We start from the raw sequence: 70,719 nt of genomic DNA on the forward strand, positions 1-70,719 counted from the left end.
CTAGCTGTCTGTAATTCTGTGTTTTTTAACTTATTCCACTTATCTTTGTGTGTGTTTTTTAATCCAGTACTACATTGTTTTGATTACTATGGCTTTATAGTATAGTTTGGAATTAGAGAGGACATGTTATATGATGTTTTTATAATCATAATTTTCCTGGAAGCAAAACTCACGGGGAAAGCATAGCTTTTCAAATATAGGAGAAATGATGAAAAATTGGGGGGGAACAAGCTGGACAGATAATGCAGTGGGTAGGGCAGCTGGAACACGGCCAGCCCTTGGTGCCCAGCACCACATAGAGTTCCCTGAGTTCCACCAGCATTGATCTCTGAGCACAGAGCCAGGAATAAGCCCCAAGCCCCAGCAGGTATGGTCCAAAAACCCTCCAAAATTTTTATGACAGTTTTTTATTAATAGCATGAGGAATTGTGTGGCCATTAAATGGGCCTTTCCCCTCCCAGGGATTACTCCTGGACCTGTGGTCAGGGATTACTTCTGGCAGGGCTTGGGGGACAGCATGGGGTGTCAGGGGTTGGAGTGGGTCAGCTACACGCCAGGCCAGCACCCTACCTGCTGTACTATCTCTCAGGCCCTGGACCAGTTTTTTGAAACAGGCTTTAATAATACAGAAACATACTCATATAACAAGTTTTAAAAGTATATTCAATTCAGAAAAAAGTAGAACAAAGCAAGGAAACAATGTAAAAATATTATAGCAGTTATATTGGAGTAATATCAGAGTGTATAGGTGAATATGATTTTTTTGCGTGTTAATATGTTTCCAAAGCTTCTTTAATGAGCATGTACTGTTTTTATCAGAAAGAAACTTTTTAAATGAGAGGAGAAATATAGAGAAAAGCAGACGATCATATGCAAGTCAGCAAAACTTGGGCATTTCCATAATGTGTTAATAAAGTTATATCTGTATATTCTCAGATCAATCAATTATGCTGACCTGGTTTATTAGGACCGTCTGGACCATCTCCCCTGTATGACGTCCTTCCTCCTGGTTTCTTTGCTTCTATTTCTAGATTCCGTCTGACAGCTTGTTCTGTTTCCCACACTCCCTTTGTTATAAATATGGGAAATTGCTGGAAAAGGCTCCTGGAAGCCTCCTCTTCTCTGCTGCTCGTGAATCTCCTTCTCTGAGAATCCAGCTCTTGTGCCAGGTTTCTGCCTCTGTCTGGGCACGTCACGAGTCTGAGAGCCTGTCTGGAGAGAGAGACCGTGTCGCGGCCACACAGGCTTCCCCGCGTCTCGGCTTCTGGGTGCTAAATGCATCCCCTCGCTACCACTCCAGGCCTGGAATGATCTATTTCTAACCGCTTCACATTCAAGCCTTTGCAATTTTCAGGGCTTTGCCAACTTAATGCTCGATTAGCTGCACATTCACTCCTGAGCGTCTCCTTGGCACCCCTGAGCAGACCTCCTCCATGCAGACAACACCTTGCCCACCCCCTCCCATGCCCCCTTCCAGTCTCCCTCTTCTCTATCGCGGGGAGACTCTGCCCCTTGCTACTGTTATCAGCCCACCTGCAGGATGGGGGCCCCTAGCCTCTAGCCCTGGTGCCCTCTGGCCTGGCACCCTCTGTCTGACATCACATTAGGCAGAGACCAGAATCTTGGGCTTCAGCAATTGCTGCTGAATTTTCTCAAGTCCTAGGATGATTTTTGAGCTTTGAAGCTGAACCTCACGAGCTCAGATGAATCTCTACGTCAACCATTTATATGGCTGTTACTTTAAAATCAGGTGGCAGATAGCCATGCCACCACCGAACTCCGTGCCAGGCTGTTTCACTCGGGGACCCCCAGGGGGGGCGGGTGAGAGTGCTCCCCGCCCCAAGGGACCCAGCCCCGGCAGCCTCCACAACCCAACCACACTCCAGGCCACACTCCAGGCCGCTCCCCACACGCTCGGGCTGAGTCTCACGCATGTTGGACTGAGCGGCCACATTCGCATGACACACCACAAGACACTCCCTTCCCATTCTCCATAAGTACCACACCACATTTGATGAGGTTCAGGTAGTAGGCGACAAATCATAGAGGGAAATATATATGCATATATACCTATTTTCATATGTATATATGAAAGCTCACATCACTCAACCTTTATCATGTTAGTGATGTCCTAAAGAATGTCTTAATTGCCCCTGCCAAAATAGAATAATCTGGATACTTTTTTGTAAGCATTTTCAGTGGTTCTTCATAACAGACAATACAAAATATATTATTTCGGTTGTGCTTGGGGACAGGGATCAGAGCTTGAGATGGAAACAAATTTGGTGGTGGGAAGGTATAGTGGTAGTGGGATTGGTGTTTGAATATTAAATGTAATCAAATATTGTGAACTACCTTATTTTTTTTTACTTTTTTGGGGGGTCACACCCAGCGATGCACAGGGGTTACTTCTGGCTCTTCACTCAGGAATTACTCCTGGCGGTGCTCAGGGGATCATATGGGATGCCGGGAATCGAACCCAGATCGGCCGCGTGCAAAGCAAACACCCTACCCATTGTGCTTTCACTCCAACCCCATGAACTACCTTATAAAATTAAATTTTTTTAAATAAATAAAATCAGGTGACAAGCATTTGGCAGTTATAGAGAGTGATGTTGGGACATGGATTGCAATGTCATCGTTGTGTCTCAGACATTCAAAGGCAACCTTTTCCTTCCCCATTTTCATCTGGGCTGTGTTACTAGCATTACCCTGTTCTGACACTGAAGCTCATGTCCCATTTGTATGAAGAGAAACACCAGTTCTGAATCTATGTCATCCCTAAAAACCCCACTTCCTTGCCTTTAGACAGTTTGTCATCGGAAGCATAAATAGCTTTACTTCCCTCAGAGTTACGTTTGTTATGTTTTCCTTCAGTCCCCAATACTTTATATTCTCTGCGCATGTCCTGGAGGAATTTCTGCCAATGAAACAGCAATACCCACGAGTGCTACCACTTTCTTAAGTTCAGCTCCCAGCACAGTATCTAATCTTTTGATAATAGGCTGCTTGTTATCAAACTCTGCCAAGTAACTTAGAGCTACTAATTCAGCTATTCTAAGATACCTGGCTGCCCGTTTTCTGATTCCAGCTAGGAAGCAAACACACAACCTTGGCAACATCACAAAAAAGGAGGTCACTGCTCTTCAGTGCAGTAGAGCAATTCTCAGTCCCGCCACCCAGTGATGGGGCTGGAGTGATAGCACAGCAGGTAGGGCGTTTCCCTTGCATGTGGCCGACCCAGATTCGATTCCTTTATCCCTCTCGGAGAGCCGGGCAAGCTACTGAGAATATCCCTCACGGCAGAGCCTGGGAAGTTCCTTATGGCGTATCCGATACGCCAAACACAGTAACAACAAGTCTCACAATGGAGACATTACTGGTGCCCGCTCGAGCAAATCGATGAACAACAGGAGGACTGTGCTACAGTGCTAGCAACCAGTGATGTATTTAACAACTAACTTGTACTTGAATTGGTCCAGCTTCCCTGGCTACCAGTAATCTTTCAAAAAAAAAAAAAAGAAAGAAAGAAAAAACGAATCCTGAATTTTCCCAGATCTCTGAGGACTCTGGTAAGCTCCATGCTGTGAATGGGGCTGGGGCGTCAATCTGGGATGTGGGCTGAAGGGGTAGATGAGCCTGTGCCTGGACAGCGCATTTCCGGGCCAATTGAGGGTGGGGAGCATTTTCCTGCTAGTGCAGAGAGGAGGAAGTCAAGACCCTAGGCTGCGGAAAACCCTAGCCAGAGGTCGGGTCTGAGTGTCAGCCTCCTGGGCCACGTCCCGCTGATGTGCTCTTCTGTGTGTTGAAGACTCTGCAGGACATCACCCTCCGAGACTGGACTCTCTCCTGGTCACCAGGCCCCAGGGCCGAAGTCCCAGCAGTCAGGGACATATCAGCTGCAGCCCGGCTCCCACCCACTTGCTGTATCTGTCCATTCTCGAATGTTCACAGTGACCTCATCCTAGGGTCTAAGCCGTGTCCCCACACAGCCAGTGCCACCCAGGGGTGCAACGTTGGCCTCATTCTGTTTGCGTAAAGAAGTTCCATTTCTCAGAGTGCTGAGTTATTTCATCTGTAGGAGGGGATGGCAGGCCAACGTGCTCGGTGCACCCTGGGGGTCTCCTTCAAGTGAGCAGGCAGGAAGCTTAGGTTCACCCACCGCTGCTGTCTCAGACCGACCTGGGCCCCAGGGACACTAATCTGGAATCAGGTGTTGGAAACTGTGTCACCGGCTCCGGTGAAGCTGCTCGGCTTTCCTGCGTGATTGGGAGCCACACCTGGTGGTGCTCAGAGTTCTGTGCTCAGGGATCACTCCTGGCGGGCTCGGGGAGTCAGAGAGGGAGCCAGGGATAGAATCTGCATCTCACCCATGCAAGGCCCCGTCCACTCTACTGCTGCTCAATCCCTGGTCAGAAGGCAAGAAGGACCATGAGGAAAAGCAGCATCAGCCATCCTGACCTCGCCACAGCACCGGCCCTGGCTGTGGCCGTGGGAATCATAGTGACCAGAAGATACTGCCTCGGCCAGGCTCTGGGGAACAGAACGTCACCCCTACTCCCGCTCCCAGGGACCCTCTGACTTCTGTGGGCATGTTGGGAAAAGGCCTCCCCGGGGGGAGGAGGGTCCCGCTTGGGCGGGAGAATCTTTCTAGGTGGCAGGAGGGTAATTGAGAGCCTCAGTCTTCACCTTCCTGCCCAAAAGGTTCTGGACATGCCCAAGAGAGTGAGAAAAAAAAAGACAAAGAAATTTCATAGGAAGAAGAACCGACTGGAACACGGTTTCTTTAAGGTCAGCTCGGACACAGTGACCCGACAACTGGCTGGCAAGTGGTGGCTGTGGCGGGCGGCTCTGGGTGACCGGGAAAGCACTGCACAGTGTAGGGAGAGAGAGAAAGCTGCAGTGAGCTCCTGAAACAGTCTACGGCAGGGGCTGCACTTCAGATGGCGGCAGAACCTTGAGAGGACTTGTTAAAAAATAGCAATCACTGAAGTTCAAGGTCTCGTCAGCAGACGGCAGGGACTGGTTTCCTAAAGTGATGGATTATGTGCAGTGCAGCTCACCTGATGGTCCGCCCCAGCCCTGCCCAGCCCGGCCCAGCCCCAGCCTCACCCCTGCCCTCTGGGTGCCCACCCTCCAGCCCTCCAGCTTGCGTATTCCTGTGGAAATCTCTGTTGTCTTTCCAAAATGTTGCCTGCTTCCTGCTTTCTGATCTTGGGTCTATAAAATGCCTCTCTTGGCAGGAAGGCCTCTGGAATTCTTGGTGATGAAAACATGGCCATGGGGAGGGACCCACGGTGATGCACCAATGAGAAGATGGGAGAGGAGGCCGGGCAGGTGGGAGCCAGATGGGCTGAGTGAGGGTGAGCAGCCAGTTGCACCCACCCAGCATGCATCTGTGAGTGACGTGGGTGGGAGATAGAGTCAGAGATAGCACCAGCTACTGTTATGGGCCAAAATTTTCAGAAATAAAATTCTACCACTTGACTTTAGATTACGTGAATGACAACACTTTTCAAAACATAAATTGCTGTACTAGGAGTCTTCAAAACAATGTGTTTCTATCTCAAAAGATACCTTGGATTTCATAATTTTTATTTGAGTTTTCACCAACAACCTGATAACTGGAATATTCCAACTGGAGTCAACTTGGAATGGTCTCAGCACTTTGGTTGGATTATCCCCAGAGCTATTCTTCCCAATCAATTTTCTCAGTGTTCATTTGCCAGGAATGATCTAGATTGTTTTATTTTAATAATAGTTGCATGCGGCCAACTCAACCTCACAGTACTCCACGGCCCCAACCCCCCTCCCCTACCCCACCCAGACTGGGTCCACACAGGAGACCAGAAATGTTTTGAGCCTGTTGGGTGGAAAAGATACTGGGATCCTTGGCCATCCCACCCCCACAATGAACCTGAAATGAAAGAACAGCCCAGAGGGTGCCCCATTCCCTTTGCATGTAATTTAGGCTGAATCTGTCCCAAGAACGCACGTCTTGGTTCTGCCTTCTTTAGAGCCAGCCCTGCGTGGTCACTGTCTCAGGAACTCAGGGTGGGGGCAGTTCATCCCGGGGTCCATCCATACCTGAAACCCGCTCTCTCCCGGGCTGCTGCTGGGTCCCGTGAGCCCCTTGCTGGCAAAGCAGAAGTAACTGTGTCTGGAGCATCGAGTCCTGCTGTGTCCCCAAAGATTGCAGGAATAAGGCCCAATAAGCTCCTGTGCTGCCTGAGGTTATGGGCAGGAGCCCTGACCCTGCGTAGATCACAGGCTTCCTGATGCTGCCATTCTTGCCCTCTACCTTGGCATTGGCGTCTGACCAGCCCTCGGGCTCTCCCCTCCCCTCCGCCCCTCTGGCTCCCATCCCCAGAGGGGCTGGTCCGCCCAGTGGGGAGCGGTGTCCCTTCCCAGCCTGTGGCCTCACCTAGCTCTCCCAGGCCCTCTCGGGTTCCTTCCCCAGGGACACGCAGATCTGAACACTCATGATGCATGTTTTATTATCTTCTTGCTTCTCAAATATGTCTTAGCACTGTCTTTTGAATTGTGTTGTTTTCTCCTAGATAGATACTATGCTTTCCCTTGGTACTTTTTTTCCACTTGAAGGTTCCCTTGCATGCTATTCATGACATTCGGCCTAGAGAGTTTTATCCAGGGGGTTAAATCTATCAATGTCTCTTTGGTTTCATTTTCCACGTGAACTTCTGCTGAAAGCTCAGGAAAATGAGTTTCTTTCAGTTCTGCGGGATTGTGGAACTCGAAGCCATCATTTTGCCAGGATAAACTTCACTGAGGAAGATGAGGGTGGGGGGGGGGAGTTGGTGGACACTAACTCAACAAGAGGGATGCCCCAGGCCCTCAAGCTGTGTCTGCTATTGGTGGGGGGATTCTGGTACCTGCCCCCACTTCCTCTCTCTCTCTTTTAAGTTTTTTTTAACTTGGACTCACCCCAGGGGTGCTCAGGGACTGCTCCTGGCTCAGTACTCAGGGGTGACTCCAAGTTGTCCTTGGGGACCTGCAGTACTTTTCACTGGACCTCAGAGCTATCTCTTCAGCTCACCTCTCCTCCTCCCCAGGAGGAGCCCCGCCCTCCTTTCAATAGACTCCGTGGGGACAGGCAGAGGCTTTGTTCTGGCAGCCTATGCTTCCCCAGGTGCACAGGGCTGACTTCCCTCCCCATGGCCATGGCCGCCACAAAACTCTCTCTTGGGGGGTATGGTGCTGACAGCAGGTCAATATGTAAATGTGAGGCGAGTGCATCAGCAACCTGATGGCACTGTCAGACTTTCAGATACCCCAAAATTGCTGCTGTGCCTTTGGCCAGACCCCAAAAAATTGGGGGCAAAGTTTACCAAGAAAGTAAACGGCCAAAAGTTAGGTATGTGGGAGACACACCCACAAACCACCTCTGGCTCAGGTATATAATTGGAGGCATGGCCTCTCTGGTTCCTAATCAAACTGCTTAACGGCCATGATCCCAGAGACTCAGAAACAAATCTCGGAACCCAAAGGTTTTTGGCAGAAATACGTCCTGTTCCTGCAGTAGGTTAATGGCACTGGGCCACTCCAGGTGGGAATAGGTTTCGTGCCTTGGCCTGTTCCCCCTGGTGGCTTGGTGACCACCATCCTCCAGAGGTAACTGGACAGTCTGGTTTGGGCCTGCAGTGACGAGACACGCAGGGCCTCAACAGATGGGGTGGAACCAGCCCTTTCCTCCCCATCCCAACGAGACCCCAAGTCGCTGCCTACAAACAGCCTCTCTTGGCTCCTGATCAAACTGATTAACGGCCAAGATCCCAGAGACACAGAAGCAAATCTCAAAACCCAGGGGCTTTTGGCAGAAATGCATCTGGACCACATACAAGATGGCCACCACCTCAGAGCTTATTGGAAAGCCAGGTATGAGCCGGCGGCAACGAGGCAACTGCAGTCTCATGAGAAGGGGGGCAGTACCGGCTCGTCCTTCACACCCTACCAAGGTCATGAGTTGCCCCTCACAAGTTGCTTTCTGGCATGGCCATGGCTCCAGAGGCAAAAGGACTTAATCCAGAGCCCGACAGCTTGCGGCAGAAAAGTGAATGGACCATGCATTAAACTACAGCACCATGCCTCCCTGGGAGGGAAAGGGTGTTGCTCCCATCCGCCTTTTTCCCCCCAGCAGCAAAGTGGCCTCAGCCTCAGAGCTTATAGGAAAGCCAGGTATGAGCCAGCGGTGAAGGGGCAACTGCAGTCTCATGGGAAGGGGGGCGGTACCGGCTCATCCTTCACGCCCTACCAAGGTCACGAGTTTCCCCCCCATGAGTGGCTCTCTGGCACAGCCATGGCTCCAGAGGCAAAAGAATGTAGTCCAGAGCCTGGCAGCTTGTGGCAGAAAAGTGAATGGTCCATACATTAAAATATGGCACCATGCCTCCCCAGGAGGGAAAGGGTGTTGCTCCCTTCTGCCTTCCCCTCCCCCCCACCCCCAGCAGCAAGGTAGGAAAGCCAGGTATGAGCCAGCGGTGACGGGGCAACTGCAGTCTCATGGGAAGGGAGGGCGGTACCGGCTTATCCTTCACACTCTACCAAGGTCACGAGGTGCCCCCCACAGTGGCTCTGCGGCACACCCATGACACCAGATGCACAGAAACCAATCTCATAATTATCTGGCTCTTTGCAGAAATCCAAAATTGCATGGCCGCTATTGCGGCCACGTGACATTATATGATTCTCATAACCAGCTATAGAAAACAAAGTATTTCACAATGCCCTTTCGGCAATTCTGATTGGGGGGGGGGGAATTCTAAACAATAATGGTGCAACTTTTGTCAAAATAATGAATGTAATCAATGTAGAGAAGAGTTAAATAGAAATCATCTGCCTTACAGGCATTGGGAGGGGTGGGGGGTATATTGGGGTTCTTGGTGGTGAAAAATGAGTACTGATGAAGGGAAAGGTGTTTGAATCATTGCATGACCGAGACTTAAACCTGAAAGTTTTGTAACTTTTCCCACAATGATTCAATAAATCAATATCACGGTCACAGTCACGGTCTTCTCGTTGTTCATTGATTTGCTCTAGCGGGCCCAGTAATGTCTCCGTTGTGAGACTTTGTTGTTACTGTGTTTGGCATATGGAACACATCACGGGTAGCTTGCCAGGCTTTGCTGTACAAGCGAGATACTCTCGGTAGCTTGCTGGGCTCTCCGAGAGGGGCGGAGGAATCGAACTCGGGTCGGGCATGTTGGCTGGGTGCAAGGCAAACACCCTACCCGCTGTGCTATCGCTCCAGCCCATAAATAAATATAAGAGAAAAAAATAAACAAAATTATGAAAAAAAAGTTAGGTAGAGTTCATGCCCAATTCAATCAGCTAATCAGTGGCTGAATAAACAGCAGTACGCCTACATAAAAAAAAAAACTCTCTCGTGGGGTCTGTGGTGAACTTCATGATGGACCCCAGACATTAAACTTCATTACCACATGAAGAGGCAGAATCTAAAGCTCATTGGAAATAGAAAACATACCACGAGGACATTTTCTGCTGTGAGCCTGGGGTGCAGTTAGGACTTTTGTGGGGTGTAATCTCCCACACTTAACAGGTTTTTTTGTCCAGTTATTATGAAAAATAATTCATTGCAGAGAAACTAGCACAAAGAAGATAAAAGTAGATCCTAAGCATCAAATGGGCACTTTTATGTTTATGATTTCAAAATTAGAATTGGTCCTCAAAACATGTCCGTGATGAAAATTTCACTCTCCAGTGAGTCCCTTTGCAGGGCAGTGTAAGACAGCCACTGTCTTAGATACTGCGAAGACCTGAACCCCCCTCTCCTCTGCACAGCCCCAAACCCAGAGAGCCCGATCCTCAGTGCTCTGGGCCTTGTCCCCAATGCCAGCCCCGGCAGCCAGGCTGTGGCACCTCCAGAGCAGGAGTCAGAAGCTTTTGAGCCTCCACCCCACCACCCAGGCCCAGAGCGCGTGCTCTCAGCAGCCTGGGGCTTGCAGCATTCCAGTTGCTCAGAGTCTACATCTCCCCGTCAACAGCATCTGTATCTCGGGGGTGTCCAGTGACCTTCCTAGGATCACCAGTTACATTCTATTAAACTTCTCCTTCTCAGAAAATTTTGGTAACAGTGAACACAGCTTCTTGGTCTTTGCTAATTTGCATAGTGAGCTGTGGGCATCAAGGTGTGTGTGTGTGTGTGCGCGCGTGCGCATGCACACGCATGCACACACATATGTCCCTGGGGTCTTCTAGATGTCTGCCCTGGGTGAACTTTGTCCTTGGCATCAGGACCACTTGTGTCCTCATTGTATATATTTCCCAGGAAACTAGTCTCCAGGTGCTGAGAAATATCTCTAGAAAGGACTGTGACACTCATCCCTCAGGTTTTCCATGGTGGCTGACCAGTTGGATTTCTCTCCCGGTTGTAGACTCGCTGGCCAGGCTCCTGCCAGTATGTCTGGGGAGTGGAGTGATAACGCAGCTCTGTGCCCCTGAGTCCCGCCCGGTAACTGAGAGCAGGTGCTTCCTGCCCGCTCAGAGCACACAGGCCCCAGCCTTGCACTCAGCTCCTCAGAGAAGCGGGGCGAATCAGAAAACCAGAGTCCTGGCAGAAAGGCCACAGCCTGCCCGGAACACCCTCAGCCATCGGGGAACTCCGGATGCCCCCGGCATCTCCAGAGGCTTCCTGGGGGGTGGACAGCTCAAGTGTGAAGCATGAGGAGATGTCAGGTGCTGCATCCAAGTTCCCAGAGGGCCTCGTCTCTAGCAGTGGGGCTCAGGCCCCACCTCTTCTCTTGCTGCTCCATCCTGAATTCACTCTCTGCTCTGGCAAACTCTGAGTAAAAATTAGACGCATCTTCTGGGTGGGTTCCTAATCCCTGGGGAGAAATATCCCAGTGCATACTGGGAGGCTCGGTACCCAGCTCTGCCCACTGACCCCGACTCATTCCTGCAGCATCTGTTCTGCACAGGGGAGGGTCTGGAGCTTGGCTGAATCCCTCTCACCCGAGAAAGAAATTAAATCTCAGGAGGAATGTTTCAGCCTGCCTGAATTAGTGGGTATTTGCAGATAGGATGGAAGAATCCAGAAAGAAAGCTAAGTCCCAGGGTCCCAGGTCCCAGGTCACTGAATGGTGCCTTGTGGCAGGGCCCCATAAGGGTGATCTGTTCTCTGCACCTGGTGGGAGGAGAAGGGATAGGGCCTGACTCAGTGGGCACTGCTGAGATCTGGCGACCTGGAAGGGGCTGTTTTCCTTATTCGCTTACAGTGGAAAGTCCAGCTAGACTTATAAAGTTCGTAAACTTGTTCTATCCACTTCTGCTGTTCAAGTGTACAAAGTGCTATACTGTGATGACTTGGGAAATACAGTGAATCTGAAACTTCAAAAGGAGGTAAATGTGTCTAATTAGATATCACAAAGGCTGAGACTCATTCTTTAGTTCCATAAAGAAAAACAAATAAGGAAACAACTTTTAGAAAAAAATGTGAACATACTCTCTACACAAACCCTGCATACAAATCCAAGAATATAAAGAAAGTCACTTCAGTTATTTATAGATCATCTTCTCTGTGCCAATCCCTTTGTCAATGTGCCTATTGAATTGTTGGTTCTGTAAAGATTACAGCTTACCATAACCCAGTAAGGTAGGTATGATTCATAATTGAGAATCTGAATATGGGTTTGAATATCTTGAAATTTGAGTTACACACACGCGCGCACGCACACACACACACACACACACATTATAATACTTTCTCTAACCAGGATTTCAAAGTAGTCTATGATTTCAAACTTATAGACCTGGGGTTGGTTTGTTTGAGTGCATATGGATTAGATGGAGTTGAGAGCATTATTATATTTTATGGTAGTGATTTACTCTAGCTAAAAAAGAATGTTGACAATACCATGCATTTCACAAGCAAGAAAGGAAGAACGACTAAGAATTTGTGGAGGCCCTTTACCTTGCGAGATTCTGGCCTTGCCTTTCTCGCTCTTGACTGTGGTGACATCAGCACACTCGGTATGCAGCCAGGACAGAAGCTGGCCACTGCGGCTGCTGTGTGAAAATGAGAAATGATTAGTGGCCAAAAGTAATAGGGACTTTGCCAGGAATCACAGCGTTCGAGTTTGATTGATCTGACAGGAACTTCTTTATTTCAGAACTTTACCTAGGGTTAAAAATAAAATTTGGAAAGTACTAGAATGTTCCCTTTTATGAGAAGTTGAACAAATTGTGGTCCATGAAAACCCTGGGAAATTACAGTCATTCCAAGGAAATCACTGCTCCGTGACCACTGCGTGGAGCAGAGCCCCGGACCTGAAGAGGGTGTGATGCTGTGTCACGTGAGCCTACTCACGCTGAGCAGGCCCAGGCTGATCCAGTGGGCAGCAGAGTGAGGCCAAGGAGTCACTGTCGGATTTACTGGGGTCGCTGACCAGGTATGCTCAGGGAAGGCTCGGCAGAAACTCTGCCAGAGCATCTCACGTCCTGCTACAGTATCCCGGGCTCTGTCTGTCCAAGCTCTGTCAGCAGACGAGGCCCTTTCATACTCAGAAGCGTGGCCTTGGGGACTGCACGTGCAAGGGGACATGTAGAGGATCTGCCCTGGCGAAGGGCAGGGCAGCTGAGCGGGAGGAAGTGTTCATTGTCACAGTAAAAGGTAAACGTCTGTTACGTCTGTTTGGGTGAAACTATTCTAAGGTAACTTTGGTGGGAAGCAGGCAGGACAGCAGCAAGGGCACGTGTCAGCTGGTGAACTTCTGCATGTCGTACTGTTTGAGAAAAAATATCTATGTGGACCACTCTATCATTTGAAAGACACACACTGGTCTCAAACGTGAGAGCGAATCAGCTGAGCTCTAAGGACCCCTGTGGCAGGGATGTGCGTCTGTTGTGAAGTTGGGCTTGTCCAGCCAGATGTTCCCAAGGGCCAAAGGGGTTTTCAGCCATGATGGTTCCTGAGCTGTGATGGTCTCCAACAGTGGACAAATGGATAAGGTGCTGGCATGTGGCCTCCTGGTGGAGACCTGCCTATTTCCAGGAGGCCATGGGTTCCTTCCTCAGCTCTGCCTGCACTGTTGAGTGAGATCCTCAGTGCCATAGAAGGTGCCACCTGTGAAATGCTGAGACCAAGTGTGTGACCCCGGAGCACTGCAACAATAAAGGAGAAGCAGAGCACGTCATCAAGGTAGCACTGCAACAATAAGGGAGAAGCGGAGCATGTCATCACGGTCTAAAAAAGCATCATGATTGAAAAAGTTCATCGATTCAGACTTCAGATGCAACATCCATATACTAAAAATATCTGGATGCCTCAAATGAGCCAGAACCTGCCGTCGGATGTTGCATTACACCTGGAAAGCAAGCACAGCCTTCTGACCCTGGACTGCACATCCCACAAGTAGGAGAGAGAGTAGGGCCTGGGCTTGGAGAACCTAACTGTGAGGCGTCTGTCTTGATGCAGACCAGGAGTGAACGGCAGCTGCATGGAGAGGGAATGGACACTGCTGTCCCAGGGGGTGAGGGCAGAGGCTGAGGGGGGAGGAGAGGAGTGTCTGGCCAGGTCACTGTAGGGTCAGCTGAGTATGGCAATGCAGCTCTGGGCACGCTACCAAGGAGCCTCCTCTCTAACTCTCCTAGGGGGTCCCTGGACCCAGCTCCTACTGAGGTATAGACACCAGCTGATGGGTGGGTCAGAGCTCACACCGGGTCCCGGACACTCTCACTCGCCTTGGCTTTCAGTATCAGTACCCAGATGCCACCATGCATCACAAGTTGCAGAGACTTCCCCATTCTTTACCCCAGCATGACACACTTAGCCTACAAGCCAAGCAGTCAATGGGATCTTTTATAATAGCCCTGTCCTGTAGCACTGTCCTCCCGTTGTTCATTGATTTGCTTGTGTGGGCACCAGTAACATCTCCATTGTGAGACTTGTTGTTACTGTTTTTGGCATATCAAATACGCCACAGGGAGCTTGCCAGGCGGGCGGGATACTCTCGGTAGCTTGCCCGGCTCTCTGAGAGTTTCTTCAGTATATATTTAATCACTGTATCACTGTATCACTGTCATCCTGTTGTTCATCGATTTCCTCAAGCAGGCACCAGTAACAACTCCATTTGTCCTAGCCCTGAGATTTTAGCAAGTGCCACAGTGGAGGCTCCTTCAGGGTCAGGGGACTGAGACCCATCATTGTCACTGGGTTTTGGCATATCAAATACACCATGGGGAGCTTGCCAGACTCTTGCTGTGCAGGCAGGACACACTCGGTAGCCTGTCAGGTTCTCCAAGAGTGAGAAGTAGACAATATGAGGTCGCACAGCCACGAATGTGGATGTGCGCTTCCAGGAGCTGAATTTTATAGTCCCTGGGTCTTGGCCGTTGATGTGATAACACGGCGCCAGGGGCAGTTGGTGACTGTAACGCCCAGCTACTGGAAAATGGGGGATCTGGGTGGAGGAGGCCCAGTCCTGATCTGAGCAGGCTTGGAGATCTCAGTATATATTTAAAAATGATAAAATTAAGGATGATTATTTTCAGCCTAAAATAATTGAGAATAAATTCCTAATTTATGGGAAAAATAAATATTTTCAAATAGAAACACAAATAAAGCTCAGTCTTTAATTTTATATATAAAACTAAAAGAAGTGATCTATTATTATACCATCCTCAAATTAATAAACTGTAATATTTATGTGTTAACAAACATTGCTGCTAAAGCATTTAGCCTGTACAGATATTAGATCAATTAAATAACTTGTATATTGTCAATTCTGATTGATCTTTTACAATAATAATAATTATTTTCATTATTTTACATTTCCCCTTTGTTATTGTTGTGACTACTTTTTATAGCACAGTGGTTGTGGTGCTCACAGCACAGTACTTGCATCACATGCTTTTGTTATGGTTCCAGGATCACAACTTGCAGTGCCAATCAGCACGGGGGATGGTGCCAGATACCTAACTCGGGGTCTGGTGCCCACAAGGTGACAGAGACGACCACTGAAGCCCATCTCCAGCCTGGTGTGAAGCTGTTTCGCTTGTACCTTCCTCCGGGCACTCAGCGGCCCCAGGACCCCACACAGGACTGAGCTAAACTTGCCGTGTGCTCCCACACAGGACCCAAATGGCCTTCGGGCCTCAGGGGCTCCATCAGTATGGTCCCCAAGGCTGAGGGTCCAGGACAGGGTTTAGAGCTCTTTTATACCAGTGATGATCAGGCCTGTTTGGAAGGGACAGCATGACTCAGCCCACGGGCCCGTGGTGGCTATCAGCCCTGATGCTGCCCTGGTGGCCTCAGCCGGTGGCTGCACTTTCTGAAGGGATGTTCTCTCTCATCGAAGCATCCATCAGAAGCTACAGACCCAGGAGCCCCAAGTTCATCCCGAGAAGCTGAGATCGGTGGCACTCAGACTTCCCTCCCCTCTGCTCTATCAGTGTCCCCTAGTAGCCGCCTTCACGTCCAATGCCCTCTGAGTTATGTCTTGCTCAGAAACCCTCCAGCTCCTGAGGAATTAACTGTTGCTGGAAGGAGATTCCTCGGCACATCTCTGTTGCTGTTTCCAAGCGTCTTCCTGATGCGCCACCACATCTGCTCCCACCGACAAGTCTTGGCTGCCAGACTTTGGCAGGGGACCGAGTTCTAAACCATTCACGCGTTCACGGCAGACTTGGCTTCCTACCGGCATGGTGATGCCCTCCAGCCAGAACCTCGCGGCACTGATGTTTGTGTCCGGGGAATGAGCGGCTGAGCTGATGTTCGTCCAAGGGGACTGACCACCTTGGGGATGGAGGTGAAGTCGCAGCAGAGACTCAGCCCAGGGAGCTCCTAGAGTTGGGCCAGTGCTTCCAGCCATCGGCAGAGCTGCACAACAGGAGCACCTGCTCGAGGCCAGGCTAGCAGGGAAGCTGTTTTGCTGATTGAGGCAGGTATTGGGGAGGGCCCAGCCAATGGCCTGAGCTCCAGCAGCCCTCGAGGAGGAGGGGGTGACTCTAGGGCAGTGGCCTGAATTTTACTGACAAGTTCATTGAGCACTTAAGGGGAAAATAGAGCAAGCATTTGAAGAATTTTTTAAAAACTCCTAAATCAATCATGGAAAGATAACTGGAAATGCCAAAATATGCACTTCTAATTAACACATTGGTGAAGCAAAGAAGAATCTCGTGGTGGGGGGAGCGAGAGTCCAGCAGTTAAGGGAAGCCTTGCATATGGCTCACCCAGGTTCAACCCTTGACATCTCATATGGTCACTTGAGCACCGCTGGGAGTGATTCCTGAGTGCAGAGCCAGGAGTAACACCTGAGCATGGCTGGGTGGGACCCAAAAACCAAAAATTAAAAAATTAAACAGAGAATAAACTTCAAGGTAAAGTTTAAGTTATTCTGAATTCAGTGAAAACATGTCTTAAAATGTGACGCTTTACAGCAGGAGTGATGCCTAACGGGACATGGTAGCACCGGGCACAGGCGTTAGAAAAGGCCCAAAGAGCCCAAGTGTCTGTCTCAAAAACTGGGAGAAGACAAGCGAATTCAACCCAAAGTAACCAGAAGAAATAAGAATTAATGAAATCGAAGATAGGGAATCAATAGAGAAACCCAATCAAACCAAAAGATAGTTCCTCAAAAAGATGCATTAAAATCCTCAAGTCTCCAACTAGGCAAAATAAAAAAAGAAAGGCCTCGAATGAAAGATCCCATGGACATGAAAAGGACGGTAGCACAGGCCAGGGAGATAGGACCAAGCTAGCAGAACACACGCCTGCGTGCAGCAGCCCTGGCAGGAACCCTACCCCCCACAACCCACCCAGAGTATGGCTGGGTGCAGCCCCAAAACCCAGAGCACCTTGGGAAGGTGTGGCACAGGGACCTTCAGCCTCACACAGGCACATCTCCGCCAGGTCCTCCAGCTCTTCCCGTTGGTAGAAAATCTGCAAAAGGGGCGCTGGGTGTCCTAAGCCCTGACTGCTTGGGAGCTATTGCAGAAAGGGGACAGACATGTCTGACAATGAGTCACTGTGAACGCGCCCCAGCCCCCCACCAGTGAGCAGTAGTGACCAGGACCCACCCTAAAAACAAGACTGACCAAACCCCATACAGGAAGAACTAGACAACCCGATAGGGCTAAGTATATTTTTAAAATTCAGTCAATAATTAATGGATTCCCAAACAAAGCACATTGTATGTGTTAAATTTATGGTATTAATTATATTACTCTGAACTTTTTAATATACATGATATATCTCACAAGAAAAAAGACAAAAGCCCAAGAGTTCTCAGATGTGAACAATGCTAATCCTAGTCATTATTTGTGTAAACTTGGTCTTTTTATCATTCATACCCTTCATTCTATCCTGTCCTCTTATTCCAAGCTACCTTCCGGCTTATTTTGAAATGTTAAACACAAAGTTTTTCTAAAAACAGTTTCATGTACATTTCTGGCAAAGCTGTTCAGTCTGCCCAGCTCCTGGATTCTGCCACACTCCACCAGCCCTCCCCTGCTCTCTCCTTGGGCATGGATGGAGCAGAGCAGAGAGGGAAGGGACAGAGAATCTTTCTAGAACAGGTAGAAGCTGAACTTCAGGTCAGTCGATATTAGGGGAGTAAGGCAGGAGCAAAGCAGAGGAGTTCTGGAAGGTTCTGGAAGGTTCTGAAAAGCCAAAGGGGAGCCACAGGGCCGGCCAGGTAAGGGGAGATGTAGTGAAGTCAGGAGGCATCCTGAGGAGATCACCTGGAGTCCATCCCCCTAGAAGGAAAGGAACGTGTCGGTGCCTGCGTTCTCTCTGAGGTGCCACAGCACAAGTGAGCCAGGTGGGGTCGGGGCTAATCCCACACTCAGGGTGATGGTGCAGAGACGGGGGGCATGCGGGCCAATGCAGGGGTGAGGCCAGAGGATGAGCCCTTTCCAGGTCTGGGGCCCTGGAGGCTACTGTGGGGCAGGATGGAGTGTACAGACACACACTCTGGAGGAGATGCTGTTGGAGGGCAGAATTCTCCTTCGCACAGTGTCGGGAGTAGGGGCCAGAAAAGGGCTGAGAACAAGGAGGAGAGGCCAGGCTAGAGGCGCCAAAGGATGGATGAGGAACGGGGTGAAGGTCACACCGGGGGTGGGGAGCATTAGCTGCCCCTGCAGGTCTCCAGGAGCCCCCAGGGCCCCTCCCCGCCCAAATTCCCAGTCTCCCCTCTTTGCTGCTCTTCAGAACCCACTGCCGCCTCCGATCCCCCAGTTTCCTGTCACTCACCTTCGTTCCAAGTCGGAGCAGGGCCCGGCCATGCTGTGCCTGCGTGTCCCCACCTTGTCCAAAGACCCTGGCCTCATCAGTCTCGCTCCCAGTCAAGGCAGAGAGCACAGTGGGCTGGAGCTCCACCAGGAGATGGTGGTTACTTCTTGGATGACTTATTTCTTTTTTTTTTCTTTAATATTTTTTAATTGAATCACCGTGAGATACAGTTACAAGTGTTCATGTTTGCATTTCAATCATACGATGATCAAACCCCATCCCTCCACCAGTGCACATTCTCCACCACCAACGTCCCCAGTATATCCCCGCTTCCAACCCTCCCCCTGCCTCTATGGCAGACAACTTCCCCCATACTCTCTCTCTACTTTTGGGCATGATGTTTTGCAAAACAGATACTGAGAGGCCATCACATTTGGTCCTTTATCTATTTTCAGCACACATCTCCCACCCCGAGCAATCCTTCCAACCATCACTGACTTAGTGGTCCCTTCTCTATCCCAGCTGCCTTCTCCCCCAGCTCACGAGGCAGGCTGCCAACCATGGGGCAATATTCCTGGCCCTTGTGTCTACTGTCCTTGAGTGGGATGACTTATTTCCTTATTAGGGTTTCAGTGAGAGGGTTACAGTGCCTGAGCGTAGATGTTGGCGAACAAAGTTGGAAGACAGATTTCATACTGGCATGTCTGGGAATGTTCTAACTGTGTGGGGTCAAGCCAACAAAGCAGAGCATTCACCCTCCAGGTCCCCAACCTGGGTGTGGCAAGAACCGGCAAAAGGTTCTGTGGAGGCATATGGGAGGCACATCCCTATTCAGATCCATTTCGAGAAAATGAGGTTATGTCCCACAGTCGGCCTTTACAAAATAAATGGGAACAAACATAAGAGAGAAAAATAATTTCCCAAGGACAGTGTTACAAAATATCCTCCTTCTTCCTTTCGTGAACTTTTAGGCTTAAGGACTGCTTATGCTCCTTAATTCTATTCAATTTTTTAAATCAATCACTCTCGTGCAGAATATTTTTAAATGAATGTGACACTTTGCATGGATCCCATAAATAAACAAAACGTGCACAGCTTTGTTTATGTTAGAAACCTTCTGCTAAGTGTTGCTTCTATTTATTTACTTTTAAATTATGCCAGATTTTTGCAAATTTGAGTCAGTTCGGGGATCAACTTGAAATTTTAACAACTATTTACTTTGCTTCTGATGCCTTGCAGCTATGTTTAAGCGATCGTTTTAAGGGTCAGCAGAAGGTATAAGAGAAAATTATTCATGATGGACTTAATTATGGAAATAGATTTTTCCATACCAGAAATTGTTTACCACTTCTCTTAATTTAATTTGATTTTTTTTTTAACTTTCTCATTCTCTGCTTTTTCCTCCCATCAAGATTTTCACCTCGGCCCTTCATTTCCAGTGCAGCCTCTCCGGATGGGGCACACATAGTGCTGGCGTTTCATGCTCAGTCTGAGACCATACAAGAGCTCGATAAATGAAAATATTGACCAGAAAGCCTTGCTGCTTAAGAGGGTCACACAGCCCTTCACGGCGAATTATCCTCACCACCTCCCGCCTGCAACTGCCGGCTTTATCAGTCACACCCTGACCTGACTCTGAACTTCAGGCTGTGGCTTTCCTCTGGTGCAGAAAGGAAGTGGGGGTTTCTCTGAGGGGACCCTCAGTGCTGCTCCTCTTCCTGCCTGGATTCCGGTTTTGTGCAGCCCCTTCCTCCCCAGTCGATCCAGGCCTCTGAAGGTCTTGTCTCTGGTTCCCGGGGGCTGGCTGAGCTGGGCAGGGTCCTGCCATGGTTTCCGAGGTTTTCCCAGGAGGTTCTTCTTTCCTTAAATGTCGCAGAGGACCTGGGGGTGGCGGTGACCAGCTGTCAGAGCCCACAGAGGCCCCCAGGGAGCAAGGGGTGTCCGGCGTGAGCCTGTCCCGTGGGGACCATGGTCCCCGCTAACTCGAGGGGCCTCGAGGATTCCTTGTGCATGCAGTGACCAGGAAGTTTCCAGGTGCCACTGGCCAGCAGGCAGGGGTGTCCTGGCAGACCCCCTGGCGGTTTGGTACAGAGTGAGAGAAGGCCCTGGGGTAGGACCCACCGCGCCCTGTCCCTCACCATCTGTTTCTGTCACCGGCAGACCCGATACAACCCGGTGCGCCAGCTGACCCCCCCTGCACATTTTCCCTATTACTTACATCGTTTTGGAAAGAGTTTCGGGGGCAAAGACAAACTGAACATGATTTGAAGCTTCCTGTGCAGAGTCTTTCCGGACAAGGTGGCAGGGATGGGGTGCCCGAGAGGGCTGGGCCGCGGCTGCACTCATGGCGCATGGCCAGGAGCCGGACTTTCCTAGAGAGCTGGGGTGCAAACGAGTCCCTCAGCCACGGCTTGGCAGGTAGAGCCTTGGCCGGAAGCCAGCCCGGCCGGTCCATTCGGCCAGGCGCGGGCCGTAGGGCGCAGCTAGCTTGGACATACTTGGGGGAACACCCCTTCAGGAGTCGGTGGGCAAGTGTTTTCAGGTCCCATTTTTTTTATAAGAGGCCAGAAGTCCCATATGGCCTCTAGGGCCCCACAGATCTCAGCCAAGGTGACAGAACCGGTCCCAGTGCGGGGACCAGCACAGAGCGGCTGCTTCCTGGGGAAGGCGTACAGAGGCGGGGCCCAGAAGACCTGCCCCATTCTCTGGCCATGGAAGCCAGAGGAAAGGACCGGGCGAGAGGGTCCTGGAGGAGGGTGACCAGAGGGCTGCTCGGGAGGAGGGATGGAGCCTCGTCAAGTGCTCGGGCCTGGCAGTCGTGATTTTCAGGCAGTTTGCCTTTTATAGTACTGTTCTACTAAATAGCTCCAACGCTCTGCTAACATTAATTAAACCTCGCAAAGCCTGTGAGATAGGTAATTACTATAATTAAACTGATATTCCAGATCAGTAAAATGAGACTTAGAATGCCCAAGGTCATACCAAGATTGAGATTGTGTGGCCCACTTTGGCAGACAGACTACATGTTCTTCTAAAGGATTACCCTTCTGAAAAAGCCTTTCCGAGTATTTGCTCTCTTTCCCTCTCTGGGTAGATTAAGAAGATATATCGATAGGATAAATAAACTTTATCATTTAGAAGTTAAATTGCAAATTGATGCAGGAAGCTTAAAGACAATATGGAAAAATATCTAAATGAGCAATCCATATTCCACAAACATATAACATGCAAATTCCTTTTCAATTAATTGCATTTATTTAAACTATTTCCATTTAAATTGCTGGTTTAGCTAAATGCATCCGCAAATCAAGAAATCAATGCACGTAAAGCATTCTCCATACTTCACAACAGCATAGAAAAGACTGTCATTAGTTTGGAAAGCGAACGCGGCAGACAGACAGAAGGACCTCTCCTTGTTGCTATAACGACCGCAAAACAAAGGTCAGCACTGGAGAAAAGGGAAAAAAACCTTCCTGGATTGAACGTCAACAACTCAGGGGTAGTAGCCTGAATGCTTCCTCTCAACAAAGAAAGATAATAATCCTTTATTTTAAAAAGGGTTAATTGAAGAGAACTAAACAATGGAAACCTACATTTTTAGAAACCAAGCATTAAAATCATTTTGATTTAAAACAGTATTGGCGGCAGTATCAGAAATGTGCTTGTTTGTCAGCGAAGAGAGCTGGGTTACCTTGAAATCAAGTCTCAGTTCGGGAGGAAATAAATCGCAATCATTTAATGAAAAATTTCATTGTGTTTAAGAACATCAGAATCAAAAACTGATTACAATTAATATTATTTAAAAGAAAATTAGCTTTAAATCAACTCGGCTTTGAAGTTTTGACTGAGCTTTAAAGCATGGTTTGTAGAAGCCTAATTTTATGTCCCTAAAAATGAATTTTAGATATATTATTGTTCAAAACTCTTGGCAATTGTGTCTGTGTGTGTAACTGCAGTTATGTGTGAATGTGTGTATGGTTGAGTGTGTCAGTATGTGTATTTATGTTTACATTTATGTTTACATATATGCATGTGAGTATATGTGTGTGTAAGTATGTGTGAGTCTGAGTAGAGAGTGTATAAGAGAGAGTGTATGTCTGTGTGTAGTCTGTGTTTGAGTGTATGTGAGTGTGTATGTGAGTTTTTGAGTCTGTATGTATGTGAGAGTACATGTGAGTGTGAGTCTGAGTGTGTGTGCATGTATAGGAGAGTGTGTGTGAGCGTGACAGTCTTATGACTGTGTGTGTGAGTCTGAGTCTGTCTGTGTTTATGAGTGTATGTCAATGTTTATGAGAGTGTGTGAATCTGAGTGTGAGTGTACAGGAGTGTGTGAGTCTGAGTGTGTATGCTTGTATATGAGTGTGTGTATGAGTCTTACGACTGTGTGAGTGTGTGAGTCTGAGTGTGTGAGTGTATATGAATGTGAGTGAATATGAGAGTGTCTGAGTGGGTATTCGTGTATATGAGTGTGTGCATATGTAAGAGTGTGAGTCTGTGTGTGAGTGTATGAGTGTGAGTATATTTTTATGAGTGTGTCAGTGTGTAGTCTCAGTATGTGTGAGTGTAAATGAGAATGTGTGTGAGTCTGAGTGTAAGTGTATCTGTGTATGTGAGTGAATCTGAGTGTGTGTAGTATATATGAGTGTGTATGTGAGTCTGAGTGTGTGTGAGTGTGTGCATGTATATGAGTGTGAGTATATGAGTGTCAGTGTGTGTCAATATGTGTGAGTGTATATGAGAGTATGTATATGAGTGTGTGTCTGAGTGTGTATACGAGAATATGTGTGTGAGATTGTATGTGAGTCTGAGCGACTATTTATGAGAGTGTGTATGTGTGTGTGTGTTGTGTGTATATCTCGAGTGTGCTGTTGTGTTCTTCAGAGACTGGAATGTCTGTGTGATAAGCTCCCAGCTGGTTCCTGTCCGGGCTCTGGGAAACACAGGGCTGCCCAGGGGCTTGGGGTGAGGCCGAGTGGAGCCTCTTCCTTGCTGCCCCTGTGGGTCTGTCCTGCGCCATCAGGAGCACTGCTGCCCACAGAGGCCCAGGAGGGCGCCCACACACCACAGGAAACAGCCCCACTGGACGGGACCCTCCTGGCCAGACTCGTGGGGTTTCCAGTGTCACTCTGCCTCTCCTGAAATACATTCAAGAAAGTGCAGGCCCCATGCCAGAGGCAAGTTTCACTTCCAGAAAGGCCAACGCGGAGGACCTGGATGCTGCCAAGAGGAAGCAAGAGAATCACCAGGAGGCCGGGCTGAGCTTGCCAGCCATGGGCCAGAGCAGCTTTCCCTGCCTCAAAGTTCTGGATTCAACGTGACCCTCCAGAAGCCAACCTCAAGTGGACCCAGAATACTGTGCTCGTGTTTCCTGATCAGGCCCTGAGTGAAGAACACCCAAGCATGAGCCACAGAAGTCCGGGTCACATCGGGAACAAGCCCTGTCAAGAGACAGACCCCCGAAAAGTGTCATCTACCACCTCGGTGGCCAGGGTTGAGGGTGCTCAGTATTTGGAGGACAGTTCCCAGGCCACTAGCCTGATGGTTGGCAGATGGAACAGTGTGGGTGGGAATTTCTAGCACGAGAAGAATTGTGATCTGAATCATGATCACCATCATCCTGTTGTTCGTCAATTGCCTCGAGCAGGCACCAGTAACGTTTCCTTCGTCCTAGCCCTGAGAATCTAAAAAGTACAACATTCAAGGCTCTTTCAGAGTTAGGAGAATGAGACCCATCATTGTTACTGGTATTTGGCATACTGGGTACGCCACGGGGAGTTTGCCAGACTCTGCCATGTGGGCAGGTTACATTCAGTAGCCTGCCAGGTTGTCCAAAGCAAGAATGAGATAATAAGAATGCGGATGCGGCCGCGCTTTTGGGAGCTGAGTTTTATAGTCTCTGGGTCTTGGCTGTTGATGGGATTACATGGTGCTGGGGGGCAGTTGGTGGGTGTGACCCCCGCCTACTGAAAGATACAGGATCTCGGTGGAGGATGCTCAGCTCCGATCAGAGCAGGCTTAGAGATCTCAGCCCCGGGGACCCACATGCCTTTGTTCCTCTGCCGGTACCTTCATGCGTGTGGAGAGTGGTCTCAGCATAGTTGTGGCTGGTTCCATAGGTCTTCGACTGCCGGGGCTCTGCTTGGGGTGGGGAGGGAAACTCAACCCGCCCCTCTCCAAGGGGCCCTGGCGAGGACAGCCAGGCGCGGGAGCAGAAGACTCTGTGCTGTTCTCTTCTGGGAGCTGGGTTTTATAGTCTCTGGGTCTTGGCCGTTGATGGGATTACACGGCACTGGGGGGCAGTTGGTGGGTGTGACTCCTGCCTACTGGAAGATGGAGGATCTGGGTGGAGGATGCTCAGCCCCAATCCAAGCAGGCTTGGAGATCTCAGCCCCAAGACCCAGAGACTATAAAACCCAACTCCCGGAAGAGAACAGCGCAGTCTCCTGCCCCCGCGCCTGGCTGTCCTCGCCGGGGCCCCTTGGAGAGGGGTGGGTTGAGTTTCCCTCCCCACGCGGAGCAGAGCCCTGGCAGCCAAAGACCTCCGGAACCAGTCACAACCATGCTGTGACCTGAATGATAAGAATGAACAAATCTCGACCTAGGAAGGTCTCACAAGGAGCACAGCTAAAAACACACATCCGAGTCATAGTCGGAACCAACTGTGTAGTGTCCAGGCTGGACGAGGACTAGGGGTGATGTACCTGATGAGCATTGTTGATTTGAATACGGTGCTAATGAGGCCAAAGAAATGGGTTAACGCTCTGGACCCACTTATTTCACTGACCTCAGTAATCACAAGTTTTACTCTCATTTATCAGTGACCAGACCTTCTTTAAATATCCCGTTAGTCATCAGAAAGACAAGGCTTTACACAAATTTATTATTGTTGGAAAAAAGGCTCTCAGCAGCTGCTGCTGGCATCAGACCTGAAGGTCAGGACTGTGAGAGCGAAGTAGGACAGGGAATTCCACGGGAAAGGAGGCAGGTGAGCACGCTATTGATTTCAAGAACTAAAGTCATCCCATTCTGCTTTGCGGAGCCCCAAGAAAATCTCTGGAAATGCCCATAGAAAGTTCACTCAGGAGCTTTGAAAGTATGACTTCATTAGAATGTAATAATTCATCATAACCAAAAAATCGCTCTCAGATCAATAACAGCGGCTTCCTCTAAGCCTGCAGTTCTTCAGAGGAGTCCTGGCGAGAACAGTTTCCTTCCTGAAACTGGCCACCCCACCCCATCTCATCTGGCAAATATCCGTCCCACCTCGGCACACAGGTCTAAGAAGTAGATAGATTAAAACACTGACTGATAATAAGCCATAAAGAAACTGATTTTCAAATGTTTAAGATTCTGTGACTCACACGTTCAATCACGTGACCCTCTCTGGGGTGACAGCCCCCCAGTTAAACTCAGTCTTAGGAGATGAGCTCCCCAAATCGGGCTGATCAGAGAAGAGAGGGACATGGTTGGATGGACATGTCCCTTCCCTGGGACTGCAGGGGCCAGCAGGATGCAGACAGTGGCCCTGCAAGGCCTAGCCGGGCCCTGCAGCCTGTGAAGCTTCTCCAGCTGCTGCTGCTCTGTTGGCAGTACTTGGTGACGAGGGTGGTTCCTTTGCTCCCCAGGGAGCACTTTCTCAAGGAGTGGCCAGCTCGCCGTGCCCCTCAGAGAGGTCACAGGAGCAGTGTTCAGCAAGTGGCCCTGAGCAGCTGATGCAAGGAGAGGTCACACCTCCAGGGGTTGTCCTGCCCTTTCCAGCCCCTCAGGGACAGCAAAGTTCCCAGATCTGAGAGGGGGTGATTCCCCGCCGCCAAATCCCCACCACCAAATCCCCACCAGAACGTGGCCAGGGCAGAGTGTGGAGCGCTCGGGTCTCTCCCCGTGGCACCTGGGAATTGTCCATGACAGGGAGTGACTCTCAAGCCGAGATTAATCATGGCACCGTAGAAAGCAGCCTGGGAAGTACTGAGCGGGGGGTACCTGGCCAGGCGCCCCCGCAGTTGGGGTGGCAACACCAGTGTCAGCCGACCCGGGCACCAGAAGGAAGCCTGAGCAGCGGCTGCAGATGAAACTGGAAGCTGGGGCTGGCATTGAGGGAAGGGGCCCGCCCGTGGGAGCACGGCGGCTGGAAACCCTCCCACGCCATCCCACGGACGGCCTTGGGGCCAGAGACAGACAGGGCTTCCCTGCCCACACCTCACCGCTGCAGGTCGGAATCCCCAGGGCCAGCAGTGGGTGTCCTGACCTCGCAGATGTGCAATTAATGTCGCGTTAACGGCAAGACTGTGGTCATAATTAAAGTTCAGGTTCCAGTATGCAGGGAGGGTTCATTGATTTATCAGTAATGGATGGCGAGACCAGGTGAGGTTCCCATGGAGATAAAAAGCACATGCATTCTCACTCATTTTTGTTTGGGGACCACATCCAGCAGTGCTCAGGGGTCACCTGGCAGGGCTGGGGCATCCTATGTTTATGATCCAGACGAATTTCTGTAGGACGCAGTTTCCCATTTGTGAAAATGAAGCAAGACTTCATCTCCTAAGGAGGAAAAAAACCTCTGCAAACACCCAAATATCGGTGCGTCTCACATACAGATGTGTCAGAAACAGCAGCTCAGACTTTAATGATTAGGACTAAATATTATACAGTGTCTCCTTTGAGGTAGCATTTTGAAAGTGGATTTGAAGCATTCTGAAAAGGACAGTAAAATTGGCACAAGAAAGCATGACTTACTTTGTTTTAAAAATTGCTCATTTTCAAATATCAAATGTTGTGTCATTGGCCTGATATTTTTAATATTTTGAGAAGATGTTTAAATTCTTGGCTTTCTCTTTTCATGGATTAAAGTTTCTACATTTTGCTGAGAAATTGCAGATGATGCTTCAGCAGCTGAAAAAAAAAACTGGTTGGAAATCTCCATTACTTTTACCAAGTACTAACAAACAAATATCTTCTCAATGAACTAAATTAGTCACTGCCCACTTTTTTGCCTATAAACTGCAAACAACTGGCTCCATTGCTCTGACGGGACTTCACCTGTACAGAGTGACAGAGCAGTGGCCACCCACTCAATTCCGTGGCCTTCTCCAGCAGGACCCCAGTTCTCGGCTGTGTGTCAGTGACCCTGTGGCCACCGGGTGGCAAGATGTTTAGTGGCCAGACTCACCTCTGAAATAACTAAATACAAAGTAGCTTCAAATGCCTTGTCAAAGAAACAATGTATCCCACTTCTCCGAAACTAGAGTGGCAGAATTGTTCTACAATCTGGGGTTTAATTTTTATGCAGAACTTTTACTCTTGTGCAGCACAGCTTTGAAAAATTCAAAAACAGATCTCCCGTCCAACTTATAATCAGCCACTATAATTTTCTCTTGGGGAAAAATAGCAAAAAAAATAATAAAATAATAAAAAAAAAAAAGATTCCCATCTTCCTATTTAATTCTGCAGTCTTTAAAACCGGAGCACGCTTCACGTTAATAGCGAGGAACCGAGTATCCGGGAATATCTCATCTTCACGGCAGCAGGGAAAAAGTTAATTCATAGCTGCATTTATGAGCGAGTTTTATTTATATTTGACCTGTGGTTAAAAGATTTATCTTCCAATGATTAAACTATCCCCGCCACTCCATCGCCCTCTGTCAGGGAACCAGGCTGGTATAAAACAGATCCATGCAGATACCAGCGTGCTCGTTTGGAATTAAACACAGGACAGAAAGTTGAAAAATCGTAATTAATCCGTGGGGGCTAGCAGACGGAAGAGCGAGGGGCGGCGGGGGGGAGGGGGCGGTTCCGGTGTGTGGGGCCGGGACCCCCGCGTCACCCCGGGCGCTCTGCGGGGCTGCGCGCGGGGAAGGCGGGGAAGGCGGGGAGCGGCCCCGGGGGCGGCCTTGCGGGCAGTCGGGGCCCGGCCCCGAGCCCGGGCAAGTTGGTGCCGCGGCCCCGCGCCGGGGTCGGGCGCCCAGGGAGGCGCGGGGAGCCGCGGCCCGGGCTGGGGCCGGACGCCCGGGGAGGCGAGGGGAGACGCGGGGAGCCGGGACCGAGCTCCCGGGGAGGCGCGGGGAACTGGGCTGAGCGTCCGGGGAGGCGCGGGGAGCCGGGGCCGGGAGCCCGGGGTGGCGCGGGGAGCCGCTACCGAGCGTCCTGGGAGGCGCGGGAGGCGCGGGGAGCCAGGGCTGAGCGTCCTGGGCGGCGCGGGAGGCGCGGGGAGCCGCTACCCGGCGTCTGGGGCCGCCACCGGGCGCCCGGGGAGGCGCGGGGAGCCGGGGCCGAGCGTCCGGGGCGGCGCGGGAGGCGCGTGGAGCCGCGGCCGGGCGCCCGGGGAGGCGCGGGAGGCGCGGGGAGCCGCTACCGGGCGTCTGGGGAGGCGCGGGGAGCCGGGGCCGGGCGCCCGGGGAGGCGCGGGCAGGCGCGGGCAGGCGCGGGAGGCGCGGCCGGGCGTCCGGGGCGGCGCGGGAGGCGCGGGGCGGCGCGGGGAGCCGGGCCGGGCTCGGGGCGCGCAGCGTTGGCCGCGTGCGCCCCCGGCTCCCCCGCGCGCCGCAGCCAATCGTCGGAGGGTGCCCGCGCCCCGCGTCCTGCTCACCTCGCGCCAATCACCCCGCCCCGCCCCCGCCCCCCCGCCCCTCGCGCCCCTCCCCCGCCGCACACCCGCACACACACAAACAGCGCGGGGGAGGGGGCGGCCGCGCACACGGGCTCCCGGCTCCCTCCCTCCGCCCTCGCACACGGCGACGGGAGACGGACCGAGAGCACCGCGCCGGGAGAGACCGCCGAGAGCCGCCCCGGCTCCCACACACACACTCGCCCCGGCGCCGCGCCCCCCCCACCTCCTCCTCTCCGCCCCCACCACTAACACCATCTTCTCCTCCTCCTCCTCTCTGCAACAAGAAAAAAAAAGCCATTTACAGGTATTTTTTTTTGATCCGCATATTTATTTCCCCCCCCTTCCCAACAGTTTGTTTACAAGTATTAAAGTTGTAATTGGGAGCTGCCAAGACACATCTGGATTTGTGTTTCTTTGTGTTAGGGGTGATGTGCAACTAATTAAAGGCAGACTGGCAGCGTCTGCAAATTCTAAGGCTCCCCAAATAAAAAGAGACTGGTAAGTGATTGTTCTTTCTCTTTCTCTGGCTTTTTGCTCTTAAAATGTTTGCTGTCCGTGGGGATTGTCAAAGTAGATTATTAATGCCGGACTCCAGCACCCAAAGACGTGCTGTATTAATTTATTAATTAATCCGCACCGCCCCTCCTCCTGAATGTTAAATATGACCTTTGATCTCTCTGTCTCTGGCAGACCAGGCGTACAATATCAGCCTGTCCAGCCGCACTGTGTGGAGGCAGGGCAGAATGAAGTCTGGAGGGCTCATTTAGCTCCGGAATAGAACTGTAGTTATTTGTGTCTGTGTGTGTGTGGATGTGATTTTTGTGTTTTAAAGGCAACCCAAACAATAGCTGTGGCTTAGGTACCTTTTTCATGCTCCAGAGATGCATTGATTAAACAATAATGACCTGGATACTAGGCACAATCGGTTCCTCCAGTTCCTGGTGGCATAAAACCTTGAGGGAGGAAGGGGAGTGGGGGGAGGCCGTGGTGATAAGCGGGGAAGCTGGTGTTTGGAAACACCACTGGAATACTCTGGAAGGAGGACCTGAAATTATTTCTTTATTTGGAACGAGGTCAGGAGACTAAAATGTCGAGAAAATTCCTCCAGCACTCAGTGTGGTGCTGTCTAATGCGTGGTTGGCAGAACTAGTCTCGACTGAGGAGCAGTTATTATGGTCTTGCAGTTCGAATGTGATTTGCAGAAACTGAAGCTATCTGCATATTCTTGCGGTGTCTTCCCCCACCCCCTCCCGAGCATCAAGACTATTTAGCCAGGAGCGTTTTGGGGGCACCCTTTGTATTGCCAGCCGACCTCAGAAGGGAGCAGTTCCCCCTAATGGAAACCACAGAGGTGGTTCCCGAGTGGCTGAGGCGGCGTGATTGAAGGCTGCCTGCCAGCTCCTAATCCGGCGGGGGTGAGGTGCCTTATCTTGATTTACTTTGCCTAATAGGGATTTGTTTACATAAACCCCTCTTTTTAGGGCACCTCATCAGTAGGTCTTGAAGTTTTTGCACTTGGAGTTTGGGCATAAATGGTTCATTAATCTAATTATAAGCATAATTACTATAATTGATATCCGTTTGAACTGAGCAGTTGAGACTACTGGGTCCCCATTTAGAATCCCCTCAACGCCACATTCTAGACCAGGATGTGGGCTTCAAAAGATGTCATAGAAAGATATTCTGGGGGAAAAAACCTGGGAACAAAGAAACTGGTTTTATATGTTAATATATACTTTCTGTCTTTGCTTTACTTTTTAAAAGGCTATGGTGTACCTCTCCCTCTGTAATAAACAACTAAAATACCTCTTCCTAAAGCATAATAATGGCCTGTAAGCAAAGAGATGAATGCAAATACCTAGTTAACACCAAACTTTCCTCTTATAAAGATCTAAAAAAAAAAAATCATTGTAATGGTGGTTATTTCTTCAGGTGAACAGTACCTTAAGGGGACAACCCCCTCCCCACACCCCCGTTTTTTGAATCTAATGAAAAAGCAAACCCAGTGACTATTTAGAGACCGTTTAAAGAAAAAAAAATCCCATGCTTCCCTCTTGTCTTGTGTTGGGAAGAGACAGGATTCTCCATTAGGGATGGCTGGGAATATTCTTCCAGAGGCTGCAGGCGCTGGCTTGAAACCCTGTGCCATTGCCTGCATGCTTATTTTTAAAACGATTCTAGTCCATCTCTCTTTTCTTTCTTTCAAGCCAGTAGAACGCCACCCGGTCCTCCCCCCCCCCCCCCCCATCCAGACCCACCGCCAAATGGCTTGTACAATCGCGACCTGTCCTTGGTCCATTGAATTAAGACCCTAACAGAGCCAGCTGTGCAGGGATTCAAACTAATGACGGCAGACAGCGGCGGCCGCGGCAGCTGGCCGCCCCTTCCCGGCCCCGAGCGGCTGCGCGCGGGCCCGGCCGCTCCCGGCCGCATTGTGCTCGCGGGCAGTCGCGGCCGGGCGCATTGTGGACTTTCCCGGGACTCCGGCGGCTAATTTCCTGCGCCTCGTCCCTCGCGGACCCTGGGCCGCCGGGTCCCCGGGCGCATCTGCCAGGCCGCGCCGCCCGCGCCCGAAGCTGTGGCCCCGGCCCGCGCCCGGCCCGGGTGTCTGGTCGGGGGCGCTCCCCTCGCCCTTCCCCTCGGCATTTGTCACCCCGTCCCGCCTCCTGTCCCGGGTCCCCGGGCCGTGAAAGCGTTTTCTCCCCAGGGCGACGGGAGCGGGGGGAGGAGCCGCGGCGCGCGGGCGGGGGGCGCGGGGGGATGGGCCGGCCGGGGGTCACGTCCTGCCGATTGTTATGGAAACGGCCTGCCGGCGCGCGGGGGCCGCGCGGGGGGCGGCGGCGGGCGGGGGGCGCGCGGGGCGCCGCGTCTCTGCCCCGCGGGCCCTGGCGCAGCCCGCTGGAATGACTCTCTCTATTTTAGTGGTGCCGGCCGGAGGATCATGCCCGGGACGACGCAGCCGGGGACGTCGCCGTCGGTGGACAGGCGCCCCCGGGAGGAATAAAGCGGCCTCACCTGGCGGCGCCGGCCCGCGGCCCGCCGCTCCAGCGCCCCCGCGCGCGGCCCCCGCCCGCCCCCCGCTCGCGCGCCGGGGCCGGGCCCGGCGGCCCCCGCCTCCACGCTGCACCCCTTCTTCCCGCCCTGCACCATGAACACCAACGTCTGCGTGGAGCCGGGGCCGGGCCCCGAGGCGCCGGGGCTGCCCAAGGAGAGCCACCTGCCCGAGGGCGCGCTGGGCAGCCTGGTGGATTACAACTCGGAGATGGAGCGCTACCGCTCCTTCGCCACGTCCTTCTACAAGAGCAACGGCGGCGCCTTCCCGCAGGCGGCCAAGATCGCGCGCATCACCACCCCCATCTTCCCCAGCAGCGCCGCGGCCGCCGCGGCCGCCGCGCGCATCGGCATGGCCCCCTGGAACTGCGACAACGCGGCCACTGCGGCCGCCACGGCCATGCTCTGGGGCAGCGGCGGCGCGGCCGGGGGCGCGGCGGGCGCGGCGGGCGCGGCGGGCGGCGGCCGGAAACCCGCGGCGGCCGCCGGCTCCGCGTCCGCGTCCGCGGCGGCCGCGCTGCTGCCCGCGGGGGGCGCCGGGGGCGGCGCCGGCGGCGGCGGCGGCGGCGCGGGGGGCGGTGGCGGCGGCGGCGGCGGCGGCGGCGGTGGCGGCGGCGGCGGCGGCGCGGGGGGCGGCGGCCGGGCCGGCCTGCACCACCGCAGCGACGCGCCGCGCCTGGCCAAGGCGGGCTGCGCGCCCGAGCCCGCGCTGCAGATGGCCAACACCAACTTCCTGTCCACGCTGGCGCCCGAGCACTGCCGGCCGCTGGCCGGCGAGTGCATGAACAAGCTCAAGTGCGGCGCGGCCGAGGCGGAGCTCATGAACCTGCCCGAGCGCGTGGGCACCTTCTCGGCCCTCCCCGCGCTCGGCGGCCTCTCGCTGCCGCCCGGCGTCATCGTCATGACGGCGCTGCACTCGCCCGCCGCCGCCTCGGCCGCCGTCACCGACAGCGCCTTCCAGATCGCCAACCTGGCGGACTGCCCGCAGGGCCACGCGGCGTCCTCGTCGTCCGCCTCGTCGGGGGGCGCGGGCGGCGCCAACCCCGCCAAGAAGAAGCGGAAACGCTGCGGGGTCTGCGTGCCCTGCAAGAGGCTCATCAACTGCGGCGTCTGCAGCAGTTGCAGGAACCGCAAGACCGGACACCAGATCTGCAAGTTTAGGAAATGCGAGGAGCTCAAGAAAAAACCGGGCACTTCGCTAGAGGTCAGAGGAGACGATTTCTTGTTTCCCGGGCTGCCCCCCTCCCTCCTCAACCCCCTGTCCACCCCGCTGCAGGGCTTCTTGTCGGGCTTCAAGATGCAGTCCCCCTTCCCGGAGGCCGCCTTCGGGCTGTGAGCCGCCGGGGCGCGCGCCCGTGCCACTGGTCTGAAAAATCAGAGTTCCAAGTCCAGTCCCCCCCCCCCGCCCCCCGCGGAGAGCCCCGCCCCCTCCTGGTGCTGGTCCAAAGTCTGTGTCCGAAGGATGGGCAGGGCGCGTTCCAGGTGCCCAGCTGTACCGTTCCCCAGGCAGAGAACCCACCAGGAGCTCTGTGCCCATGTGCCCATTCAGTCTCTCTCTCTCTCTCTCTCTCTCTCTCTCTCTCTCTCTCATACACACACGCTCACCACTGAAGCGAGCCTGGATTCAAAGGGGGATCTTTCTGCCTCCCAGCGCGGTTTTCTGTGGTTGTTTTTCTCCTCCTCATGAGAGAATGTTTCTTCCCCCTTTTTTTTATGCTCTCCATATCCTTTTTTTTTTTTTCCTGGGTTCTTTTCCTTTCCTGAGAAAGCAGTGAGAAAGCTGAACACTCCCAGCAACCTGAAAGGGAATGTGCCCAGAATAAAGGGCTGCGAACTCAAGTCCCTTCCAGAGTGACAAGGCGGTTCCATCTCATACTTGTCCCTCCCAGTCCCCCAAGGGCCGAGTTCCCACAGTGGCCCATGGACCGTCAGGCTTTGTGCTTGACAGTTGTGACCATTTTGTGCTTACAAAGTTGTTCTAGACACCAAGCAGGACCGGGTAGGTACCCCACCAAGAGGGTCACAGACTGACTGAGGTTCCCCCCTTCCTTCTGCCCTTAAAAACAGCGTACAAATTAGCACTGGAGTAATTGTCAATTAGGCTGTTCATTATGTTAAACACGAAGACAGGTGTCTGGCGGAAGTCTTGAGTTAGCCTGCTGAGGAAGGCCGGATGGAAAGGCCCAGGCCAGGCTGGGGGTGTGTCTGGGAGTGCCAGGGGGAGGTCAGACCGCTGATGCACAGACACTGGACCGGGCACGTGCAGTGGGCAGGCTGTAGGATGAGTGTGGCTTTCTTAGTGCATTGAGGCACCTGCACTCCTGCCCAGAGGGAGTGGGCACTGCCTGAGGTGTCTCCTCGAGCAGACGGGCACTGAGCTCTCTAGGGCCGATTCCAGCGCCAATGAGATCAGGGTTGTGTGGGGGTTGTCTGGTTGTTGAATCATCAGTGGAAGTCAAGGCAGCAACATGTTGGGATTCCCGAAGTCAGTCCCGGCTCTCAGAGGCGGCTCTCCCCACCCCAGGTCGCCCAGACCCCAGGGAGCCGAGCCCTGTTCTCTTGGGCAGCTTCCTTTGAGGCAAGATAACAACAGTTACAAAGATGTTCTCACTGCCGGCCCATGGCTTTTCTTAGGTGGCAAAACATTCGTTCTCAGTTTTTGAATTCTCTTCTCGGGTGGATTTATTGTAGAGTCTGTAGGTCTGTAAAGCCCCTGGGAAGTCCGGGTTCACCCGGCCTGGGTTCTGGGGTCCTGCTCAGCGGGAAGATGCAGCTTCCGTTCTCTGCCTTCGTGGCCTGTGCTGTGTGGGCTGTACCTCAGGGCCCGCAGGCCTTGTCTCTCGCTTGTCCTTGTCTGTGGTGGAGGGTGGCAGTGCACCATGCCAGGGTCAGTGGCTTTCTCCAGGGCACAGGCGCCCAAGGAGCTGGGACTGGGCCCGGCTGCCCATCGTCTGTGCCAACAGCGAGTCCCTGCAGACTTCACGTGTTTCCTTTTTTCTTCTTTTCCATAGTTTCCCACCAAGCTCGGGCGTGGCGATCATAGGACCCTGTGGTCTTCTGGTTGGTGGGCCTTAAAGACCCCGCACACACGTTCTGTAGACTGGGAGAAGCGGGCTCTGCCGTCAGGGTGCCTGTCTCTCTGGGGTGCTGAGTGGGTCCTCTCCACAAACCCCTGTGAGCTGAGCACCGGCCTGCCTCAGAAGGAGGCCCCTGGGGGACTGTGGTTTAGTAGGAAGAAAGAAAAGGCGGCATCCCCCAGGCCTACACCCAGCCCACGGGGTGGCTTGCTGAGGGGTGTGGGCAGAGGGTGGCCCCCTGCAAGTGCAGGCGGGTGTGATGGAAGCAGTCTGGTGGGCGGGACGGGGTCTTGGGGCCTCGTGGCCTTGAGGGATCTGGGCCACGTCACCACGCGTCGTGAGCTAGCCGTGGGCTGGTTGTCAGTGGTGCGCCATTCACATCACTGCTCTGCTCCTCCTGTCGGGGCCCAGCAGGACTTGTCCTGGCTCTGTCCATGTGGCGGAGGTCTTCCACTACCGCAGACCATGGTCGTCGCTCCCCTCTTCCCCACACCCAGAGGCCTAGTCACATGTTCGGCGTGAGAGAACAGAAGTCAAGGCAGAGTCCCACGGCATGTCGCGGTTCCTGGGCACACTTAGACACTCCCTCTTACCTTCCTTTCAAAACAGGTTCACTTATTTTCATGGTTTCCAGCGTAGTCGGGTGTCTTAAACATTTGATGCCTTAGAAATGTTTCTAAAACCACCTCTTGATGATATATTCTGTAGAACTCTGTTCGTAAAACATCTCGTTTTCCTGTGGGCTCTGCTCTGTAGGTTTGCGGGACCAAAGTGTGTTGGTATAAAAGGGCATCACAAAAAGCTCAAAGCAATTACTGTAGAAGCGGTAGACCCCTTGTTTGACAAAACCCACCTAGAAGACACACGTCCAAAATGATGACTGTCCTGGTCCTAGAATTCTCAAGAAGTTTGTGAACAGACCAAAGGGGCAGCTTTGCAGTGGCCCTGGTCTTGCACACAGTGACCCTCCCCCGCCCCCACCCCCAGCTTTTATGTGTGGAGCAGAGACATTTCTCACTCTGAAATCGAACGATTTAACGCTTCCAGCCTGGAACGGCTCAAGGGATCCCCATGTCCCTTGGGCAGCCCTGGCCTCTAGTCCCTGGACATGGCTCAGGTGACATGATTGATCACTGGGGGACAGCATTAGAGGCCACACAGTTCTGCCTCCCCCCATTAGCTGATGGATGCAATTACACACACCACCCCCAGGCCTGCTGCTGCTCTAGCCTTCTGGCCAGCACCCAGGCACCCGGGGCCAGCTGGGCAGTGGCATACACGCTGCCAGGTGCTCAGAGAAGTATTTGGAGCTTCCAAGTGAAGCTGGTTGTGGTGCAGGAGAACATCTCGGGACTGGAGACGCGTGTCCTGTATGTCTCGCCACTGAGCCTGGGCACCCTGTTCGTGCCCACAGCCCTTGTCGGTTCTAGGCAGTTACCTGCAAGGTGGTGCCACCCGCACCCCAGAGAAACGTCTGCGAGAGGCGTGCCACTAAACTCTGAAAGCAGAAACTAACAAGTAAGTTTGGTCAAAAGTTTAATTTCATCATCGATTCGTTTGTCATTTATAGAAATAAGTTTGTTTGTTTTTTTAAAGTTAGGTTCAATCAGAAATGTCAATAGAACTGCTTAAATCTAAAAATGCAAATATTGAGCTACCCACAGAAAAGAAGTTTTTCTTTTCAATAAAATTTGAACAAGATCATAGATAGGTTAACACTAGGGTATAGTATGGAAAAGACCCTGAATTTCATAAGGGAAGGGCAAATCAAAAAGTTCAGCTTTGGTTATCACAAAGAAGAATTATAGCCAAGGTGTGAGACTTCTGGCTAGCCCAAGGACTTACTCAACTTAGCACAAGGGTCAGGCTGACTTAGTCTCTCTAAAGGAATATCCCACCTACCAAACAAGGTGAATCCAAGCAGTCTTTTGGATGGCAACTTGGAATAGTAGAATGGAAGTAATTAATAATCACTGGCACATGATCCTCTAGGACATTTGTTTGCAATTCAGCCATCACCCAAATGCAATCTGGATTAAACAAATTAAACAAATTTCCAGCAACCAAGTAAATTGGACCAAAAATAGTCAGCTATTTGAAATTAGGGTGACGGCATATGTGAGGGGAGGGAGCGATTAAGGTGACTTATTTCCCACCTTTTGAACGACTTGATTCCGCCAGCATTCAGTGTTTGGGTGCTGATCAAGGTCTTACCCTGGGCATCGTGAAGCACTTAGCTGTCTGCAGGTCGTGAAGACGGAAAAACTCAGCAGCCCGCCTAAGATGGAAATGAGAGGGCGAAGGAGGTTGGCAAGGGGCTTATGTTAGGTGAAAATTCCCCAGGAATAAACTGGTTTGACTTGAAAGCTCCTCTTTCTAGTATGCATTGACTTTTGCGTTCAACCTCGGGTACCAGAAAATTATTGGGATTTGAGTATTTCTTCTGGAAAAGCTTAAAATTCTCTTGTGTTCAGTCAGCTGCAAAGGACTGGATAGGACTCAGTTTCTTACTGATTTTTAACATGCAAAAATTTTAAAATAATGTATATATTTATCCTATAAAATACCTAGTTAATTAGTAGGTTAAATTCAATATTTATTGGAAAACCCATAATTCTACAAAGTGGAGAAAAGAATTTTCTTTGAATTTTTCTTGTTAGATCAGTTTCTTTAAAAAGAAAGAAAGAGAAAGAAAGAAAGAAAGAAAGAAAGCAGAAGTAATCCAGAATACTGGTAAGAGCTACCAAAATTTCTGTATGTGGCTTCCAATCCCTGGTTAGCATGTCAGATGACTTGGCTATGGCAATAGATAGTTCCAGAAAAAAAAATGCTGTCTGCACACTGCCCTTGAAGGCTGTTTCCGAGGCTCTGGGTGTCTGCTTGGCTCCTTGCCCTAACAGCTTACACCTCTGCACACGGAGAAACCGTTTTCATGTGGAAGGAGGCGCTTGGAGAGGGGTTTGTTTTTACTGTTTTAGTTTTCTTTTTTGGTTTTTGGGCCGTACCCGGTGATGTTCTGTGGTTCGTCCAGGCTCTGCACTCAGGAGTTACTCCTGGCGGTGCTTGGAGGACCATGTGGGATGCTGGGGATCGAACTCTGGTGGCCACATGCAAGGCAAATGCCCTTCCGGTTGTTCTGGGGCTCCAGCCCTCCTCGAGGGGGTTTCTGCAGACTGCAGACGGAGAGGGCTTTGGTATGAGCCTCAGCCCCACCCCGTTCTGAAACGGGACAGTCTTGCGGCCAGGGGTGGCTGCTCTCTGTCAACACCTTCACTTTCTCTTGTTTATTGAGTTACCTCACATGGCTCTTCACATGCGACAGCCATTTAATAATGTTGAAGACTTAGCTCTGCAGGGGCTAACAGGATCCCAGCAGGCTCGTTAACTTCCACGCTCAAACATTCTGAGAAATGTTTCTTTCTTTGTGAAACTTCAGGGCTTTCTCTTAATTTGTTTTAAGAGCATAAGGATCTTTAGCCAGGTAGGAGAGAGAGCCTGTAGCATTTCCCCCCAATTGTTCTTTTTTCCCCCTAGTATTTAACCCCTCTATTTCATGTGACATTCCTTACCCAAAAGAAGATGAAGCATCCAATTACTTTTTCCAAGAATTCATATGAAAGATGTATTTCCTTGATACAAAACTAGTATAGAATATCTGCAGATGATAGGATATTAATTACATGACTTTCTTTTGCAATTGACCTTGTGTTGGGGCCGGTGTAGGGGGCAGAGCGGGGGGAGGGGAGGAGGGGGAGAGCCGCAAGTTGCTGCTTGGTCATTGCGAACGCTCAGCGGAACTCCTCTGCATGTCACACTTTCAGAGACCCCAGAACACAGGGACTTGATCCTGTCAGCCTGTCCAGGGGCCAGCTCCCTGGGCATATGCCCCATTCTGCACCCCCAAATCCAAAGTCCCCTATATACATGACACCCAGCTGTCCGACGGCCAGGTGTGCTTGCGGGCTGGTGAGTGCGGGATTCTCCTTCCTGTGCTGAAGGCCTCAGGACAAAGGAGAGGAGAGGATTGTGTTTTCCAGACAATTCATTGCGCAGCTAGGCCCTCAGAGTTTCTAGAAAGGAAAGTCCAGGTGGGCTGTTTGGGTGACTGGGTGTTTCCTGGCTATTTGTTTGAATTATCCAGTTCACCAGCAATCAGGCTTAATTTCACTGGCAACAAGCTGGGTGCTGCTGTTTGATTTGCTTTTTGATGTAGCAACACTGTTAACTGTGGGGGGGGGGCCCTGAATAGGTGATCAGGGAGACCACCTGAGTGAGGCCAGCTCCCTTCCCCCCCCCACGCCCTCCCAACTTACAGCCCTTCTAACACGGGGAGTGTGGGTGTCTCTATACTCAGTGGTACCTACACTTGTTCACTGTTGTCTTCGTAGGGAAACTGGGGGCTGTTTCGAATGTGAATTAGTTGAAGAAAATCATGTAAGAGGAATGGCAAAGTGCCTAGCAAGAATTCTGGTGGGAGAACATATTTTAACAGCTGTTGAAAAATGGTAGGCATGTGTCTATAGGGTCTATAGGGCATGTGTGTGTAGGAAATTAAAGAACAAATAGATATTTTGAGTGCAAAAGAGAAATGATTCTGTGGCACATAAGCATTTTTTTTTAGGAAAGATACTTTTTGTTTTTCAGTAGGGATGTTGATGAAATTAAGGTTAGTACATGCACACTTTTTATTCTAGAAACAATTTCTAGACTGGGGTTTTTCTGGGAAATCCTAGTGAGAAGGCTTCCCAGATGTCGGTGCTCATGAGGAAAGGCCTGAGAGCATGGTAGACCTCCCAGCCCCAAGGAGAGCATCTGGTGGGCTGCGATGGAGGTGAATCTCCAAAGAGAGGCAGACATTCGTGGCTTGACTCTGCACTTTGTTGGGGAATCGGAGCAGAGACACAGTTCAGTGGAGCTTCGGCTGAAGTCAAAGGGAAAACAGATGGTGTCTTAGCTGATACTATTCTTTCATCTATCTGGGAACTTAGTAGCATAATTCCAAAGTGTAACTGCATCCGGACTGGGTAGGAGGTGGCATCCCAGCTGAGCCTCCTCTGCGTCTAAGTCCATGCTTCAGAGAACATTCTTGAGAAAGTGTCAAATTGGCGTTGGGGGGGGGGGGGGGGTGGAGAACTGCTGAATAGGCAGTTTCTTGCCCAAGGACTTGAGGAAAGTTCCTGTGTGATTGATCGTGCCAAACGGACAGAGCTCACGTTGGTCGGTGAAGGAGGAGGCGTGTGTTTATAGATCAGCAAGAGTCATGGGCATGTCTGTGTATTTCCGCAAACCTGGCAAATTTCGGAGATCTATTTCCTCAGACTTTTAGAGTGGAAAGAGGTGAGGTGGAGCAGGAAAAGAGTCTGTCTGCACCCCCACCCCTCCCCCCCGCAGTGCTCATGGAAGGTGAAGCATGGTGGAGAAGTGACCCCAGGGAAGGACTTCCTGGGAGCCAAGCTCCGTGTTGGTTCCAGAAGACCGGGGGTGCTCCAGGCAGTGATAAAGGACACAGGGTCTCTCAGCGAGAGGGACTTGAATGCTGTCTCCCATTCAGTGTTGAGGTGCTTCGAGGCTGTCCCTTCCACCCATGGAAAACAAACGGGTGCGTGGTCCTTGCCTGTTCCAGAGATCAGTCCTCCATGTGGGCTTCTCTCTCCAGTCAGCTCTGCTCCACACTACAGCGGTGTGGGGGTCCCCTCGTGGACACCCTGCAGGAGAGAGAAAGAGAGAGAGAGAGAGAGAGAGAGAGAGAGAGAGAGAGAGTGCTTGGGTCAGTCTGTCCTAGAGCTATGCATTTGCACTGAGGGTACGGCACATGTATGATCCATGAAGACAACATGTAATCCATGAAGCCATTGTGTGCCCCATGAAACCAGAGTGTGGCTCACGAAGCCAGCCTGTGCTCCATGAAGCCAACACATGAGTCCATCAACATGATTTTCAGAGTGTTAAAAGGAGGGGAACAGAGTATGGAAGAGAACAAGTAGCGTAATTTCGCGTGCAAGGCAAATAGGGTGAAGAGGCTCCAAGTTCTCGAGGAGACTCTGTGGGAACGGCATCAGTCAGTCAGGAGAGCTGGGAAGATGGGCGAGCACAGCAGCCCACTGGCCTGGTCTGCTCTCCAAACTAGCACAGTGCCGACAAGACCAGAGCGAAGTGTGTCTCTGTGGAGAGGGCCTTCCTTCCTACAACCAGGAGCAACGGCTGGGTTTGGTGTACACGCCAATGAGTATCCCAACCAGTGCATCCGCCAGGGTCCGTCAACCTTGCTAACCAGGCCCAAACCCTTGCTGTCCACGGCTTGTAGTGCATGCTGGGGATTCTTTTGCACACCAGGAAGCCAAGTGTGCCTCTGTTCGAGACTTCTCTCTCAAACTCCAGGACAGTCCTTGATTTTACTTCTTGGTCCTTCATCCAGACACTTTGTTTCCTACTTGATTTTTAACTCTCAGTCCAAGAAATGCACACCTTTTGAACTGTATACAGCCTGACCTTTAGAAAACTCTGGAAGCGCCTCATACCTGTGGAAAGGCCGTGTGATGCCTTCCTGCACTGCCTTCCTTTGTCCCAGCCTTAGAGAAGAAAAACTGGCCACTTGTGCTGCCCGCCTGCGTGCTTCATTCAAGGGCTCATTGGTGCAGTATTAGGTTTTCTGTCAGTGTTCCAGAATTTTCCAAGAAACAAGAAAAGACCACTGCGTTGAACATTTGAACATACTGAGACTCCACAGTATTTCAAGCCTTTATGAATAACCCAGCATTTAGCTCAGCATTTATTAAGAGCTCCAAACCCTTGGTTGATCTAAATTAGATCAAAGGGTGCTACCCCGAGGAAAAAGACGAGGAAGGGCGGTCAGCCTGTGGCGTTCCTGACCTGGAGTGCTAGCGGGGACAGCAGAGGGACTACCAGGCACACTCAGCGGCGGAGTTGCCTCCACGTGTTGGCATCTCAGGAGTTTTGGAAGGATGCTGTGAGCCTGGGCCTCGGCCCGTCAGACCCATCCGACCCGTCCAGCACTGCTGCTTTCCATTTACTACCATGGGAAATAATGTTTCAGGTAAAACAGTTGTATTTTCCTCCCCAACTGCTCTTTAATTCTCTCAAATATGCAAAACTTAGTACTCAGAATCAGTGACGTTGTTGAGGGAGCTAGAAAGCCTGCGACATCTACGAAAAAACAGACTTCCTAAGTATCAGCATAGCTGGAAGGAGTTCTCAAGAGAACTTCCCGGACAGTGAAGACATGCACAAAGAGAGTCCAGAAAAGATGGCAGGGAAGGAGGAATATGTCTTACGGATTCTGCGTCTGGTGAGAGAGTCGTCACTTTGCTAGTCAGCGGGAGCAAGGGGCCGCATGGAGCTGCACAGGGGGAGCGGGGAAGTCTAAGCAGGGCAGGTGGGCTGGTGGGACACAGCAAGGCACGGTGCTAAGTCATGTGGAGTAGCTGGTGGGACTCAGTTACATCCAGGCTTGGGTCAATGCCTTTTTTTTTCTTTTTTGGGTCACACTCAGTGATGCACAGGGGTTACTCTTGGCTGTGCACTCAGGAATCACTCCTGGCGGTGCTCGGGGGACCATATGGGATGTTGGAAATTGAACCTGGGTCGGCCGCGTGCAAGGCAAATGCCCTACCCATGGTGCTATTGCTCCAGCCCCAGTCAATACTTTTTTTTTTCTAACAAATTTTTATTTTCTCTAAGTTTTTTTTTTGTTTGTTTGTTTTTGTTTTATTAGTGAAAGACCATGAGGTACAGTTGTAGACCCACAAGTTGTTGTACTTGGGTTTCAGTTATACAATGATCGAATACCCATCCCACTACCAGTGCCCATTCTCCACCCCCACCAATCCCAGTATCCCTCCCACCCCCCATCCCCCATCCCACCCTGCCTCTGTGGCAGGGCACTCCCTTTTGTTCTATCTCTCCTTTTGGGTGCTGTGGTCTGCAGAAGAGACATTGGGTGGCAATCATGTTCGGTCCATAGACTACTTTCAGCAGGCATCTCCCATCCTGGGCAGATCTTCCCAGCACCCTTTATTTGGTGCTCCCTTCTCTATCTGAGCTGCCTTTACCCCTAGAGTGTGCGGCTGGCCTCTAAGCCGTGGAGTGAACAACCTGGTATTTATCACAGCTGTTCTCGGGTTTTAGTCTCTTATTTTGTTACTTTATGTTACCCAGATGAATGCAATCTTTCTATGTCTGTCCCTCTCTTTCTGACTCATTTCGCTTAGCATAATATTTTCCATGTAGTACCACTTGTATGTAAATTTCATGACTTCATTTTTTCTAACTGCTACATAGTACTCCATTGTGTAGATGTACCAAAGTTTCTTTAACCAGTCATCTGTTCTTGGGCACTCAGGTTTTTTCCATATTCTAGCTCAGTCAATGCTTTTTAATTGTGTTAGTTAAGAAGAAAATTAGGGGGTAGCCCAAAAAGAGTGATTATGAATTTGTACATTGAGTTTGATAGCAATTTCAGTGTTTTTTTTAACCCCAAGTTTTGGGAGAAATCTAAAAGCTACAGGTAATTCTCAGAAGTACAGTTTGAACCGCATGGAGCATTTCACTGGTAACAACTGACTGAAAGAAAGTGGAGCATTCTCCCTCAGTTCCTCTTTATGGTTTCTGGACTAAACATGCCTTGATTCCCGGGCCAGGTCTATCCAGATGCTTGGATTGTTGTCAGGAAAGATTCTCAGCCAAATAAAGTTTAGTGATGTACCCAGACCACAACAGGACCTGCCCTGAGAAAATACTTTTCTATTGAATATGACTATTTTCACTTTTTATATAAAGGAGGGAGAAAATGTCTCCTGATCTGTAATAGTTATCTGATCTGTAATAGCCAAAGAGAGGCTCCATCATTTCCAAGGTCACAGCACTCCGGTGCTTCATCTGAACATCAGCTCGGGGCTCTGCAGATCATCTTGACCAACTTATAAAGCAGCCCTTTGTAATTTTAACACACTTCCTATTTCCTCGTTTTATTTCAATGTTATTTTCGCTAAAAGGAGGAGCCACTTAGCTGGCAGGTTTAGAACTAATGGAAATTTTCAAAATTCTCCAACAACTTAGTCGCAGAAAGAATGTTGCTTGTGTTTCAGTAGCTGATTAGACTCGATCTCAGTTAAAGATCTTTTTGCATTTAACAGGCATTCAGAGTTCTTTGAGAGTTGTTTACTTTTATCTTTGTCATCGGTCAGGTTCTCCCGTTGTTCATCAATTTGCTCGAGCGGGCCAAGTCTCATCTCCATCATGAGACTTGTTACTGTGTTTGGCATATCGAAATGTCACGGGTATCTTGCCAGGCTCTGCCGTGCGAGCAAGATACTCTCGGGAGCTTGCTGGGCTCTCCGAGAGGGGCGGAGGAATCAAACTCCGGTCGGCCAAGTTGGCCGCTTGTAAGGCAAACGCCCTACTGCTGTGCTATCGCTCCAGCCCATCTTTGTCATATATACTATATATGTGTGTATGCATGTATTATTCACATTCACTTGTAGTCACACTCACGAATGATTTAGAACTAAGATAAATTGAATGAACTTGAGATTTCAATTGCTTTTGACAGTATAAGTATATCTAAATTTAGGTTATTTATCTCGATTTTATTTTTAATTTCCTTTAATGCTCCTTGTAAAAGGTTAAAACTAGTCTATAAATGTTCAGAAATACCTTTTTAATTTGTGAGTTGCCGAGAATCATTGAGCAGAACCGCTTACCCTGGTACTTAGCTATTTTTGTTTATTTGGCTATGTCCAAAGACCTCTTAATCACTCAACTGCCCAGCAGTAATACAGTGTACACACGGATTTTTTGGAATGAAATGGTTTTAAGTGGCTTTTACCAAAGTCAGCATAAAAGTAGTTCGACTTAGCATTCATCCAAAGGCTGGCCTCGGGTTTGGGCGGCGTGGGGGCTGCTTCCTCCTGGCCTTGCGGAGGGTCTTTCTGGGCCTGTGCCCACCGCCCCCACATGGTGACCACACACTGGCCCACGGGAGCCTTGCAGGGTGGAACCATGGGGTGGTGGGGAGGTGAGCAGAGTTAGTGGTATGGTGCTGAATGGGCTAACGGGGACCAGTCCCCCATGGCAGAGGTCAGGAGCAGCAACTGCAGACAGTGCCCGCACGGGGTGCCATCCTTCATGGCCATTAGCCACGTCCTGGCTGCTACCAAGGGCAGCGTGGAGACCCATGAGGTGAGACGCTCCCAGAACCTTCTCAAAGGCTCTGATGTTCCAGCCAGAGGGGGTAGTGGGCGGTGCCTAGGGACCCACTTGGGCAATGGCCCAAACAAGCAGCTAAGAAGACGTCAGTATGCCAAAGAGCTGTATAGTCATATGATGAATAAATCTGAATCATGAGAAGGAATGAATCTGCTATATATCATATGATACATATATGTTATAATGAGACAAAAAAGTAAGGTATATGTAATTTAAAAAGTAGAAACAGTATATACTTATATGAATGCATATTTTTAATTGCAGAATTAAAAGTTTTTATTATAACAGTAAACTATTAGACTTCAGATGATCATTTATAGAAGTTATTCCTCCAACGTACTGACCAGTACTATATCTGTGCTTGCTAATGATTATTTTATAGTTACTGGACTATTTTTATCATAAAATATTATTTTTAAATAGGGTATAAAATATTTCTGCTGAAAATGTTTTGGGAAGGGTCTAATGTTTGCTAGGTATCACTTTAGACCATAATATCCAAAGAATTGTATTAATTTGTAAGTGTGTACTCAAATTTAAAATATTGTAAATATCCCTTTTCATGTCTTATGTGGGTACATGACGTGGGTACAGTAGACTTTGAAATTTTGTCAGTAAAAAGTGTGCGAGCCTACATCACTTGATATTTTTGCATGCGCTGTGAATCAGATCAGGACAAAACGATAGGGTTTTCCTCACCGTCAGAACCCCTTTTCACTGTGTTCATCCAAATCATCCCACAGGGTGAAAGTTTCAGATGATGTCAAAACAAAAACGTGATCAAATATCACAGGCAAGCACTGTGGCCCTTGGTCATCTTCCAAGTACGTGCCCCCATGTGCCTACTGCAGAGCTTAGCTGTGGTGGGACAGAGCAGCTCAGGGGGAGGGGCTTACGGCTGGCTCAGGAGGCCACTTGGGGTTCAGTTGTAAGGTCCGACTCTGAGAGCAGGGGCCTGGGGCGGGGGGCAGGCTGGACTGTGCATGTGTCTCGTCTCTCTTGGCGTGAGGATGGATTCGAGTTCCTTTAGAAGATACGGGAAAACGAGAAGTTGTGTTTTGATTGGTGTAGAAAGAATGGTGGTCTCAGAGGCTCGGTCACACAGCCGGATTGCGAGGGTCCCTGTGAATCCCAGGGATCCAGGCCTCCAAAAGCATATATGAAAACTCCTTAACTTGAGGTATAGAGTTGCTAATGTCATAATCATTGTCATTATCCTAGTGTATAGTGTTGGACATTCTGAAGTTAATTTCAGTGCCAGAGCTATGTTTGCTCTTTGAGAACTCTTAGCTAGCTCTCAGAGTGATTAGTTTTGCTTAGTGATCCGCCAACCCCATCCATACTCATAGGCATAACTCTAGAACCCCATTCTCAGCTTTTGACCTTAGCCTCTCACAAATACTTTGGTGCCGATTCTCCCCAGGGTAACACCTTTAGCAGGTCCCCAAAGAAAGGAACCACGCTCCAATTCTTAGGAGGGCAGTTTTAGGGATTCTTATTTATTTTTGGTTGTTTAATTATTTTTTGTTGTTGATTTAGCAAAGATCAAGCAAATATATTTCCTCCACATAAATCATAAATTGAGATTTTTGCTTTTTTTTTTGTTCATTTAAATGCAAGATCCCTTTTGGCATGGATCATGTCGCCCTTTTAGTTAAGGCAGTAACTGCTTTTGAAGTTACCTGAGAGAGAAGTGTAGGCATCTCTCCTAGCATGAACGTGGTTTGGGATCTGGCTGGGGTCCAGAGGGCGTGTGTGTGTGTGTGGGGGGGGGGGTCTTTTGTGGCCAGGAGAGGCCCAGGCTTCCTCCTGGCCCCGGGGAGCACAGCTGACTGTGTCTGTCAGTGTGGCACCTGCAGGAGCCCTGAAACAATGCCAGCAGCATGGTCTGTGCCTCCCCGCCCCCACCCCCTGGGGATGGTGGCGGTCCTGTCACTCAGGATAACGATTTCCTGCAAGGAGCACAGAGATGCAGAAAGTCACTGCAATCTCATCAAGAGTGATTCTCCAGCTGGGATGCTGTGCCTCTCTCACCCGGAGGGAGCAGGTCGGGGTGGAATCCCCAGTGGGTGGATCCTCAGCCCTGCCCCCTCTCAATGCCACGGCCTCAGCAGTGGGCAGGTTGAGAGAAGGTCTGTCCTCAAATTAACACAGACTTCCCCAAAGCCTGAACAGGCAAGCATCTTACCTGGGACAACAGCGAAGCGTCACCCGCTTGGCTGAAGAGAATCCAGCCAGGCCTGGGGGCCGGCCTCCAGGGGGGCTTGAGGGGGCCACTACCTGTCTGCCCACACCCGCATGGCAAGTGTCATGGGGACTCCACCCCACAGAGCTCAAAGCCTGGGCCATGGCTGCCTGATCCCTAAAATCTAATCACTTTGGGCTTCACGATCTCAAATAATTGTTCAAAAGATGGTTCCCAGCCTATGGCTGGCCCTCCCGGCGCTCTTGCGTGGGCACCCACACTAGTGTCGGAGTCTGCGGACGTGGCCGAGAGCACGGGAAGCCAGCCCAGGGCCTGGCACCTGCGTCGTTGAATCAATGCTCCGAGCTTACCAGCTCCAAGAAACTTGTTTCCCAACCATGCCCTTTGGCTTCAGGCAGCAGGTCCGGAAGCTGCTGGTGTCTAACCCTCACTGGGGGAGGGCTCTGGGGATTGTAGCGTGAGGCCAAGACATAAGGAATCGTGTCATTTCAAACATGCACGCCATGGAGTGTCTGTTTATCTTCATAAACACACATGTTTATCAAGATACATGATTATATTAGGGTCTGCTTCCAGCCTTGTTCCAGTTGGCATCTACGGGTTAGTTGGCATCTTTCTGTCTCTACTATACATGGAAATGTGAGTATATGTGACGATATATGCACATGTTTATTTCTCGTATGTGAATCTGTAATTGCATGAATATACTTGGATCAAATGTATCTTGTTAAAAATGACTACATTTATATAAGTATGCACACTTATATAAAATGTACTCTCAGTTGGCATCAGACGGCGAGTTAGCAGCTGGTATAAACGTCTTAAGTTTTCATTTCCTGCATGTGTGTGTGTAAAGTATGAATATTAGAACAATCTTGTTGTGTTTCATATTAATTCATATGGTTCCTTTAGTGATTAAATAATTGGAACGAACATATATCATTGTGAGGCTTATCATTCCAAAGTTAATTTTAGAAAGTGGTGAAGGGTATTTCTCACCCCGCAGATTCAGTGCTGGGGATGTGGGCCAGTGTGGGGAGCCGGAGGGAGGCAGAGAGCCAGCCAAGGAAGGGGGTGCGGAATACTGACTCGGAATTCGGGGAATGGTGCATCTTTTGTTTGTACTTGTAGGAAATATTTCCCAAGTTAAATATTTGTGTTTATATGTATATAAATTGCAAACTTGATTAGATAAATTGTAGTAATATATTGAGTTTAACGTCTTCATTTTAGGTTTCATTGTGTTGAAGGTGAAGAAATTTTTCTAAAAATTCTTAGTGTGGATAGTGGACAAGTAGTTCGTTTTTTTTTTTCCCATTTAAATTGCAATGGATGTCTTAATTGAAGCACTTTTATTTTTACATGACATTAACCACAGTAGGACTGTGTTAACCAAATACATCATGTATGAGAAAATTAATAAAAGCTGACCGCTAAAAAGCTAATAGTGTTGATAGTAGAATTTTTCATGTGTTTTCTGAAATGTGAAATCCAAGTGCTGCTAATTGTCTTAGTTTGTTTATAATGTGTGTATATGTGTGGAGGCGTGAGGAAGTGTTCTCTGTCCTTTCTTGATAGTCTGATAACACTCAGCATACCAATATATTTACTCATTTATCCTTAGCCCCCATCTTACATTCTGCACAGGTCAGTTGGATGGATATAAAGAGCAAAATGAATGCTTTTTCATTTCCCACTACCAGAGAGTATGTCTGGTTTTTTTTTTCTTGCATTCCTTCAGCGTGTATCCCTGTGCTGCAGGCTTATAAGGGAGTGGGCATGGCGTCTTGCTAGGATGCGAAGTCACAGAAGACCCCGTACCTTACCTGTCCTGGAGCACGAGTTCAGTGGGCAGCAGAGCTCAGTGGGCAGCGTGCTTTCCGTCCTTGTTCCCTAATACCCCGTGGTCCCCCGGCTCTGCTGTTCCCGAGCATAAGTCTGGGAGTATCTCCTGAACGTTGCCAGCTGTGGTCCAAGAAACAAAACAAAAAATTATTTTTAAGGAAGAAAAAAAATAGTGTGACTCTTATCTAACAAAAAAATCTCACAGTGACCGTAAACATCTTGTTGAAAGAACCGCTTGTACACGTGGTGCTTGCTTAGTACTCCTTGGGGGCGGGGGGAGTATGTTTATGGGAGAAGGAGATTTCGATTGCACTGAGCATCAGTGGCTTCTGTCAGTTTGTCTCAGGTATGACACTAATTTGCAGGAAATGCAGACTTTAGAACAATACTCAGTTTTGTTCAGTAGTAGGATTCTCACCAGAGTGTATGTAGAATATGTGTGGCAGGCAATTGAGGATTGATAGAGGTCACATTGCTGCAGTACATTCTGTTGGCCTTCCCTAATAGGTACTTCCCAGAATGAAGGCCTCAGTCGACCTGTGCAGAGTGCATATAGACGTGTGGCGCAGAGCGTTGGAGTTGCCTGGCCCTCTTACACGGGTGTTAGGTTGAACCTTCCCTTGATTCTGATTGCTGTGTCCATTCCAGGCTGTACTTCCTGTATTTTTGTTGTTGTTCAAAGTGTTCTAATAATTATATTCCGTAAACTAGCAAGGGTTGCAATATTCTAATTTTTCTAATGTTGAAGCTTTTTTTTGATTAAATATTGAAATGTACCAGCCACTATGTTGTGGATTACTGTTAAAAATATATTGCTGACGTGTACAGGAGAGAAATCTGATTTGACCTTGGTGTGGAAAGAAAGCTTACCTTGTTTTTTGCTCTTTTTTTATAGAGAACACCTGTTCCCAGCGCCGAAGCATTCCGGTGGTTCTTTTAAAGCTAAAGCAGAGAGTAGTAGATCTTATTTGCAAGGCATTTGGAAGTGAGAGCGTACTAATGTCTTGTTTTAAGAAACTGCTTAGTCACCACTGAAGAAAATATCCAGATATTATTTTCATTTTATGTATAGGGGTTTCTTCAAAAAAATAAATAAATAAAAGGAAAGGAAAGGAAAAGAAAAGAAAAAAAAAGACATAAAATTCATCTGGGAGCTTGGGGAACCGCCCCGCTGTTTCCTTTCGATTCTCTGGTTCTTTCTTTGATGTAATTTAGCTATCCTAGTGAAGTTGTTGTCTATTTTGCAAGTGACTGTAAAAAATAAGTTTGGGTAAACCCCTGCTGTAAAATCCTGTATCTTTGCAAAGTACATATCTATACTTCATCTTCAAATATATGTGTTTCAGTACTGTAAACTGTACAGATAGCGGCTTGTATTTTCTGTGTTTAGACACAAGGAGACAATCACGTCTGAGCATCTATGGAGATTAACAGTTTGTACACAACAGTGGTTCTGCGAGTTAAACCTGGAGCAATAAATATTAGCTTTAACTCTTCTCAGCCAGCTGTTTCTGGCACGTGGGCCATGCAGCTTCCCCTGGGACTTGGTGCCAAGGAGTAGGAGACTCAGAAACGAGCGTGTGTCGAACCATACCCCTGTCATCTGGTTCCAAGAGGGACGATGCGATGAACGTTTCACTTGATCTTTTGAGCACTGTATTAGAGTAGTGGTTATGCACTTGCATTGCTTACAAATGAGCTGTACAGAGGGTGTACCTCCCGAAAACTTAGTGTAGTTGACTTGTCTTGAGTTGCACTGTCAGGCGGAGTACGCGGGGTAGTTGGAAGATGCAGAATCAGTTGTATACATTTTTTTTAAAAGTGTTTTCTAGTATACAGAATAAAGTATCCTATTTTAGCAGGAGAAAGTCATGCCTAACTTTTATCCCCCAGCCCATCATGGGCTATATGTAATTTTTTTTATGTTTTGCTTTTTTTTTTGTAGGAAAACAGCAACTTAATAAAACATTTCCAAGTGGTTTAGTTCCATGTATGATGTTAAATTGTTAAACGGGTAGTTTTGTTTCAAAGCTTGACTACATCAGAGCCTCAAGCATTGAGGTCTGGCTAGGTATCGGAAGATAATTCTCCACATTCGCGTGAGACTCATCTGCTTCTCGAAGCCTCCAGGATGGACCGTTCCATCACTCCCAGGGCCGTTGCTGTTGCCTGGATGCCTCATTCCCCAGAGCGGGGCTGCAGGCGAGTACAAAGCCCCTCTTGGGTGCTCACATTACATCAGGCCTGTACTGGCCATCACGCCGGATTTGGGATTTGGTTTGCTCAGGACAGCCTTGGCCCCTGAGGATGTCCCATTAGTACAGATATGACCTGTGATGACAAGGTACTCAAGAACATATGTTGGCCAGATTGCAAATACTGTTTCCAGCTTCAGGAGTAAAACAGAATTTAGCAGAAAAACCTAGAGTATCAGTCGCCACAGGACACAGCGTTTGGTTCTGGATCCAGTAGCCAGTTATCTTAGCCTGTGACATCCATTAACCCGCTGAAAAGATGTTAGCAAACTGGCTCGTGCAAAGGAAAACAACTCAAAGAGAGAAGGAGAGGACGGTGAAAAGGACGGTATAGTTTAGGAAGCCCGGCAGTGCAGTCAGAGGACAAGCTTAGTCAGAGTTTTGAACGGGAAGAGATGGCAGAGGGGATTTCCTTTGAGCGGGAAAGCAGGAGGTGTCCTTCACATCCAGGAGGGTTGTGCTCGCGGGAGGGGCCCAGGTACTGGCCACAGCCAGGAAAAGGTGTGACTTGACCAGCCTAGCAAAGCGGGAGGCCGAGGTCCACAGTTAGGGCCGAGAGGCTTACACTGGCCACTAGGGGAGAGAATGCAGTGACCACGCGCTGCAATGCCCTGCACGTTCATTTCGGAATCGCTTTCTCCTTGATGTATGTGTCTTGGAGGGTTTCTAGTTAGAGTTTCTGTTTCTGCCGTGGGGCCAATGAGAGCTATGTAAGTTCTTTCTTATTCCATCTTCATTTTGCTTATTATTGAAACCGATTTGCTGATTATTCACAGAAAGAGACGACTTACCTTTATCGTCCAAAGGGGAGGTTGCCTTGGTTTTTGGAAACCAATTACAAAATGAAACGAGTTCTAGTAAGGCTACACTGAATGAACGAGAAGGTGCCCCCATGTCAGAGTGATGAACTGAGGCAAAGGCCTAAGACAATTGCATGTCTCGATGTGTTTTGTATGTTTGTTTTCTTAAACAACTGATGAATCTGTATACTGTAAAATGTGGTGTTTTACATGTCAGTTCAATTTCTTAATGAAAGAAAAATCTGTTGATTACCAAAATGGGAAAGTGTAGCTTTTCTTTAATTATCTTAAATGTTTTTTATTCTCACTGTTGTTCTTTTATATCACCCCCCCCCCCTTTTTTTTAACGTTTTGGGTAAAACTATTTCTGTCATGTTGAATGCTCGTGAAGTTCTCATTGGTGGCCCTGAGGCAGGAGATTCTCTGTTCCGCCAAGGGGGCGTCTCCTCCTAGGGCCCCAGGACGCGTCAAGCCTCTCACTGAGACCCAAAGGGAGGGCTATAAACGTTTACATTTTTTCATGAATCCAAAATGCCAATGAAAGGTGGTTTTCATGCATGTTTCCTGTTACATCCAGGGCAGGTGGAGGGACCCGAATAGAGACCTCTGTGCAGAGGAGAGGCATAGGGAGCACCCACGCACATGTCACATACCAAGTGTCTAGGGAGGCCGCTCAGGCACAGCCTTGTCCCGGTGGATGCAGTTCCAGGAGCGTGGGCAGTACGTGGGTAGCGGAGTGCCCCGTGCCATGACCCACTTCCTTGTCAGCTGCCGGGGGCACCCTGCGAACCCAGGAGCATCACGATAGAGACCTCCCTCTTCCCAGCCCTCCACTAAAGTGGCTTTCCGGTGGGTTCACTGCCTGGGTGCTGGTGGAGGCCCCTTTGCAAGTACACGCACATCTGTCCTTGGAAAAGAGAATACCAAGAGTGGCCCTGTCCCCGCCCCCCAACCCGTGAAGGTATGAAAGTGTCTCTCGCTGGCTGCCCCCAACCCCTCTACCTTCCTTCCAGACCCCCCCCCATAGGGAGCGTGACATAGAGACTGAGAGGAATCCGTTAATCAGCCCCGAGAAGGAGGAACGTCCCCTTCCGCCCACAACCCCTGGCCTTTACGTTGTACAATTAATATGGAAGCGGCGCGAGCCTTTTGCTGATGGTATCTGTAATCAAATAATGGGAGAAGCAAAGCGGTTAAGTGAACGCTCTCTTGGAGGGTCAGATGGGCTCCGCAGAAAGCCGTGGTGGGCCTTTGATCTTGGTTAGATTCACAGTGATATCAAACAGTCGGTGCCCGTGGAACAGCTAAATGTTTCCGATTTTGTTTTTATTAAATTTGGCAGCTTCACACTGAGCTCTGTGTTCCTAGAGAGTCGAGGCAGCGGCAGTGTGAGGAGGGAGTTCATGTCCACAGCGCAGGGAAGCCAAGCGACTCAGGGGCGTGGGCTCGGACCCCCCCACCAAGTCCGCCTTCTCTACCCACTTCCTAATAGAACTTGTGTAAGGTGTATGTATGCTTGTGCAATTATTTAAAAAAAAAAAGGGGGGGGAGCAGTTTTGGAAAACAGTGTATTTATTAAAGAAAATCACTTATGGGGCATGTACAAAATTGTAAAAAAAAAAAAACTTAAAAAAAAATCTAAAAAAAAAACACACCCCACATTCAATTTGCCCAGTAAAGTTGTTTTTGTGAAATTTCTGTGTTGTTGAATAAAGGACTTTAGTATTCAAAATATCTCTATTTTTCCATGAACACATTTTTATTGGTGGGATTTTAATGAGTATATGACCCTGAGAAATACCATTTTGTTTATAAAACATTTATAACTCTACACATTCCCTCTGTCAGCAGAATGAATCTGGTTTATTAATCTTCCATAAGCTATACCAGTTGGGTTGATATTTTCTTTTTCTAATCTATTTTAGTCTTTCTTGTATATTTAAAGAAAGGAGGAAAGAAGAATATGATGCTTTTCACTTTTCTGTGAAAAGGATATTTTTGTTGAAATCTTTAAAAGGTCACCTCAAGACAGGAAGGAATGAATATGCCCAGTTTTCCTCTTCCACCGGGAGTGTTCCAGGAAAGCAGCCCCAGGTCCCTCGGGCCACGAATGAAATTTCTGCTACGAACGCTTTCAAGCATGACTGTGCTTGGGGTTTTGGACAACACAGGGTTCTGCCCCTAGAAGCTCCCAGAGTCTTTATGTCTGTCTGTCTTCCTCTTTCTCTCTCCCTCTCTCCCTCTCTCCCTCCCTCCATCCTTCCCTCCCCCCTCTCCTGCTGCTTACTGTTTAAAGGTGAATGTGCTCATTCTTTATTTGACTGTGTCTCAGAACGAAGATCTCATTTTGTTTTATGCCTTATAAACTACAATGTAGAACAGTTTTCTATCTCGAAGACCCTTTACATGGTTGCAAACATGAAACTTTTCTAACAATTGCAAGAATTGCTATCCACAGACAGTAATACCACATTAGAAGATTTCTGTAGATTTTACAAATTGCAGGATATGCTCTGTTAGTATTAGGTCACAAATCTAAAGTATCTTGGCCACAACAATAGAACTGGATTGTACAGGATGAGAAAGAAGAATTAAGAAACTTGAAGTAAGAGAATTTCCTGGATATGCAGCGATTTTTTTCCAGGTGAGTCACTGTGCTTTTATCATGTTTTGGAATAAGCAACGACCATATGGCGAATGTACAAAAGCGTCTTTCACAGATAACGCTTTACTTCCTTGGGATCTTCAGGAGCGCAGATGCTTGGACGTTTCTGTGTAATAATACGAGGAGAATTCTTAAAAATAGTTGGAACCAGTCAAAAAGGGAGCAGGGAGACATTCTATAATTTAGATACTGAGCCTGTGCAAAATTGGGTTGAAGTGTGCTTCTCAGTAAATTTGTTTTATTTGTGTGTTTTATGTAGAAGCTGTTATTCTCCATTGCATTTCCACTCGATTTTATGTTTCTTTTTTTGTGGAGAGAAAAAATGTTACTTGAAGTAAACAAAGTGAATACAAATTTTAGGTTCTATTTTCACATACTATATAAGTATAAGCATAGTTATATATGAAAATTTTGCTTATTTAAAAATGTTTCTTTTATTTGAATTATTTTAATATCCATCTTTGTGTCCTTTGTAAAGTCAGGATTTTTTGCCAACTTTCAAATCAATATTTCTTATTTTCCAATGTATTTACATAAAATGAAAATGTCAACCAAATTATCTTTTTAGTCTAAGTCTGTGCTTTGTTTATTTACAGTTTGTGACGTATGACAAAAATAATTCTGGTTAACAGGTGCTGTGGCTTATGATTGGAGGCAGGATGCACTCCCTCCTGGTGAGTGTGTGTGTGTGCAGACCGGCATGGGGAGCAGTTTTTAACCCCGGACTGAGTTACAGACTGATAGATAGATGCCAGGGAATCGCGGCTGCCTGCCCTGAATTGTGATGGGTCGGATGCTTGAGACTGTTCTGGAAAGTCCTCAGAGCAACCGGCCTCAGGCAGCAGCGGGATTAGAAGCTGGTGGAGAGGAGCTGGAGAATGGCCCCCTGAAGCCTGCTGCCTCCAAGCAGAGAGCGGGAGGGGGCCTTGGGAGTCTCCAACAGCATGGCCTACCCCTGCAGTGAATTGCTTTCTAATTGTATTTACCCCTTGTGAAATGTGCTCATTTTTCTTATTTGTATTGAATTAGTGGTGCGGAATGTGCAGATCAGTAGATCTGTGTGTGCTCATGGATGTGTGTGCTCATCTGTGCAGGTGCATGTGTGTGTGTGTGTGTGTGTGCTTGTGTGTGCATGCGTGCATGTATGTGCATGTGTGTGTCGTCTGTGTACTGGTGTTTGTGTGTGTGCTCATGTGTGTGCATCTGTGTGTGCATGTGTGTACATGTGTGTTCATGTATGTGCATCTGTGTATTGGCGTGTGTGTCCTCATGTGTGTGCATCTGTGTGTGCTTGTGTGTGTGCACATCTGTATGTGTTCATGTGTGTGCTTGTGTGTGTTCATCTGTGTGTGCACATCTGTATGTGTTTATGTGTGTGCTTGTGTGTGTGCATCTGTGTGTGCTTGTGTGTGCGTGCATCTGCATGTGCTTGTGTGTGTGCGTGTGTGTATGTGTGTGGGTGGATGCATCTGTGTGTGCTCATGTATTTGTGTGCATCTGTGTGTGCTTGTGTGTGTGCATGTGTATGTGTGCATCTGTGTGCTCGTGTGTGTGTGTGTGTGTGTATATTCTGAGACCATGCCCAACAGCTCAGGAGCCCAGCTGGTCTCTGCCCTCCTCTCTTGGCAGAGACCTGGACCGGATGTCTTTGCCACTTGGGGTCCTAACCCCGTTCTCTGGCGTTCAGGTAAGGAGGGGGCTCCAGGGCCCTCCGCATGTTTGGGGGACTTCTAATGAGCAGACACTCCGGTGTGTGTGTCTTCTTTCTGGACTGGGTTGAGAATCTCCATACGGGTACTGTGCATCTCCACATAGTTGGAACCTTCTCAGTGTCTATGAAGACCAGGAGCACGGGCTTTGGCACGTTGCACACCCAGCCAACGTGGGTGATAAGAGGGGACCCGCCGACGCTTCTCTGATCTGACCACAGGAAGGCCCTTTCTCCGGGCCGAGCTCACAGTGTGTACAGAGCAGCAGTGAGAACACTATGAATATTCCTTATGCTGGCAGAATTCTGACGTGTGATTGACATCTCTGGTATGCCAGCCACTGGGGTACAGATGAATAATCTGGTTTCCGGCACACCTTCCATCACTGTGGATCTCCATCAAATGGTCAAAGTAAGTACTCCAGTACAGTGGGGAGAGCCGGGGTTCTGTCCCTGGCACCCCCGATGGACCCCCGAGCCCACCAGGAAGGCTCCCTGAGCAGAGAGGACCAGGAGCAAGCCCTGAGCACCACTGAGTGTGATCCAAAAACAACAAACCAAAATATTACAATGCTTTAAGGCCATGGAAAATGTGCGAGCAGCTGCCATCCTGGATGAAGCTCCCAACTCCCCCCACATGGGATGAGCCAGGCGCGGGCACCCTGGGATGGCATCCCTGGGCCGGAGGCTGGAGGACAGCAAAGAGAATCAGGATGATCCCAAAGATGCTGGAGTGGCCAGCACTTTGCAGGTGTGGTTCCTGGGATGATACGACTACCACAGAACCCGCCCCCGGTTCCTTCCTTTGGAAACACCCGCCACCCGCCACACTCATGCACCTCCTGCTCAGCTTCGGAGTCTGCCTGGCACCCTGGCCGGTCTCCTCACTCAGCTCACCCTCCCGCCCACTGCGCAGCCACTGGACTCAGGGCCAACCCTGGCTGCTGCAGGTGACCCTCTTGTCCTTGTCATTCTGAATGCTTCAACTCGCCTCCTCTTTGCTCCCAGATAATGGCTTTTTGTCCTTCAGAAGTTGGCTGAAGCTTCACGTTTGGGGAGGAAGCGTCCAGGAGCCCTTGTGAGTGGCAGCCACCCACCACAGCGCTCACTGAAGCTTGCACCTCACCATCGCAGCTAAGGATGCTCTCAGTGGTCCAGTACATGACTGTTACCCATCGAGGCAATTCAAGTATGTCCATAAGCAGATGGTATAAAATCGAATCTGATCGCGTGAGTCTACACTGCAGTAGAAAGAAAGGCCATAAGGAAGCAGTGACATGAAAGTGGCATGGACACGCTAGGGCACAGCTGTGGGCCGGGAGTCGGGGGGGGGGGGGGGAGTGGAGTAGGACGCCCCTGGCAAATGGGCCAACAGGCCAAGAAGAGATGGAAAGAGATCTCAGTGGAAACTGCAAGAAAGCCCACCCGAGCACGTAACGGTTGAGGTGGGGTCTGAGGAGGCAAGCAAAGGTGGAAATCCCCCAAGAGCCTCCCTGAGCCTCCCCAGCGAGGGCCAGCAAGTGCGCGTTGGCCAGATGGTCCTAGGCGTGGTCTGCCTAGCCAATAAGAAACGTGAGAGCATGACTGCACAGTGTCTGGTCCTGGAGTTGGACCCCAAGGAGGAAGGCCTCCGAGAAGCAGGACCTGTGTCGGTTGCAGAAGGACGACTTTGGCTGTGGTGTTGAGACAGGGCCACAGACTATCAGGAGATGAGAAGGAGATTTGGCGGGCCACAGTCTGTCACCAGATTTCCTGGAGGCCATTAGGAGGTCCCAAGGGAAAGGGGATGAGAGAACCCCAAGGGAGTGGCAGAAGCTGCCCAGAGAGGGTGGGTGGGCATGTGATGGATGAATGAATGAATGAATGAATGAATGAAATCCAGCCTGTCAGCGGAGCTGGGGCTGTAGGAGAAAGGATTCACCATGATCACCACAAATGCACTGGGGTGAGTCTATCTTCACTGACCTGAAGCACAAAAACTGAAGGGGCTGCTGAGAGAGCTGGGCAGGGTGGGGTCTGGCTTCGTGGGTCCTTGGCATGAGCCGCTTCCACCCATGAAGGTGCCCCCAGAGTTGAAACACGGGCCTGGGGGAGGGGGAGGTTCATTTATATACTAGGGACATACTTGGCGCCCGGGAAGCAGGGAGCCTGCAGGAGCGTCCCACAGAGTGAACATAGACAGGCGAGGAGACCCGCTGTCCACGATCTCAGTGCCATCGGGTCACACTGCTCAGCACAGAGAGGAGAGGCAAACCCAAAGGGGGGTCTCTGTAAGCAAGCTTCCCAGCCCTCCTGCTTCCCGGTCGCTCCTGTTCTTTTATCCCTCGTCGCCCCCAATCTAGTCTTCAGATGACGCTTAAGCCCCTCAATGTACCCGTTCTCTGCTGCATGCAGAAGTTCACACTTGTCTATCCATACACATTCTACTGCAGTGTTCCCCCTAACTGTGAATGCATCAAGGCAGAGAGGCAGATAGTCCTGGGAAAGGCGAGAAGGGAAGGGCAAGACTGGCTCGCTCAGGTCAATCCCTGCCACGGGTCTGGTCCCTGAACCCCACCAGGACAATCCCTGAGCACAGCCTGGAGGAAGCCCTGAGCGCTACCGGGCGTGACTAAAAAAAAAAAAAAAAAAGTGATGCTGGCCAGAATTTAAAGCTACATTTAAAAATTAAGCATCAGTCTACTCTATTTAGTATAATTATCATTCTGTCCTCAAATTCTTTGTCGGCAATTCCATTAAAAGACGAAATTATTATCTCCATATTTCGTCAGCCTGAAATGTTTGAGCAGACGCGAACAGATGTTTGAAACCACAAATGGAGACTTGAAATTGTTTGGTTGACGCCCAGCCACAAGAAAAGAGTAAGATTTTCCTGTTTTCCTGAGCTTCCCTTCACAAGAGAAGATCCTGGCTCATGAATATAAAAATATAAAATATCCTGGGTTCTTGCGACAGCCATGTGCACCTTTATTAAAAGCCAAAGTGCATCACCAGAACACAGTCAGGAGTCCTTGTTCATGTTTTGTGAGGGTGATTCTGTCACCAGATTTTCCTTGATCAGACACGAGTTCCGGTTTCCATTCCACCATTTGCAGAACCCTCCCCACCCCTGCAGTTCCCCTCAGGAGTTCTCCTGCAGAGTTGTGCAGACTCAACAGTCTTGGGGATCTCTAAGGACTGTGTGAGAATGATTTCAGTCTGTTGAACTCCAGGTGACCCCAGTCTGCCCAGTAAGAAACAAACCACACGACAGGGAAAACCCGATGCCTGCTTGCAGTTTCATAGCCAAGGTGGGGATCGAATACAACGGCAAGGTTGCGTTTTCAATTTGGTTGAAAGGAATTCAGCAGTGAAACCACAAGCTCTCCTTTCTCTGAGCGCTGGGATAGTCTCATCTCAGCAAATGGCCACAGAACCCCCACTCGACGCTGGCAGGCTCCTGGACCCACGAGGAAGGGTCCCTACGGCAGCTGAGAGTGTGTGTGGGACCCCACAGCCCGAGAAGATGCAGTGCTCCCGGTTTACAAAGCCTACCAGAGACGCCTTCCTAAACGGCTAATTTAAAGGAAGCTGGCACACAATTTAAAGACATAATTTGAGTCCTCGCTGATGATATACTCTTACTTGTTTAGCCTCTTCTGCAGCTTGTTTGCATCCGTGACTAGCTTTGCTGTTGCTGTTCTGCCTGCGTGGTGTATGGAGAGGAATGCTGATTAATCCTTGCTGGTAGTCACCACGCCCGCGGGCGGGCACCTTCCTAGCCCCATCCCATAACCCGAGCGTGTGTTCCTACTACTATTACCAGAGGCCACGAGCAATAGGTAAATAAAACCTGTTCTTGGCTCCGATTAGACATGACTGTTGATCCTTTTCTGGAGGAGACAGAAACTGCACTCAGTGGAGACACCCAGCTTCATCTGCTTCGAGTCTCTTTAATTAGAATTCTTTAATTGTCCCTGCAGCTGCCACCAATGGGAAGCTCTAAAATAGCCATTGTAATTGGAAGATAGATTTGCATTTTCCTCATGATGTGAAGTTTAATGTGTCTTACTTTGGTGACTTGAAGACAGTAACCAACACTGCTGGTGCCTGAGGATTGTCCCTGCAAGGCCCTTTCAGTTCCTTTGGTGCTTGTAGATGAGCGTCATCTACTTCCTGACAAAGAGAAACCGCAGAAATGACTCCAAGTGAGGTGCCCAGCACACTACTTAGTGGCCTTGATTCAATGGCCGGCGAGCCAATGGGCCTTTCGGTGTCAGTGGCAGTGCAGAGTCTAAAGAGGCGTTTGCTTGAGGTCCCTTTGCATGGAAAAGCACGGCTGGCGTCACACCTTCCCCATGCCCACAGCCGAGTCCCAGAAGGAAAATTAAACCAACACCTTAGCCACGGAACCCGTTCCCAACTTCCTGTCTCTTTTTGAGTTAAGTTGGAGCCGCTAAATCAGATGATTAGATTTAGTATAAGTACCTTCTTGTATTTGAAGAATAAAGGAAGTTCTGGCCCCTGAGGAAGGTTGAGCAGACGTCAGCCAGTGATTCCCATAGAGAAGGGGGAGGCATACAGGCTGGGAGGCAAAGGGGGCTTTGATATGTGGGGGTTGGTTTGGGGACACCGGTGGTGCCCAGGATTCCTCCTGGCAGTGCCCGGGGGTCACGGTGGCTCCATCAGCTCTTTACCTGCTCTACGATCAGCCCCTGGAAGCGCCACAGGACTCTCCCCACTTCCCTTCTGCCCTGGCCTCCCCCTTAGCACTGTGGCCTCTAACCTCGCTCACTGTTCACTGTCCACTGCGAGAACTCTCAGGGAGTGATTTTATTCCCTAGGAAATCTTGGTGAACCCAACCCTAAATCGGATTAGATGCCCAAACTTAATGAGTCAAGGTAATAAGGAAAGCTTCGGTGAATCCTATGCAATCTAATAATTAGGGTTAATTTTAGCCTACCCTTAAGATCTGGGTAGGTGGAGCAGAGAGGTAGTAGTGGACAAGGCCTTTTGGGATAAGGTGCTTGTAACGGGGCTCAATCTCCAGCACCTTATGGTCTCACCCCTGCCCCAAGTACAGCTAGGAGTGCTGACTGAGCACAGAGCAAAAAGAAGCGCTGAGCACTGCCGGGTACACATCCCCCAGTCCCCAACAAACAGAAAAGACCTGGGTAAAGTAAGCCTCTCCAGCCACTCCATTGAGAAAGAAAAGCCATTCTCCAGAAAAAGTCATTTCTCTGAGTATGACTGTTAGATGAAACAGTCTCAGTCAGGAAAACCGAAGGAAGGAAGGACTGACAAAGGGAAGGAAGGAAGGAAGTGAAGAAGAAGAAAGGAGAGATGAGGAGGATGGGAAAGAGGAAAGGAGAGAAGTAAGGAAGGAGGAAAGGAGGGAGGAAGGAAGGAAGGAAGGAAGGAAGGAAGGAAGGAAGGAAGGAAGGAAGGGAGGGAGGGAGGGAGGGAGGGAGGGAAGGAAGGAAGGAAGGAAGGAAGGAAGGAAGGAAGGAAGGAAGGAAGGAAGGAAGCAGGTAGGCAATCTAAAGTTTTGTGGAAGGCTAATGAGCAGGAAAGCAGCAGGAGGGAAGAAAGAGAAATGGAGATTTTCCCTGGAATTCTAATCGAATAATTAATTTCTGTCTAATTGTTTGATAACTCTATTTGGCTAACTTGAAAGATCCCTTCTCCTTAAGTAGCTGTGTCTATGCAGAAACACACCACACACAGGCTGTGTGCTGATGGGGTCGACACGAACGCACGCACAATTTCTGAAAGGAAGAAGACAGTCAACGATGGCCCGTTGCTTTATAGGAATTTTTGTATGTCAACTGTGTAGATCACCCAGAGGTTTCTCTGAGATCACTGGCTTCTGAGAACTAAGATAAGACCAAAACTCAGAATACAGGCCAGGTTTCAGCCCGTCTCTTTAACATGCATTTCACGGGCTCCTTCGTCAGTTCTCGGCCTTCTGGTGGTGAGGTTGCCTCAGGTTCTGCCCTTGGAGCTCGTCGGCGCCAGAGGCTGGTGAACTCCACACAGCACCTTCCTTCTCAGGCTTAGTTGCTTGAGACCCAGGAAGTTTCTCGGGCACCACCCCGGGAGCAGCAGCCGTCCTTCGGATTCATGTGATCGCCGTATCAGTGAAGTGATCCATCGGAAGACAAAGACTCAGTGAAGATGCTCAACGGGGTGGGCAGCCACGGCCTTCCCCGGGGTCAGTCCTGGCGAGAGGCCCAAGCTAGACCAGAAGGCATCTGATGCCTGACTCCAGGCCGGAAGGAAGCCACCAACAGGGAGCTCTTCTCTCCTGAGAGTCCCGGGGTCCCAGGGCGGCCCTGCTGGCCCCAGGTGTCCAGAGAGGGGGAGACATGGAGAGGAGAGGGTGGAGGAGCTTGGTTCCAACTGGACATGGGTCTCCGCCGGACAGGGCCACTGTAAAGAGGAGTCTTACAGAGTGAAATGACCGCTGCTGTGTACGGTGAAGAATGCCATCAGCGGCCACGTTCTTAGACTGGACACAGTGAACAGTCCAAGAGGGTGGCCTGTCAAGCCCAGAAGCCGCCTCTGCATAGTCAGAGATAACGGACAGCATGATGGACAGGCTTAGGGTGCACACGGACTCTGCCTCCTGCCCTGAGTGACCTGCTTCTCACGCCAAAGGCAGACGGAGAACCCTGGGAAATAATGGCCCATGTCGGCCCTGCCACCCACTTGCTCGTTCTGGTTGTGTGGGCACATGTGGCCCCCCGAAGGCCCCTTCCAGCAGGGCGACAGGCAGGGGCTTGGTCTGGATGCTGGGTATTGTTGTCCAGATGACCCTAAGCCAGTGCCTGTGGGATGAGAGGCTGAACCTGCACCAGCTAATGGACGCTCAAAGCTGCTGGGGCCAGTCGAGGGGACAGCGCAGGGTCAGGCCCTGGGCCTCACTTGGCCAGCCTGGCTCATCCCCAGCCGTCCAGCTCCTCTGAGGCTGCAGAAGTGCTCTGCTTCCTGGGGTGGGGGGGGGGGGGGGCACAGCAGCTCATTCCCGTCCGTGAGAGTATGGCAGGAGCAGCGCCCGTCCCGAAGGCCTGAGCTGGAAGCATCTCTTCATCTTTCTCTGTCTCTGTCTCTGTCTCTCTCTGTCTCTCTGTCTCTACTTCTGTCTCTGTCTCTCCGACTCTCTGTCTCTCCGTCTCTGTCTCTCTGTCTCTCTCTATCTCTCTCTGTCTGTCTCTCTGTCTGTCTCTGTCTCTCTATCTCTCCGTCTCTGTCTCTGTCTGTCTAACTCTCTCTCCCTCCACCCCACCCCAAGAGACACTCCCGGCTCGGCTTGGAGGGGTTCTTGTCTCTGTCCCTGCCCATCATCCCAGTGGTAGCTGCTGTCTCCCCCGCAGCCCTCCCAGAGGCACCTGGCCTCGAATGAGAGAGGAAAAGGCTCAGCGTCAGAGGAGGACACGGCAGCCCCACAGCTAACGCAGTGAGCGTCCCTGGGGCCAGGCACACCCCACCACATCATCAGAAAGAGTGGGGCGCGGTGCTGTCCCCAAATCAAGGTGACGGTTCCCGGAGCTCGGATCCTAACCCCCTAGTTGCCCCGGGGAAATACTCAGCACCGCCTTTGAGACAGTTTGCTCTATGACACACTGTTCAGGTCTGATTCTTGCTCTCCACAGAAGCTGGTGAGGGCCGGAGGCTGCCCAGTGCTCGCTCACACCCAGGCCTCTCCAGCGTGCCCAGCACAGCCCAGTCCTGACGCTCAGAGCTGCCCAGGACAGGGGTGGAGATAGCAGAAACATCCGTGGTTACAGGGCTCCGAGCATCACAGAAGTGAGCAATGAAACGTGGTCCCTAAAATCCGGGTTCTCAGAGTGCCGGGCCAGACCCCGAGTTTGCGTCCTCTGAGCAGCAGGAGACTCCTAGGAGCTACCGGGCCAGGTGCAGCTGCCGGGTGAGAGCCTGCTGGAGGGTCACTGGTGTTTGTCGGGAAGCGGCATCTGTTTGCTGGAGGAGCTTTAATGACACTCTGCTCATACAGTGAAGCCAGGAAGGGGAGTTGGGAAGCCCGCCAGGCTCCCCGCCTGCGAGAACAGGCCCACCCGCCATGGGTTCTGGCTCCTCTTGGCGCGGAGGACTGGCCGGGAGCCGGACACAGGAGGGGCCGCTCCCAGACACGACCCTGCCTTCAGAAGGACCGGACGGCGAGGGTGTGCGGACGCCCACTCTGGGCCTTGCCCAGGCTCTACATGTCCCTTCGCCCCGTCCTCGCTCTGCTCTTCCTCAGAGCTCCTCAGCACTCGGGTGAGACAAAGCACCCCGGTCTCTCACCTCAGCGCCCGGCCTGGCCTGCAAACCACCTCTTCCTCCAGGCGGTGCCCGCCTCGTCCCCACGTTTCTCTTTCGTCCATCAGACTCACTCTGCTGGGGCCCCCAGTCCATGGTCACACGTGGGGCCTTTCCTCCCCGTCGGGACAGAGCAACCCACAAACTGTTCTGCAATGTCTGGATTCAGTCTGGTCTGGAAGCCTGGGAACGAGGGATCTGGGATCTGTGCTGGGGACATACCTGGAGGAGGGACATGGGATCTATCCTGGGACATACCTGGAGGAGAATCTGGGATTTCTCCTGGGAACAGACATGGAGGAGGGATCTGGGATCTGTCCTGGGACACACCTGGAAGAGGGATCTGGGATCTGTGCTGGGGACAGACATGGAGAAGGGATCTGGGATCTGTCCTGGGGACACAGCTGGAGGAGGGACCTGGGATCTGTTTGGGGACACACCTGGAGGGTGCCAGGCTCTTGCCTAGGGTCTGGACTGTGGCCCCACCTGGTGCTCTGCATTCCTGCTCCAGCACAGGCCCAGACCCCGCTGGTTACACCCTCTGCTCCAGTGGCCATGAGGTCACTTAGTGCCGCATGTCAGGAGCGACAGGGTCCACCTGCCAACCCCCGAGCCCTGGAGGCAGGTCAGGGCCCGGAAAGCCTTTGCACCCCTGCCCTCCAACCCCTCAGAACGGGGGTCCGGCCCTCGCCCAGCCCCATGTCTTCCCGCATGTCCATCCCAGGACCACCTGCCTGAGGGCAGAGGGCAGAGCTGGGCCAAGGAGCAGCAGGGGAGACAGTGACAGCTAGGGGGGCCTCGGCCCTCCCTGCATGATGTAGGAGGACCTGCCCATGCCCACTGCCTCCGTGGGGATGGCACGCTCCTGTGACGTGGGCCCATCAGGGTGCAGGGGCACCATAGTACTTGCCACCGTACCGTCCCTCTGGGGGCTGGGGCCAGGTCTCACCGTGCGTCCCTGTCTGGTCAGTGCCAGCCCGACTCCCGTGCCAGACCAGCAGGGGCATGAGGAGGACAGTCACTAACACGCAGCATCCTTACTTAGGCCACAGTTCTTGCCAACACAACATCCACGTGAGGCTTGTTCTTTCTGTAACGGAGCCAATGTTCGCTGCTGATGCCACGGGGTAGCTCTGAGGTATTTTTTGTCTTCCTCAGATAACTCACTGGTCTCCAGCACCATAAGGCAGCAAGTGGCCAGCCCGCTGTTTCCCGTGGAGAGGCCTCTAGCACGGGGAGACTAGAACGGTCAGTTCCTATGCTGTGCGTTAGAACACAGACTTGGGGGAGGAAGAATGCTGGTGTCCACTCCGCCCAAGCTTGCCTCTGGCCTTACCCGCTGGGGCTTAATACCTCAGGCTTAATCACAGGCCCCAGAGTTGGGGAGGTGGCAATGTGCTCCCTCAGCGGCCTGTTCGGCTCACTCGGTCTGGAGAAGGTCTGCAGCCGGGCGGGAGACGCTTCATTCCCTGGTTTAGGCCCCACTTGGGCCTTGCGTGAACGGCCAGGATGCAGCTGCTTCTCCTGCAAGAGCCTTACCTCGGGGGGCCTGGAAGTTGTGTCCTGGGAAACGAGATGTTTCTCCTCGTGGATCATGGATCACGGTATCTCCTCCATGTGTGTGAGTGGAGGCGTGAGCCGAGGTGACGCGTGGGAGGGCCTGCGGCCACAGGGCAGCCTGATGGGACAGGTCGGCGCTCCCTGGCATCGTCTGGCCCTACCCCCTTCTTCATGTCCGCTGCTTTCTGCCCCAGAGGCTTTGCGCCCACCCACTGCACTGTGGACCTTTCCCCTTGGTGGTCACCTCACCGCCCAGTGCCCACAGCGCTGCTCTTGCTCCCACAGTCCTGCCCAGGGAGGGTCCATGCCTGTGCTCCCGGCTGGGACTGGAGTGTGTTCCTTTGTGACCCCCGTGTCCTCTCCAACTCTAGCAGCAAAGCACTCAGGCTTGGAGCAGCTTCATCCAGCCAGTCCCAGGATGCTGGTCCGAGCAGCTTCACCAGCCCGGCTGACCCTGGCTTGCCTTTGCTCCACCATCCAGGCAGCCTGCGCCTTACGCAGGACCACTGACATTGATGCAAGTAGATGCAACGTATTCATCTTTATTTCAGTTCTTTAAAAACAAACAAACAAACAAACATCCAAACTGAGTTATTAAGCACACGGTGTGGAGCCCTTTGACCAGGCGCAGAGATGCCAATCAAATACGGCTTGGCACCCCATGTGTGGGCACTTCGCGGGGCCTGGCACTGGCTGGGAGGATAACGGAGGCGAGGATGAACATCAAGGCCTGGGGGACAGAGAAGCGGCTCCTGCGTCTCAGGGCTGGAAGGCTGTGGCCACACACAGGGATGGGTGTCGGGGGGGGGACAGAGGACTGGGCACTGAGGGTCGGGGGACAGGGCACTGAGGGTCAGGGCACTGGGCACTGTCCAACAGGAGTAGGAGGGGCTGCTGGCATGCGCCAGGTGGTGACGCACCCAGGAAGTTTCTTCTTTCTTTTCTTTTCTTTTTTTCTCTTTTCTTTTCTCTTCTTTTTGTCTAGGGCCACACACCTGGCGGTGCTCCGGGGTCCCTCCTGACAGAGCTCGGGGACCACTCGAGGTAGAGGTATCGGGTTCGAATCCGGACACTGGCCTGTCCTGCTGTCCCTCCCAGCCCCTGGAGACAGTCTTGGAGGGACCTGCCCCTGCACCGGCCAGTGGAATGGGACTCGGGGGCGCCTCGGCTCTGCCTTCCCCAAACTTCTCTGCCTCCTCTGGAGTGTTTTCCCCCCTGAGCCCGGGCATGGCATAGACCCTGAAGTCAGTCCCGTGAACCCCACCAGTGCCCCCCAGGGCTCAGGGTCCTCCAAGCTAGAGCTGAAGTTCTGCCTTGTGGACTTCAGGTGCTGCTTTCCTGTCAAACTAACCAAACGCCACCTTCCCTAAGGCCTTCTCGTTGGAGTTCACCCATGCTCCTGTCTGCTGCCCACCATCCTGTCGGGGTGATGACTGGAGAGGGATCGGCTCTCGCAGGGACTGGGCCGGGCACCTGGCGGCAGCCAGAAGCACACACCCTGCGCTGCCGCCCCTGGGCAGAAGGTGGCTCAGGATGCATCCTCTAGAGCAGGCGAGGGTGTCCCCATGAGAGAGACCCTCGGGCCTCTCCTCACAGTCCTCGCCCTCTGCAGTACTGTCAGAACCACAAAGAGGCCACAGGCATCTGGACAGAGGAAAGGGCCCCCTGCCCCCAGCATCCATACACCAAGTAGCCGGGATTGGTTCTAGACTGAAATCGCTCACAGAGGTGGAACAAGCAACACCTGTCCCAGAATGCTAAAATTTTAAATAGTTGGGGTCCGGAGACATCTCTGCATCGCACTGTTCTCTTCTGAGATTCACTTGTGAGTCTCTGGATCAGGGTCGTTAAAGCGCTTAAATATGCCGGACAGTTTGGACCCCGGAGGGTGGGGAGGTGGGAAGGGGCGGCCCATTCCCGACTCTGCGAGGCCTGGAGGAAGAGCTTATATTTAAAGAAAGTGTTTTTAAATCTTCACATGCTAGCTTACAGTCACGGTCCCCTGTTGTTCATCGATTTGTTTGAGCGGGCCCAGTAATGTCTCCACCATGAGACTTACTGTTACTGTGTTTGACATATTGAATACGTCACGGGTAGCTTGCCAGGCCCTGCTGTGTGGGCGAGATACTCTCGGTAGCTTGCCGGGCTCTCCGAGAGGGGCGGAGGAATCAAACCCAGCTCGGCGGGGCCAGCTGCACGCAAGGTAAACACCCTACCGCTACCGCTGTGCTATCGCTCCAGCCCACATGCTAGTTTACTATGTCTGAAAGTTTTGAACCACTCTAGGAGTATGTTTTGGTAACTCCCAAACCAAAGAAACAGCCACCTAACTTTGCAGTGAAGGAGAGCGCTGGTTCCTCCTTCAGTAAACCAAAATAAAGCACATTAGCCCAGCACTGAGCACCTTCTCGTCTTCAGGTCCTAAACTCTCCTGGGTCCTCTGGGAACCCTTCTCACTTGAGCTGGGTGAATTATCATCAATTATCACGACAATGACTACAATGATTTTTTTTTTATTGAGATAAAAGTGAGCAATCAGGACTTCATTTCCAACTTTGTATGCAACTATTAGGATTGTGAAGCTTCAAAGGGGGGAATATTTGTATTTGAGTCTCCCTAGTGGGGCCCCCAGACCTGGATAAAAGCAGATTCAAGACAAAGTAATTTTGATCCGAAACAAGTCACATCTGTAGTCAGAAACTCTCCAGATGAAACGCCTACTATGTGTTAGACACGGCTCCTGGTGTTACTGGAAAAACTCAAAACTCAGATTCATGTCAGGCATAAATATGGTACCTTTATAAGTCAAGAGAAAGTGTGACTTAAGGAGCTGGGGCACCAAGGATAGCAGAGATAAGGACTAGGAGGATTGCTCCAGGGCTTGGAAACTGGCCTCACATGCTGGGGGAAAAGGCAGCTCAGATAGACAAGGGACCACCAAGTAAAGGGTGCTAGGAGGGCCTGCTCAGGATGGGAGATGCGTGCTCAAAGTAGACTATGGACCAAACATGATGGCCACTTAATACCTGCACTGCAAACCACAACACCCAAAAGGAGAAAGAGAGAGTAAAAGGGAATGCCCTGCCACAGAGGCAGGGGGCAGGGGGATGGGGTGGGGGGTGGCAGGAGGGCTACTGGGACTACTGGTGGTGGAGAATGGGCACTGGTGGAGAGATGGATACTCGACCATTGTATGGCTGAAACGCAAGCATGAAAGTTTCTAAGTCTGTAACTGTGTCTCACAGTGATTCATTAAAAAAAAAAATTAAAAAATAACTGGGGTGCCCTGCGGTGCTATTGGTGCTGACCAGGACAGAGTTCCTTCACAGGTCCCCCTGCCCTGTGTGTGTGGGTGGCTGGCTGTGGGCCCTCCCCCTTCCCCAGGAATGAGCACATGCGCTCCTGGCATCTCACTTTGGTGACTGTCTCGCCACCAGCGACCAGCTTGCTCCCTCTGAGCCTCCTCACTCGGGCCACTCCACCGGAGCAAAAGAGAAAAGAAAACATCGGTGGCTCCTTGGGCCCGAAGAGTTGAGGCGCCAGGCTGCAGGTGGCCTTGGCCAACCCATCCAGCTTCTCCCGCGTCTGTCTCCCGGTCCTCCCGAGCACCCAGAAGGGAGCAGTGCCGGGTCGGCAGGAGGAGGCCGAGGTGGAGCCGAGCCAGAGGGGCCCAGGCTGGGCCTGTGCACGGGCGCGTCTCCGGGTGGTACTGATGGGAGCCGGGACCCCGTGAGCAGAACCTTCATCAAAGATCCGCTTCTCGGCGCCCGCGTGGCCGGCCTGCTGCTGTCATCGCCTGTCCCGGCTTTGTCCTGCCTTCCCCAGCGCCGCCCCAGGAGTCCCCGAGGGGGGAGATCCGCCTCCTGCCGGCAATCCCGTCCCCCCGCGGGGGCCTCCCCGTTTCCGCCCGCCCCTCCCGCGCCCCTCGCCGGGGCTGCTGCGGCTGAGACCTGCGGGCTGTCTCCCTGCTCCTGAGACCTGCCGGCTGTCTCCCGGCTCCGGCCTCCCTCCCGGCCGCCTCCTGTCTGCCTCGCCCTTTTGTTCCGAGCGACCACCTCGCCCCACCCCCACCCCAAACTTGCCCGCGCGGCTCCCGGTCCCTTTAACGCGTCTGTGCGCGAGCAGCTAAGTGGCTGCACGGCGTAATCCCCCCTAAAGCTGGCGGAAAAGCCATTGCAGAGCGCGCTTAACTCCTTCCTGGCCGCCTCCTGCGCGGGCTGA

The 70,719-nt window shown here is 50.9% G+C and overlaps 1 protein-coding gene and 1 long non-coding RNA gene across 2 annotated transcripts; both read left to right on the top strand.

Annotated features, from left to right (window-relative positions):
- Window positions 1-28,642: 28,642 nt before the first annotated feature.
- Window positions 28,643-31,877, top strand: LOC130023662 (uncharacterized). The gene is made up of 3 exons (XR_008792485.1): window positions 28,643-29,109; window positions 29,229-29,303; window positions 31,728-31,877. It is a non-coding gene; the product is annotated as an uncharacterized LOC130023662 (long non-coding RNA).
- On the top strand, window positions 31,878-50,301 carry CXXC4 (CXXC finger protein 4). Its single transcript, XM_056114247.1, has 2 exons — window positions 31,878-33,060; window positions 50,104-50,301. The coding sequence occupies exons 1-2, from the start codon at window positions 31,954-31,956 to the stop codon at window positions 50,146-50,148; spliced, it is 1,152 nt and encodes a 383-aa protein (XP_055970222.1). The 5' UTR covers window positions 31,878-31,953; the 3' UTR covers window positions 50,149-50,301.
- The last annotated feature ends 20,418 nt before the right edge of the window (window positions 50,302-70,719 follow it).

The sequence above is a fragment of the Sorex fumeus genome, unplaced genomic scaffold, assembly GCF_029834395.1.
Source record: "Sorex fumeus unplaced genomic scaffold, SorFum_2.1 ptg000024l, whole genome shotgun sequence".
Taxonomy (NCBI): Eukaryota; Metazoa; Chordata; class Mammalia; order Eulipotyphla; family Soricidae; genus Sorex; species Sorex fumeus.

Excerpts from the sequence above, each read along its gene's own strand:
- CXXC4 (XM_056114247.1), top strand. The coding sequence starts at position 31,954 with ATGAACACCAACGTCTGCGTGGAGCCGGGGCCGGGCCCCGAGGCGCCG. Across the intron at positions 33,061-50,103 it reads AACCGGGCACTTCGCTAGAG|AGAACACCTGTTCCCAGCGC; the intron begins GTCAGAGGAGAC and ends CTTTTTTTATAG.